Source organism: Heteronotia binoei, chromosome 10 (assembly GCF_032191835.1).
Source record: "Heteronotia binoei isolate CCM8104 ecotype False Entrance Well chromosome 10, APGP_CSIRO_Hbin_v1, whole genome shotgun sequence".
Lineage (NCBI taxonomy): Eukaryota > Metazoa > Chordata > Lepidosauria > Squamata > Gekkonidae > Heteronotia > Heteronotia binoei.
The window spans coordinates 54,411,130-54,472,077 of NC_083232.1; the positions used below are offsets into that span (position 1 = coordinate 54,411,130).

At 43.0% G+C, this 60,948-nt stretch overlaps 3 protein-coding genes across 4 annotated transcripts in view; all 3 read left to right on the top strand.

Moving 5' to 3' along the window:
- Nucleotides 1-3,344, top strand: part of NUP42 (nucleoporin 42) — a 9,382-nt gene extending 6,038 nt beyond the window's left edge. Inside the window, exons 6-7 of the mRNA XM_060248640.1 lie at nucleotides 2,348-2,456; nucleotides 2,579-3,344. Of these exons, the coding sequence (XP_060104623.1) occupies nucleotides 2,348-2,456; nucleotides 2,579-3,126 (657 nt within the window). The 3' untranslated portion in view covers nucleotides 3,127-3,344. The remainder of the gene's footprint in view (nucleotides 1-2,347; nucleotides 2,457-2,578) is intronic.
- Nucleotides 3,345-20,488: 17,144 nt separating this feature from the next.
- On the top strand, nucleotides 20,489-47,381 carry GPNMB (glycoprotein nmb). Of its 2 annotated transcripts, none has more exons than XM_060248653.1 (11): nucleotides 20,489-20,695; nucleotides 28,679-28,831; nucleotides 31,241-31,384; nucleotides 32,066-32,248; nucleotides 34,595-34,753; nucleotides 35,582-35,890; nucleotides 36,883-37,020; nucleotides 38,426-38,528; nucleotides 41,717-41,922; nucleotides 42,192-42,279; nucleotides 45,291-47,381. In XM_060248653.1, exons 1-11 carry the CDS (start codon nucleotides 20,617-20,619, stop codon nucleotides 45,442-45,444), a joined length of 1,716 nt encoding a protein of 571 aa, XP_060104636.1. In that variant the 5' UTR covers nucleotides 20,489-20,616; the 3' UTR covers nucleotides 45,445-47,381. The 2 variants fall into 2 exon arrangements, with proteins under 2 accessions (XP_060104636.1, XP_060104635.1); XM_060248652.1 differs by having other exon boundaries at nucleotides 20,490-20,695; nucleotides 42,186-42,279.
- Nucleotides 47,382-50,449: 3,068 nt separating this feature from the next.
- On the top strand, nucleotides 50,450-60,370 carry MALSU1 (mitochondrial assembly of ribosomal large subunit 1). Its single transcript, XM_060248659.1, has 4 exons — nucleotides 50,450-50,818; nucleotides 52,586-52,764; nucleotides 58,570-58,651; nucleotides 59,976-60,370. The coding sequence occupies exons 1-4, from the start codon at nucleotides 50,545-50,547 to the stop codon at nucleotides 60,131-60,133; spliced, it is 693 nt and encodes a 230-aa protein (XP_060104642.1). The 5' UTR covers nucleotides 50,450-50,544; the 3' UTR covers nucleotides 60,134-60,370.
- Nucleotides 60,371-60,948: the final 578 nt, after the last annotated feature.

Below are 60,948 nucleotides of genomic sequence, written 5' to 3' on the forward strand. Positions count from 1 at the left end.
GGTTTCTTAGAAGTTGTCAACTGAGTGAAGAGATCCTACTGTGTTCCACCTTTTTGCATCCAAATATAGCTCTTCTCTGATCTTCCAGTGTCTCTACTTTGCAGTATCTTGATTGGAGCCGGCCTTCTGTTGGGCCTGCCTTTTGTCTCCTTGCCTTAGTTTCATTGATTGTTATTGTGGTCCTTAGACTAGACATGCATTCTGTCATGTTACTTCCAAGACTCAAAACTACTTCCTTTCCTGTTTCTTTGTTTGTTGAATAGCTTCTTTGTATCACTTCTTTATATTATGTTCTTTATATCCTCAAATCCCACTTCTTTAGTAAAGCATTGCTGGAACCACAGTGGCGCACATAGTTAGTACCTCTGTTGATACCAGACTCATCTGTTCTCTTATCATTGTTCCTTGTCCTTCCGTCTCTTTCTTGTTGATCTGCTACAGATGTTTTTCAGCTTTTTTCAGCCGCAGGGCCAACCTTTAATGCTCAGGTAGCAATATGAGGCATAATGAGCTGAGCCTCATTCCAGGAAGTCACACAATCTGACTCACATGACAGAAAGAAGTCATGGTGAAGTTCATGCTGTAGATACATGTGGTGCATTGGAGAACCAGGTAGAGAGGCAAGAGAGAACTTTTTCAAATAGGGTTGTCTCTGAACCTGCAGGCACTGACAAGGAATCCTCTGTACTGTGGAGTGTCCTCAGCTCACTGTCCTGCTGCTCCTCTCACTGTGGGTGCAAAAGGAGGAGGTGGAACTGTACTCTTGCTGCCCACACTTGCAGCAGATGTTTCCACAAAGCAGCAAAAAAAAAAAAAATCTCAGGTCTGTTGGGGCTTGAGACCCAGCAGATGGGTCCTGACAGATGGGTTAATGATCAATGATCTAAAGGATATTTCAAGTTCTTTGAGTAGAGGCCATGTCAGTTCCCTATGATCTGACAAGTGCATGTCATCCTCTGATGGCAAAATAAATATTGGAAGGGTGATGTTAATTTCAGTTAAACAGGAATTCAGTGGCACCACAAAGATTAACAAAACTGATTTCAGCACAAACTGTCTTGAGTCAGAACTCAGTTTGATAGGTGTGGGTGCCAGGGGACTCAAACTTTAATCAGATGTGGGAACAAGGTTTGTTAGTCAAAGGTAACATTGAAATTCTGTCTAATTTTGCTGCAACAGACTAGCACAGTTACATCTTCATAATTTTAGTACTGTCCTTCTATTGAACAGACACTGGTTTATATCTGGTTACATTAGAATCATAGAATTGGAAGGTCATCCAGTCCAACCCCCTGCACAATGCAGGAAACTCACAACCCCCCCCCCCTAAATTCACAGGATCTTCATCGCTGTCAGATGGCCTCTGTTTAAAAACCTCTAAGGAAGGAGAGCCCACCACCTCCTGAGGAAGCCTGTTCCACTGAGGAATTGCTCTAACAGTCAGGAAGTTCTTCCTAATGTTGAGCCAGAAACTCTTTTGATTTAATTTCAACCCATTGGTTCTGGGGCCACAGAAAATTCCACACCATCCTCTGTATGACAGCCCTTCAAGTACTTGAAGATGGTGATCATATCACCTCTCAGTCGCCTCCTCTCCAGGCTAAACATCCCCAGCTCCTTCAACCTTTCCTCATAGGACTTGGTCTCCAGACCCCTCACCATCTTTGTCGCCCTCCTCTGGACCCGTTCCAGCTTGTCTATATCCTTAATATGTGGTGCCCAAAACTGAACACAATACTCCAGGTGAGGTCTTACCAGAGCAGAGTAAAGCGATACCATCCTATCACGTGATCTGGACACTATACTTCTGTTGATACAGCCCAAAATTGCATTTGCCTTTTTAGCCACTGCATCACACTGTTGACTCATGTTCAGCATATTATCCACTAAGACCCCTAGATCCTTTTCACACATACTACTGCTAAGACAAGTCTCCCCCATCCTATAACCATGCGTTGGATTTTTCCTACCTAAATGCAGAACTTTACATTTATCCCTGTTAAAATTCATTTTATTGATTTTAGCCCCGTTTTCCAGCCTGTCAGGGTCATCCTGTATTCTGTTTCTGTCTTCTTCTTTGTTTGCAATCCCTCCCAATTTAGTATCATCTGCAAATTTAATAAGCATTCCCTTTATTCCTTCATCCAAATCATTGATAAAGATGTTGAACAAAACAGGTCCCAAGACAGATGCTTGAGGCACTCCACTTGTCACTCCTCTCCAAGAGGATGAGGAACCATTCACAAACACTCTTTGGGATTAGTTAATCACTGTTTGGCATTAGACCATATGCTATAGAACCTGTGTTTTCAAGGAGATGAGAACTCCTTTTTTGTTTTGTTTTAAGATATCTGAACTCAAGAATGTGGTTAGTCAACCATTACCTGCATTTGGATTTGGGGGACAGCAGTCATCAGCCTTTGGGGGACAGCAGTCATCAGCTTTTGGGACATCAAGTAAGTATTTTATGCTAAACTCAAGTAATCAGTCCTGCCTGTATTTTTCTACTGGTCTCTCTTCAGACTAAATGTGGCAAACATACCTTTTATAATTGCTGTTCTATGTGCTACTATTGCAGCTTTTCCTGTGAATGAACAAAACAGCGCTAAAACCTTTTCTTTCAAATCACCTTCGGGACTTGCTAATATCTCATCTGGAAGCCTGCCTGCATTTGGGAGCTTTCCTGTTGTGCAGAATCATCCAACACTAGGTGCAGCATTTTCATCTACTACTACCCATTCAGGAGGCTTTGGGTACCAAACTGTTTCATCTGCAGCTTCCTTTTCATTTAAAAGTTCTGCAACTTCTGGATTTTCAGGGTTTGGACAGTCACTTCCTACAAGTTCTTCAAATAACACATCTGCTTCAATATTTGGTGTTAGCAATTCAGCTGTTGCTGCCCCGACTTTGGATTCGAAGAACACCTTGTTTGGGCAGCCCACAAATGCTTTGGGGAGTAGTGGTGCATTTGCATCATCAGTAGCCCAAACCAATATTGCTTCTGAAAAATTATTTACTCCAAAGAATGAACTATCTGCAGATGAGCTGAAGCAATTCGAAGCAAAGAAATTTACACTAGGAAAGATTCCTTTAAAGCCACCACCAATGGAACTTCTAATTATTTAAAGTATTTGGAGGATGTCTTCAGTACCTCTGTTCCCAATTTTACAATTTTATTTCTTCATAATTGAGAGGTTTGTTCTGGCATTCTACCATTGTTTCAGGAAAGTTATTTTCCTTTAGAGTAACCAGGGATCTGTTTTAACTTGTGGGCTCCAAAATGGATGTGGTTAACTTGAGAATAGTGCACCATAAAATAAAGCATTGGCAGTCAGTTGAAAACACAGCAGACCTAAATTCTATTCTTTGGTAGCATTGGCTGTCGTGCCCTTATGGTCATGAACCATTTGCAAGCTATTTCCACCCCTTACTGATGCTATAGTTTTGGCCTTATAACACCACGGTCCTCAGCCTTAACATTTCCAGTTGCGTTATAATGAGCAGATACATCTTTGGTTACACCCTATATTTGCCGTAGTAAAAGCTTTTTAGGTAAACCTAGGTCTCTCATTCTCTTAACAGCCAAAATGTATCCTCCATGTTATGAAATACTGTGGCAAGGTTTGAGTTGAGACACTGCTGATAACAAGCAGTTATCACCACCCCGGTTTGCCTAGTTGGTATTTGGATGGGAGACCTCCAAGGAATACCAGGGTCAGGACATGGAGGCAGATAATGACAAACCACCTCTGAACATCTCTTGCCTTGAAAATCTTAACGGAGTCACCTTAAGTCAGTTGTGACTTGAAGGCACTTTTCATTACTATGTATGTACATATAAGGCTTTTTTCTAGAAAAGACCAGCAGGAACTCATTTGCATATTAGGCCACACCCCCTGATGTCGCCATTGTTTCACACCGGGTTTTTTTTTTTTTTAGAAAAAGCCCTGCAGAACCTCATTTGCGTAATAGGGCATACCTCCTGACACCAAGCCAGCCAGAACTGTGTTCCTGTGAGTTCCTGCTAAAAAAAAAGCCCTCTGTGTGTGTGTGTGTGTGTGTGTGTGTGTGTATATATATATATACACACACATATACATATATATATATATACACACACACACACGCAGCTACGTGGGTGGAGCCATTCTGCACTCCTTGGAGGAAGAGTAGGATAAAACCAATAGCTAGGAAGATACTACCATTCTTATCTGAGTTAGCAACATTATGCTAGCTAGCAGGGGAGTTAACATATATATATATATATACACACACACACAAACGATATGCATTTGGAGGTCATAATATTCATGTACAGGAAAATGCACTATGTTAATACGTCCTTTATGCTGAAAAAAGCATGTCCCTTTTTCCTAACTGTTGTATATGAAATTTTATTTTGAGAACAGAAAAAATAATTGGCCAGCTACCTAAGCAACTAAATCTTTAGTTTTAATCTGAAATAAAGCATGGTCTTTTCATCCCTCTTCATTCAACAGGGAAGCTGAAAAAGACACAGCCTTTTACAGCACTTTCAGCTTCTGGAAAAAGAACAAGGACTGAAACAAAGCTGTATGTTCTCAGCCTCTAATCTGATTTCATGTGATTGCTTTTCACTTCACTTTGAAACAACAGGATGTGTGAGTCACATTCCTACCATGTAGGTCACATTCTGTAGTGCTCTGAAGTTTTATTTAAAAGCATCACTGTCAAGTGAATATGTAAGGGCTGACTGTACTTGCAGGAGACTTAGTTTTCACTTACTACAGTTACCTTCTTCATATCGTACATTTATTAAATAATAAAGGGAACTTTCCTCTCATGTAGCCAGCCATCACTGATGAAAGTGCTGAACCTTCCTATAGACTTAGCTGCCTTTCTTCTTAGGAAGCCCAAGGCAGCTTATAATATTAAGACTACAAACATCTAGGGCTGGAAGCAAATGTTGATGGAATTGAATGGAAAGGATTTTTTCCTGTTCTGTTAATGTTTTTCTGTAAACCTTGAAACAAACATTTCCTCCTTTCCCACATGTGTACCATAGTGCCTGGCATGCATGCCAAGAACGTGGGTGGAGCCATTCTGCACTCCTTGGAGGAAGAGTAGGATAAAACCAATAGCTAGGAAGTTACTACCATCCTTATCTGAGTTAGCAACATTATGCTAGCTAGCAGGGGAGTTAATATTTCCACAGCATTTATTTGCTGAATGAGAGCAAATATATTGATGTTTGATGTCAGAAACAAAATTGACTCCAGTTTTGTTTAAGTCTATATGATCGGGAGTAACAGTTGATATGTTTTACATTTGATTGTTTATATGTTACTGCCCCTTTAAAACTGAACCATGTGGCATTCTGAGAAAAACGGACGTGGCAGACTTCAGTGCTGAAATTATTTCAGTTCTGAAAGTATTTTCATTACAGTTTGGCACATTCTTAAGGAATAAAAATCAACATTTTCTACACATCCTGTCTTTCCCCCTGATTGGGCTATAGCATCTGCATAGCTGAAAATAGTAAAAATGAGAATTCTTGTGAAACATGAGTCAATGATGGACACAAGTTAGGCCTTTCTAATGCTTGGCAGTCTAATATTTAGGAAAGTTTTGATACAACTTGAGGGTTCATTGCTGCTCCTTGTGGAACATCCTATTATTGTCAGGCAAGACTGAACTGTCCCTCTGCCCCACCCCCCCACCCCCCAAAATCACTAGGTACTGTATGCTACGTGAAGCTGGTGTCATGGTATGCACGCTGCAGTACTTCTTAGGGTCTCTGAAGACCACATGATGGAGCAGTGTGCCTCTCTGCACAAGTTATATGAACTTGAGTTTATCTCAGGAGCTCCTGGGGGTTCTTGCCAGTATGGTTCTGCCGGTGAAGAGAGCTGCATCAGTATTTAATCCAGTTGTTGGCCCAGAGCCATCAGCTGTAATATGCTGGCACAGGAAGTAGCTTTCACTGATATGTGTTGCTTTGGCAGTTCATCATCATAATAGGGCAGGCTGGGGGACAGTAAAGACTTGGCTGATCAGCTTAGCATTTTGAAAAAGTTATAGAGCACTAGAGAGACATTACTTGCACAAAGAGAGTACAAGGAAGGATGCACCCTGCATAGTAAACCTAATTGCTTTTATTGACAATTGCTTTATGACTGAAGGGAATGGAGTAATAAGACTTCTGCTTGTAGTAAAGCATCCATTGCAGTGCTGTGGATATCAACACTGAGAGTATTGATATCTAAATTAATGGCTATAGTTTATAAATTGGCTCATGCTTTTAGTTCAAAGGGAACAGTAACTACAACAGAAGTATAAAGAGCAGGTTAATTAATTATGGTATCAGTCTTCTGGGATTTCCATAGATTTGGAGTAAACGGACATCTAGACAAAAAGGATTTTAAAGCTATGTTTGTGGTCGCAAGGAAGGGCTCGTTATTGAACTGCTGGAAAGTAGAAACTATAGATGTACTCTGAAGAGTTTTTCCATATCTAATGATGTACAGACTTGTAATAAGTTAGCAATGCAGACACAAGCCAAACTTATTGAAAACAAATGGGAAATCATGAAGGACACCATTTATGAAGAAATACAATCTGCTTATGAAGAAATGAGGCCATCGTCTGATGAACCGCTTTCCCCATGGCAGAATACCCACGGAAGGAGGTAAAGTATTGCTTTGCAATTGGCTGAAAATGTTGCAAAAAATTAACTTTTACAGTAATCAAAGCTTTTTGCAAAGCATATCTCTCTCTCTCGGCTTGGCTTCGCGAACGAAGATTTAAGAAGGGTGCAATAGTCCACGTCTGCTGCAGGCTCGCTGGTGGCTGACAAGACCAATGCAGGACAGGCAGGTCCGGCCACAGTGGCTGCAGGGAAAAGTCTGATTTAGGATTGGTGCTGTAGCAGTGCGATTCTTCCTCAATCTCCTTTTGTCCTCAAGACCAGCTATGCGTGCGTTCTCAAAGGAAGAGACAGCCTGGTGGATGGTGTGTCTCCATGCTTTGCGATCTGAGGCTAGGTCAGACCACTGGTGATGGTTGATGCGACAGGTGCCAAGGGATTTCTTAAAGGAGTCCTTGTACCTCTTCTTTGGTGCCCCTCTATTTCGATGGCTGGTGGAGAGTTCGCCATACAGGGCAATCTTGGGAAGGCGGTGGTTTTCCATCCTAGAAATATGCCCTGCCCAGCGCAGCTGCGTCTTCAGCAGCAGTGCCTCGATACTGGTAACCTCCGCCCGCTTGAGGACTTCAGTGTTGGTCACAAAGTCACTCCATTATATTAGGAGCTTGTCACAACCATTTTCTAGCTTAATGTGCTCCCATCCAAATGAGGAGATCTCTACAAGGATGGATATTAGATGTTGGATGAAAGTCAGATATACATCCAATGCAAATGTTCTTATTTCAAAAGGTCATTGTGAGGTCATTACACAGGAAATGCAGAGTGTTTGAGATGTGTGACAGCTATTGAAATGGGAAGTGATGTAAAGTAGATGCAGGATGAGTGAACCACCAAATTTCTTATATTTTTTAAAAAATCACTCATTCACAAGCACTGGACATATGTTACAAATAATCATGCACACAAAATAATGTTTATTAAGAGAAAACTCAATGAATGACAAGGGCAAATAAAGAAACCCCCTGAATTAGCTATATCCTGTTGTTAACTAGTTTCTCATGGGAATCAGCTGGCTTTTCAATTGACAACTCTCAAAAATGATTGGAAAATTGCTTGTGATACTGAAAATGAGAAAACTAGTTTATCAGTGTGTTTTTTCTGTTTCCCATGACTGTCTTTTATGTATAGATTGCTGTCATGTTTGTTCAGTTGGTAAATTAAGTACTGTCTGGATTACAATTTAGGGTGTGTCCAGTAATCTCACACTGCTATTTCTATGATCTTGCACTAAATAGGTTACTACTATTATTGTATTATTTAATAATGCTCCATGGGTTACACTGAGGCTGACGCAGAAATTTTGGCATGTCCAGAATGCAGGCGTCCAGATAAGAGCAAACATTCCACCAGTGCTTCATCAGCTGCACTAGCTCCAAGTTGAGTACCAGATCTGCTTCAAGATTCTGTTTTTAACCTTTAAAGTCCTTAACAGTCTAGTCACTGTTGGGTCAGTTACACTAATACTTACAAACAACTTGTATACTAACTATTATTTTAAGACAAAATTTTCTAACTCCCCCTAAAGAAAACTTTATATCCCAAATGTACAATCCTTGCTAACTCCAAACACCCTCCCTCACAAGTTGTCCCCACAGTGTACACAAACAAACATACCACATTCTGGTTTTACTAGCTGACTGGTTGGAGGGGGGGGGAACCCTCATGGTCTGGCTATGTCAGCAGCAGCTGTATGATGTGATTTAAATTTAATGCTGTGCAGGGTTGACAAGTCAGTTTGCACCTCGAAGGATTTCTTTAAAAGAGTTGTTAGTGAGAGGACATAACAAATAGTGGATGTGCTTTTAGTAGGCTCAATACTTTCCTGTCAGCATGCTAACCACATTCCTGTGAAACTTTTTTTACTTTATTCTTGTGGATCACATGAAAAGTGGTTCCAGCATATGCTCTGTCATGTGTTCAAGGTAATTAAATTGCTTCTGCTTATGCAGACTGATATCAATGGCCCAGACAAACGTTTTTAATTCTTGGTTGGCTTGGGATGCAAAGTTACAAAACGTGTGCATTTAATGCATAATAGACAATTGCTGCTAAAAAGCAGTTTGAGAAAGTGACAGACAATTTGGGTGGCTATGGATAAGTAAGTGCTTCAATACAAGAGAGATATGAGAAAATAGCACTTTTAAGATGGTTGACTTTTTAAAATGGATAGTAAATTTCTTACTTATTTCACAGTTGCTCCAGTTGCTCCAGAAATAAAAGATGATAGAAAAATATGAGATAAATAAGAACATAAGAGAAGCCATGTTGGAACAGGCCAATGGCCCACCCAGTCAACACTCTGTGTCACACAGTGGCCAAAAAAATAAAGGAGGTTCACAAGTAGGTCTAGAAGCCCTTCCACTTTGCCCCCCCACCAAGCACCAAGAATACAGAGCATCACTGCCCCAGACAGTTCCACTGATGGACCTCTGGCTCCATATTTTTATCCAAACCCCTCTTGAAGCTGGCTATGTTTGTAGCCGCCACCACCTCCTGTGGCAGTTAATTCCACATGTTAATCACCCTTTGGGTGAAGAAGTACTTCCTTTTATCTGTTATAACCCTACTGCTCAGCAATTTCATTGAATGCCCACGAGTTCTTGTATTGTGAGAAAGGGAGAAAAGTACTTCTTTCTCTACTTTCTCAATCCCATGCATAATCTTCTAAACCTCTATCATGTCACCTCACAGTCGACGTTTCTCCAAGCTAAAGAGCCCCAAGCGTTTTAACCTTTCTTCATAGGGAAAGTGTTCCAAACCTTTAATCATTCTAGTTGCCCTTTTCTGGACTTTTTCCAATGCTATATCCTTTTTGAGGTGCAGTGACCAGAATTGCACACAGGATTCCAAATGAGACTGCACCATCGATTTATACAGGGGCATTATGATACTGGCTGATTTGTTTTCAATTCCCATCCTAATAATTCCCAGCATGGCATTGACCTTTTTTAATGCAATCGCACACTGTCTTGACATTTTCAGTGAGTTATCTACAACAACCCCAAGATCTCTCTCTTGGTTAGTCTCTGCCAGTTCACACCCCATCAACTTGTATTTGTAGCTGGGATTTTTGGCCCCAATGTGCATTACTTTGCACTTGACCACATTGAACCTCATCTGCCACGTTGATGCCCACTCACCCAACCTCAACAGATCCCTTTGGAGTGCCTCACAATCCTCTCTGGTTCTTACCACCCTGAATAATTTAGTGTCATCTGCAAACTTAGCCACTTCACTGCTTACTCTCAACTCCAAATCATTTATGAACAAGTTAAAGAGCATGGGACCCAGTATTGAGCCCTGCGGCACCCCAATGCTTACCGTCCTGCACTGTGAAGACTGCCCATTTATACTCTGTTTCCTATTAATAAGCCAGTTTTTGATCCATAAGAGGACTTGTCCTTTTACCCCATGACTCTCGAGCTTACTAAGGAGCCTTCGATGAGGAACTTTATCAAAAGTTTTCTGGAAGTCAGGGTAAACAACATCTTTGGATCCCCTTTGTCCACATGTTTGTTCACCCCCTCAAAGAAATGTAACAGGTTAGTGAGGCAAGAACTTCCCTTACAGAACCCATGCTGAGTCTTCCTCAATAACCCGTGTTCATCAATGTGCCTACTCATTCTGTCCTTGATAATGGTTTCTACCAACTTTCCTGGTATTGAAGTTGACTGACTGGCCTGTAATTTTCCAGATCTTCTCTGGAAACCTTTTTAAAGATGGGTGTGACATTTGCTACCTTCCAGTCCTCAGGAACAGAGGCAGATTTTAATGAAAGATTACGGTACATATTTTTGTCAGATCCACAAGTTCACCTTTGAGTTCTTTCAGAACTCTTGGATATATGCCATCTGGACCTGGTGACTTATTAGTTTTTAATTTGTCTATTAGTTGTAGGACCTCTTTCTTGTCACCTCAATCTGACTCAGATCTTTCAACACCCCTTCCAAAATGAGCGGTTCTGGAGTGGGCAAATACTTCTCATCTTCCACAGTGAAGACAGAGGCAAAAAATGGATTCAGCTTCTCAGCCATTTCCCTATCCTTCAGTAATCCTTTTACCCCTTGGCCATCCAAGGGCCCCACTGCCTCCCTGGCTGCTTCTAATATATTTGAAGAAATGTTTATTGTTGGTCTTTTTTTTTGCAATATACTCCTCATGGTCCCTTTTTGCCTACCTGATCACACTTGCATTTGTTTTGCCACAGCCTGTGTTCCCTTTTATTAATCTCACTTGGTCTAGCTTTCCACTGCTTAAAGGAATCCTTCTTTCTGTCACGGGCTGGGGCCGGGTCAGGCAAAGTCCAGGGGCAGTCCAAGGTCTGTAGCCGGTGAGCAAAGAGGGTCCAAGGCGCCAAAACCAAATCACAGTCCAGGTATCGCAGGTCAGAGGTTCAGAAGCCGAAGTCAGGGGGTTCAGAAGTCAAAGCCGAAGTCAGGGGGTCCAGAAGTCAAAGCCAAAAGCCGAAGTGGATGCTAGAACATCAGGTAAGTGACTAGTTGCTTCCACAAAGCCTCCTCCCAAAGCCCACAGCTATATAGCCCTCTGCTGTCTGTTGCCCATTTGGGCTAATTGCTGGCTCAGAGAGGCAGCCAGGATCCTGCTGAGACTCAAGCATCCTCACTCCTAGAAGGGCCAGAATCCTTTCAAAACTCAGGGCTCAGGGAGCGTCTTGCTCGTGAGCATGCCGCCCTCCTCCGATCCCTGAGGTCCTGACGAAGGCGGTCACGAACACGAGCCACCCGAGAGGGCGAGGCAGGGGGGCTTGGATCTTCTCCAGCAGGAGGCAGGGGCACTGGTGCAGGTGGCAGGGGCAAGGTTTCTTCTGCAGGCTCAGCTTCTTCTGCAGGGTCCCGACTCCCCAGTACCCATGACACTTACCTTTTACAGCTTCTGTAACTTTGTTAACCATGCAGGCCTTTTCTTATACCTGTTTGTGCCTTTCCTAACTTGTGGTATAATTTTATCTGAGCTTCTAGGATTGCAGTTTTAAATAGCCTCCAAGCTTCCCCAAGGGTTTTGACTGCATTTATCTTTACTTTCAGTTTCCTTTTCACATGCCTCCTCATCTCAGAGAATTTACCCCTTTTAAAGTTAAATGTGGTTGTGCTGGTCTTTTGGGGCAACTCCCTATTTATATAAACGGTGAAATCAATAACATTATGGTCACTGCTCCCAAGCGGTGCAGTCACTTTTACAGTCCGTATTTTTGGTGTTTGGTCCTAGTAAACAACTGTCACTACTATATCCCTGTTATACCTTTGAAATGTCCATAAACAAGTGCTAGAGGTTTTTAGGTTTCAGCATCCAGGCTTTCTAGAAAATAAAACCTCTTGTGTGGAGACAGAAAGAGTATTGCTTGTACAGCGATTCCCCACTCATAATGTCTAATATATGTGGCATGTTTGAGTTGCCAGAGTCCTTTATCAATTATAGCCAAATCCTTGTGAAATTAAACACTTGTGAGGGGTTGGGAGCAACTGTCAAAATATGTTTGTTTATGTTTAATTTGATTTAATTAATTAATTTATGATCATACAATAATGAATAAACAAATGTGCAGTGTTCTACTGCTGGGTTGGCCTCGCCTAGTATTTGGATGGGAGACCACCAAGGAATACCAGGGGCGTAACATGGAGGCAGGCAATAGCAAATCACCTGAGTGTCTCTTGCCTTGAAAACCCCACGAGGTCATCATAAGCCAGCTGCGACTTGAGAGTACTTTCACCAACAATTACCTGCTTGCTAATTGACTAAATAGCTTTGTTTTACTGGGAATCTTTGATATATTCAAATATTGTTATCATTCTAGGGTTACCAAGTCCAACTCAGAAAATACCTGGGGACTTTGGGGGTGGAGCCAGGACTTTCCCATTCCCTAAAATAATTTTAAAAACAATAAAATTGTATAAGAAAATTAAAAATACAGCTGTGCAGTTTCCCTGAATACAGTCTTGATTTCCTCATTCCCCAGCAGCTGCACTTCCACTAAATGAAAGTGAACATGCACACACACACACTTTTGTGATCTCACTGGGGCAATTAACTCACAGGAGTTGCTGAAGGTAACATCTACTGTATTTCAACCATCTTCTTCAGACTAACAGGAAAATTAAAGCAGAGCAGACTAGGGAGTAGTTTTCTTCCAAACAAACAGGGGGACTCCGCTCACTTCTCTTCCTTTCTCACAAGGTTCACACACTCACCGGGAAGATCCATGTAGCTCTGCCTACTCACCCTGCCCATTCAGCTTCCTCTTGCTTAGATTTAAAGGCACAACACAATGCAGAACACAGGCAGTATGCAGGCTTCTTTTAAGCCTGCACAGATTCAAAGGCAAATGGTGGATGTTGGGGCGGAGCTTCTCCCCTCCGGCCAGTTGCTGGTGGTGGGGAGGAACCTGCAAAACCAGGAGATCCCCAACTGGGACCTGGGGGCTGGCAAGCCTATATCATTCAAATGTTATATTTTGTAATCAGCTTTTGTAAAGAGCCAGTTTGGTGTAGTGGTTAAGCGTGTGGACTCTTATCTGGGAGAACCGAGTTTGATTCCCCACTCCTCCACTTGCACCTGCTAGCATGGCCTTGGGTCAGCCATAGCTCTGGCAGAGGTTGTCCTTGAAAGGGCAGCTGCTGTGAGAGCCCTCTCCATCCCCACCCACCTCACAAGGTGTCTGTTGTGGGGGAGGAAGGTAAAGGAGATTGTGAGCCGCTCTGAGACTCTTCGGAGTGGAGGGCAGGATATAAATCCAATATCATCGTCTTCTTACTGATTGACTGAACAGTTCTATAATATTTATAATCTGCCTTGAGTCCCAGTGAGAAAAAATGACTATAAATGACGGTAAATAAATCAATAAACACATTTCGGGGGCTCTGTGATGCCATTATGAAAATTTCTGTTAACCAAGAATGAGTTAATTAGTTTTTCATTGATTTATTGAATGAATGTAGCTTTGCAAAGAAATTTAGCTACAGCTTGGATGATCACTACAAAGCAAAATAGATTAATCAGAGGCCAGGCAGGCCCATAGCGCCACATGGGACCCAGAGGTTCCCAGCCTCCTTGTGAATTTTATGGGCCCCCTCCCCCTCAGGCCGCTTCAGCACATGAAGCAGATAGCAGCACCGAAAAGCTCTCCCCTGAAGCACTCTGAGCAGAGTTGGGTGGATGGGCGGGCGGGCAGATTCCAAAAGTTGGGTGGGTAGGTGGGCAGACAGCCCCTGCTCCCAGCAGCCCTTAGTTCGGCCATGAAGAGTTGGGGGCTCCATATGCTGCTTTGTTTTCCACCACCATGAGCCTGAATGGTAAGTTCTTGGGTGGGTGGGAGGAGAGGCCGCTAGATTGCACAGGCTGCAAGGGCAGCTAGAGTCCTTTTGAGGGGGGGGGGGAGGGAGGAGGGTGGTCAGGACATGTCTCCCCCAGTCAGCATGTACAAGCTGTGCATGTACAAGCACTGCATTATTCCCTATAGAGACTGATTCCCATAGGGTATAATGAAGAATTGATCCGCAGGTATCTGGAGCTCGGGAGGGAGCTGTTTTTTGAGGTAGAGGAGCCAAATTTTCAGTATAGCATCCAATGCCTCTCCTGAAAAGAACCTCCAATTTTCAAAAAGATTGGACCAAGGGGTCCAATTCTATGAGCCCTGAAAAAAGATGCCCCATCCTTTATTATTTCCAGTAGAGGGAAGGCATTTAAAAACTATGTGGTCCCTTTAAATGTGATGGCCAGAACTCCCTTTGGAGTTCAGTTCTGTTTGTCAGGACCTTGTTCCTGGTTCCATCCCCATGTCTCCTGGCACTACCCCCATGTTTCTTGGCACCACCCCCAAAGTCTCCTGGCTCCACTCCCAAGGTCCCCAGATATTTCTTGGATTGGATTTGGCAATCCTTTGTGGCCTCTCCTCCTGTGATTCTTAGCTACAGGATTGTGCCTGGGTATTTATTTTAAGTCTTGAAAGCTGAACAATCTAGAGCAAATAATGTAGACCAATCAGATGGAATTTAGTTTTCAATTATTTAAAAAAAACAAAGTGAATACAAGTTGTAGACCTATAGTGTGCATTTGAGTTGAAACTTTCTCCAAATTGTACAACAGAATGCAATCCACCCATGTGTCTCCTGACAGTATTTCCTCTAATTTAACAGGCACAAAATCCCACAACTTTCTTAACAAAAACATCATGAGTAAACATACATTTCCTCTTCTTTTAAAATATCCAATTACATTTTCAGTTCTAAAGCTTTTACAACAGATGAGCATGCAGTGTAAGCAAGTGTTCTATAGATCTATCTTCAAAACATTTGTCTCAGTTAAGAGCCTGTGTGTATTTGGCCCGGCCCTTCCCAGCCAAGCCGGCATCGCCGGCGTTCAGGCTGGGGGCCGTCTTTGCCCCCTCGGAAGGAGGGAGCGGCAGAATGCTTCGCCCGGTACATCCGGGTATGTTTCTGGATGTGGCGTCGGGGCTATATAAGCCCCGGCCCCGCCCAGATCTCCTCAGTTCCTTCGGGCTCTCTGCCCACCCACCCTCCCTTGACAGTACAGGTTTCAACTGGTCGCCTTGTTAGGGGCCAGGTAGGAATTTTTTCATCTTCACATAATTGGCCCATGTGGAGTTGTTTTTCGCCTACCTTGTACTGCCTTGTAACGTTGGGTGTTAGCTGTAGGATTTTTAATTCGGTCGCAGGCTGGAGGAGGTTTTGGCCATAGGGTTTTCAGGGGAGCACCTATGGCCTAGCACCAGTGGTGCGGGTGGTCTGTAGGAACCGCAGATGGGCTACACGGCTCAGTGCGGGGAATGCAGATCATCGAGAGCCTCACCTGGGCGGATCTTTCCATGGGGGATTGATGCTAGCCCAGGTGGAGAATGGCTGGGGCCTGGCCGCTCAGCTACAACCCGAATACGGCGGGCTTGTGCTGGGGGCAGGGTGGCTCGCCCTTTGGACAAGGCGGGGTCCAGGTGTGACCCCAGGGGCTTGTCCTGTTCAGGATCCATCCCTGCCAGTTATAGGTTGATTAATTAATTAATAAAGCGGCCCGGTTTTATACCCAACACTTTGTGTCTGCCTCTTCATTCCGACTGAGGGGGCAATATATATGAAGCAGGAACACACAGGAACGCAGTTCCGGCTGGCTTGGTGTCAGGGGTGTGTGGCCTAATATGCAAATGAGTTTCTGCTGGGTTGTCTACAAAAAAGCCCTGTGAAAATAATGGTACCCTCAGGTGGTATGGTCTAATATGCAAATGAGTTCCTGCTGGGCTTTTTCTACATAAAATGCTCGGAGTCACATAGATATATGACATTACTTCCACTCTATTATTGTTATCCAAATACAATCCGTTTATTTTGCTTTGTGTCCTAATACCACAACATAGAACTTTTAATTACAAAGAACAGACAGCAAGACATTATCTAGAACCAGGGCTTTTTTTGTAGAAAAAGCCCAGCAAGAACTCATTTACATATTAGGCCACATCCCTGGTGCCAGGCCAACCGGGACTGCGTTCCTGTGTGTTCCTGCTTTTTTTTTATATATAAGCCCTGTCTAGAACACAACTTTGCCTTGAAAAATAGTGCAATTCTGAATTAAATGCTTAAAGAGCCATAGTTTGTTCAGGGCACAGATGTATCTAAGATAAGCATGCATGCTTACCTTCTCCTGGGATGAGAGGCAAGGGACCAGTATCTTTGGGAACCTGACCAGGTTGGACTTCAGTGAGGTTTGCCAATCCCCAGATTGGGTCAGGAGATCCCCCAGTTTGGAGGCCCTCCCTCCGCTTCAGGGTTATCAGAAAGGGGGGGGGAGGGAAATGTCTGCTGGCACTCAATTATACCCTATGGAGACTAGTCCCCATAGGGTATAATGGAGAATCAATCTGTGGGTATCTGGGGCTCTGGGGAGGTGTTTTGAGGAGGCACCAAATTTTCAGCACAGCATCTGGTACCCCTTCTCAAAAAAAAACTGCCCAAGTTTCTAAAAGATTGGATCAGGGGGTCCAATTCTATGACCAGTCAAAGGAGGTGGAGCTATCCTCCATTATTTTCAATGGAGGGAAGACATTTTAAAGAATTTTTTTGTGGTTTCATCTTCAAGATAAAATTTGAAGGAGGATTCAGTGAAAAATTACAAACTAATGGAAAGGTCCAGAATGTTTCGGAAGCAATTCTAACATAACAATCCAGCACTGAGATCCAAGAGCTGGTAAGTACCTGCAATCAGAGCAGCAGGTGAGTAAGTACAGCCAGTTAGGGTGCATTCACACACTAAAATAACATGCTTTGCAACTGGATTTTTACTGGGTAAGAAAAGCGAAATCCACTTGCAAACACCTTGTGAAAGCACCCTTAGTCTCCTTAAGAAACAATTTTCCAAGACTGAGCAAGATCAGTAGATCTGTCAGCTGATGCACTGCAAGACATTTACCCTCTAGTGCAGGGGTGGCCAAACTGTGGCTCGGGAGCCACATGTGGCTCTTTCACATATATTGTGCAGCTCCCGGAGATTGAGGAAGAACTTAATGCAGGCTTACTCTCAAGAATGCTTAGCACTGGGACCTCAGTCAGCCTTGCAGCAATGACCCATAGGTAGGTAACTATTTCCACTGGGTGTGAAGCAGGGAAAGAGGGGGAAATAGGCAGGCTTGCAAGCTTTTCTCCACCACTACAGATGTTACCTGAAGACCTAGAATGGGGAACGAGAGTGCAAGAGCCAAAAAAGCCACTGGAAGGATGGACAGAATTAAAGAGGGCAGTGCAAGATTCCCCTTAGTTTCATAGCTCTTGTCGGAGCTATATTTACTAACCTTGGTGTCAAGGCAAAGAGAGATGCATAATGATGCAAACAGTGGCAGTAATATTTGTTCATGTCTTGTGGCTCTCAAACATCTGATGTTTATTCTGTGTGGCTCTTACATTGAGCAAGTTTGGCCACCCCTGCTCTAGTGCCACATGATCCCAGGGCCAGGAGGATTATGACCCGTGATGATAGCTTGCAGTCCCACTGCCCCCACCCCCAACACTGTGTGACAACCCTGTCATGGGATTTATCTTCAGGATCTTCAGTTTAAGTTTCGCAGTTGCCAACACTTGTGGGAACATGTGAACGAGGCATGATCTTTCATATTTTAAAGAGCATTCTCATTATTGATAGTTAATGGCCCTTTATCAAATTTGGACATAATCCAACCACATTTCACATTGGTTCGCTCCTCTCCAATGAACTGCATTATGACTGGAACACAAACTTAGTGAGTTGGGTATGTAGGCTGGATATTCTGATCCAATAGATCATATTTACCAGTAATATTATTTTAAACAAGCATAATCATTTGTGTTTAGATTTACGTTTCTCACCAAGCTGTTTTATTGCACTGACACATGATAGTATTAGATAATAAAACTATTTAATAGCATTATCACATGACTGACAGTATCTAGGGTTGATAGATAAATCTCATTCCACATGTTTTGTTTTTAATAATCAGTTTAAAGTCAATGCTCATCTAGGACACAGCAAATGCAAACTGTGTATCTTGCAGTGCAATAGGACTGTGGCAAATGATATGAGAAGGTAAAAAAAACCCTGCTAAAATTGAGTAAGTTGCACACAGTAGGCCAAATCCACTGACAAGTAAGTGTTAGCCAAATATAAGCACAAATTTAGGTGTAACTCTACACAGTCAAGAAGAAGGTACAAATGTGGCATTACACTTATCTGGGGTCTCACTCAGCTCAACTGTTATTTCTGAAATATTTGCATGCCAACACAGTACCCACCAGGACTACAGATCCCTGACACACCAATGCTGTAGTTACAGGTGGGTAAACTTGATTTAAACAAAATATCAGGTGTGTACAATGCTACCAGTGTTTTTCTTGTATGCCAAGTGTTAACAGTGAAATCTGCCTTCTATCTTGTTGAAATCAAAGGGACTTAAGTTAACCACACAGCAAGGCATTTAAGGGGCTGAAATCCATTGAAAATATGAATAAAATAGACTGTATTTCCTATGTATTTAAACAGAAATTAGATGATCTTACTGCCTTTAAATTGTCCACAGAGATGCACAGAGCCAGTGTGATGCAATGACTAACATATTAGGCTCAGTTGGTTATGCGTCTTAAAAATATCCTGCTTTTCTCCCCAATTGCTTTTCTCCTTAAAGCAGCTTATCACATCCCTCACCCTTCCTCCGCATTATTTCCACAACAGCAACTTTGAGAAGCTGGTTAGTCTGCAAGGTTGTGAAGGGCCCAGGGTCACCTGGTCTGACACAGTAGCCGATATACACCATGCTGGTTTCAGGACATCTCTGGGCTCAAAATTGTCTGCTCAGTTACAATGTTAATTTAGCAGCCTTAGGCAAGTTGTTATCTCTCACAGGACTGCCAACAATACCCCCAGAGTACCCCAATAATGACAGCACAATCTTAAGCAGAGTTACCCATTGACTTCAGTCAGGACTGCACTATAAATACTCACAACTAGTGGTTAGCACAAAACACTTTATAGGATTGCCAGTCCCCAGTTGGGGCAGAGGATCCCCCAGTTTGGAGGCCCTCCTCCCACTTCAGGGTCATCAGAAAGCAGGGGCAGGGGATATCTGCTGGGCACTTCATTATACCCTGGAAACCAGTTCCCATAGGGTATAATAGAGAATTGATCTGTGGGTATCTGGGGCTCTGAGGAGGCTGTTTTTTGAGGTAGAGGCACCAAATTTGTAGCATAGCATCCAGTGCCTCTCCCCAAAATACCCTCCGAGTTTCAAAAAGATTGGATTAGGGGGTCCAATTCTATGACCCCCAAAGAAGGTGCCCCATCCTTTATTTCCAAATGGAGGGAGGCATTTAAAAGATGTGCAGTACCTTAAAATGTGATGGCCAGAACTCCTTTCAGAGTTCAATTGTAATACCCTTGCTCTTGGCTCCACCCCCAAAGTCTCCTGGCTCCACCCCCAAAGTCCCCAGATATTTCTTGTGTCAGACCGGGCAACCCTAGCATATAAAGAAATGAATGTACATAGTTTTTATTTCCAATAAATTACTATTTCTACCTAAATGCAGCCTAAGATTTTAAGATTATTTCTGGATTTTTGAAAGGATAATGTGTCTCTCCCCACCCCATACTACAGTGGAAGAAACTGCACTTCCCAAATCTCTTCTGCACAAGTATGAAAACAACTGGTGGCCCATAGGCTGGGTTTGGTCGTCCATGCAAGATTGACATGACCCATAGCAGCCTCACATTTTAAACAAGGTGGTGTAAATGTTTTGTTCACTGTTTCATTCACAGTAAAAAGAAAACTGTCAGCTGAGCAGGGCAGGCACCTTCTGTTACATTTCCTCTGGATTTTGTATATAATACATCTGTCATGTTTGAGTGCATTTTCTCTATAACAGTGAAGCCCTTCCTGCTAGGTGGCGCCAATGCCATCATACAGTTCTTTCAAGTGCCCTCTTCTCTTCCTGGCCTTTGGGCGGCTGTCTGAAAGAGAGGGACAGTCCCCTGCCTAGAAAACAGAAGCGGCCCATCCCTGCACTCCTGCATTAATTCATGTCTTAGTGCCAAAAAAAAAGAAAGAAAGAAAAGAAACCTGTGCAAAATTACCTCAGAAGTACCTGGGAGGCAAAAGGTCTAAGTGTCTTAGCAAAGCTGTTTAAAGAAAAAAATCCCAGTGGATGCTGAAAGTGAGAGGAATGAGTCATAAGCACATGAGCTGGGGAAAGGAGGGCTGAAGACACAAAATCATGCATCCCTCCTTAATACCATCACATGATGAGCCCAAGGGCCTAAATTTAATCAAAGGGGAGGAGGGCACCAGGGAAACATTATCCCCAGCTCAACTCAGAAGAGGTCCAGGAAAACAGCAAGCTGACCCAAGAGAGATTTGTGGTCTGTGAGTCTGGTTGTACAGTACTTATACTATCATGAAGTGGGCTTGTTTCCTCTGTCTTCTTGGATGCTTGCTTGTGACTGAAGAAGTTATACCTGCTGCCGCCACCAAACGTGAGTGCCTTATCTCCTTCTTTTGATTGCTTCAGGACATCCATTTGGTGTCAGCTGACCAAAAGACACTGCCCTGGCTTGGTCTTCTGCCCTTAACAATAGCTTGATCTGCAGAAATTGGCAGGTGAAGCTTTTCAGGGAATGCAGGTAAACATGACAACCTACTAACATATGCTGGGCAAGGTGCTGCTAAAGACATAGGAACAAGGGTCAGTAAGAAAGTTGTCAGACTTCACAATTGTGAAAGAATCGTATTTGTGATCTTGTGTATGAAACCTAGCAAATTAGTTCTTCTGAATTAGTTTAACATGAAATACTACCCTGCATGCAGTATGTGGTGTTAAGTGGTTTTGTTTCTGAATCTGCCCTAAGACTTTCAGACCATAAAACTAGACATGTATCTGCACCTGTGGATACATAGCAAGGGAATAACAGATCCATATCCGTATGCTTCCTTCCACATCTCATATTCCATTGATAGGGACTGATGTGTATAGACAGAGTCTGCAGTATGTTAGAGCTGTATGTGCAACAACAGATTCTTGCCCCAAGGAGCTTGCAATTTAAAGCAGACCATGAGAAAACTGTGAAAGAAAGGTTCAAAAGGGCTAAAAATGGGGAGATGGTGTTGCCAGTTGGGAAGGATGGGAATCGTTCTTCTATGGTAGCCCTATGAACAATTGCTGCTGCAGAAGATTATAAAGTATTGTTGCCATTTTTTCATCCCTGAGAAATCTCGTGTGACTTTTAACATCTCCAAGCCAAGCAATAATTCAACGGGCATGACTCTCCCCCTATGATACTTCACCTTTTGAATATCTTCCTGTCATCCAGCTGTTAGAAACACAAAAATTCTTCCCAGAAAAGGATGACGACCCCAAACTAAAGCAGGGAAATTGCTAGTTTTTTATTGGCTTCTCACCCCTGTGTCTTTAGCTTTGGTTTTCAGACATTAGAAGAAGACCAAGCTTTCCAGATTATGAAAAGCTTCACCTTTGTGAATCAACCAAAACAGTCAGGACAGTAGCTCATGCTTTCACACATCTTTGGATGGAACTGACCACTTCAGAAGCCTCTGTGACAGACAAGGCACATACAAAGGTATTAGGTACACATTACATGCTAATATGTGCAAAAGTGTCCCAACAACACTCTTAAAAAGCAAAGCAATGGTAGAAGGGGAAAATGTAAAGCAAAGAGGAAGCAGAAAAGGGTGCCAGTTCCTCCCTCAACTCCCCATTTTTCTGCTGCAAATTAGTCCTCAAGCGCTGCCCCCCCCCCCCAGGGTTCAAAACACATTCACAAGCCAGGACAAGCATTCCTTTAAAGGGCGGCGGGAGGTAGGGGGAGGGGGCTCTCAGGAAAGGCAATTTGGAGCAAGAAAACAAAAGGTTAAAGGATGAATTTGCATCCTTTTGTATGGTTGCCAACCTTCAGGTAGAGACTGGAGATCTCTTGAGATTATACAACTGATTTCCTATCAACAGAGAGCCGTTCACCTGGAGCAAATGGATGCTTTGGAAGTCCAGCATACTTTGCATATGCAGTGGAGGCAGGTACAGTTGATGTGTGCATGGCTAATGTGATGTCTAGAATAGTCACTCTTAAAACAGCCCCTAGAATATCTCCATATGGCAATACCAGGAGCTTCTCGGGAATGGGGGGAGGGTCTGTTTTCCTGGGCTAAGGATGTAAGTAGGGAATACAGTATATTCTTTTTTTGGTGCAGTTTATCTCTGGAGATAGCCCATAAAATAAATGTAGCGATGGAAAAGCAACTAGGAGTGCAAAGCATCTATGTATAGCATCCAAAGCCAAGGGAAGAAAAAACATACATTTTAAATGTTTTCTCCTAATCCACATTATCTCTGACCTGGACAGCTCAAGCTAGCCTGATCTTGTCAGATCTTGGAAGCTAAGCAGGGTTGGCCCTGGTCAAGATTTGGATGGGAGACCTCCAAGGAATACCAAGGTCATGACGTGGAGGCAGGCAATGGCAAACCACCTAAGAACATCTCTTGCCTTGAAAACACTGTGCGGTTTTCCATAAATCAGCTGTGACTTGATGGCGTTTTTCACCACGGATCTACATTACTTATTAGCTTTCCACACACACACACACACACACACCAGGCAAGCTCCTCCCCTGATCTATGCATATAGTTTCTCAGTTTCTTTGAGATAATATGTGCATATATCTGTATGTGCAGAGACTCTGCATTTGCAGCCCATATTGGGGGGGGGGGGCAAAGTATGCCACCATGATTCTTTTTCGCCACCATTCCACCCATTCTAGGCCTTTAGAATAGTCTGAAAAGGACTATTTTATTCACAGAATTGGGGACAGGCAATCACTCCAGGAATAAGAGAGTATAATTTTCCGTATATTGCATAGAGTTAGAAGTGTAGGACATGTAGTCTCCTTCAAAAATACTTCCGGTTAAAGTGAATGTTTTGATAGAGGAAGCTTCTTTTCATCTGGTAGCAATTTACATGTTTTTATTTTAATGCTGCTCTTTCATAATAGGGAAAATCTCTCTCAAGCAGCCTTTTCAAATAGAATATTTGTTGTTGAGGCTGGCGCAAGCAAGGCTACTTTATAAAGCGTCTTATGCTTTAATTAAAATAAGCAAGGAATTCAAAGGAATTTTTTCTTGGGCTTGCATCCAGAGTGTCAGATTATGATACAGTTAGCAGTTTTGTTGCAAGAAGCTATGCAGTAAATACATATATTGAAGCCAGAAATCATATCATTTGAAGGTAAAATTCTTTGTAGTCTGCATATGTGTGTGTTAAGCCAACAAGCAAGAAATTTCCTGGACACCCTGAAGGATAGTGTAGTTGAGAGCAGAAGCAGGGAAGTGGAAGCAGTGAGGGAAAAGTCATGCAGTCCCATGCATTCCCAGCAAAGGTCTTCTTCTGACCTCTTTGCACTGTAGACAGCAGGAATTTGGCATAGTCCCTAAGGGAATCAGCAGTGTGTGCTGCCACCATTAATCCCAGGGTGAGTATTGGCAGTAAGGACAAAACAAAACCAGCAGCCAGTTTGGTGGGGGAATATAAAATCTTGCTTAGTTTGAAGCCTGTTTTGGTTTTTGAATGCTTTCTCAGTGTTCGCTCTTGAATGCCCCAATAATCCACTGACATCCTCCTGCTTTAATACTTATCCCATTCTTTCTCTTTCACATACAAAAGGGGACTGGGGGAAAATAGGGTTGCCAGCTGCAGACTGTGAAATTCTAGGGTAGCACCCAGGAAGAGTAGATTTTGGGGAGGGAAGAGAGAGCTCAGCAGGAATGTGGTACCAGGGACTCTGCCCCCTGAAGCTGCTATTTCCCTCCAAGGGAACTAAACTCTGCAATATCAAGATTAGTTTAATCTAGGAGAACTCTGGGCCCGCCTGGAGGTTGGTAACCTTGAAGAAAGGGTTGGGGGAAGTAGGATTTTAGTATGAAAAAGAGTTTGCCAGTCCTCTAAGTTTTAAAATAAACCTGCAAAGTAGATCGTAAAAATATTTATGTAGATGAAGAGCAGGCTCACATTGCCAGCTGTTCTGTATCCTGCACTGTTTGTTTTTAATACGCTGGGAGAGTATTCAGCTTTGATTTGTACTGCAAAGCCTGCAAATTTCCCTCAAGGCATTCCTATATATAAGTCTATTTTATTTTCAGTCATATTTATGCCTGAGAAACATGATACTCATCCCTGGCTGAATACAAATGGCCTATGAACACCCCACAGCCAGATTTAAATTGCACATTCAAATGCACACATATGGGTCCTGCCTCACTCCCACCCTTATGTTGTCCTCCGGCACCTCTCTGCTGCCTTAAAAAGCTACCACTTACTAAGTGGGAACAAATCTCCAAAGCACTTCCCTGTCACTTTTCCCTGCTGTCTGAACGGCTGCGGAGCACCAAGGAAGCACCTCCCATTCACTTGAGCAGTCGTTTCTCAGGAGCACACACAGCTCGTCCCTCTTCCAGCAGCGGGGCACACGCTATCTGACCACCCCATGGTGCCTCAGATTGTGCTGGCTTCTTTTCTGAGCTGAGCTGCTGCTGCCCTAAGCTGCCCGTCTTTACCCAGCCCCTGTCCCTGCCCCACTGCTACCACTACCAAGCATCATATTAATTACTGATGTAATTGCAGTTCCATATGTGGTTGCATGAGCATCACAGGCCCCACCTGATGTATACCATTTGTCACATTATTATTACAGGCAAACAACAGCTCTTCTGCCTCAGTTCACTTAGACTTAGTCCCGTTCTTATATAACTATATTCCATTGTGGCTTTTTTTTTTTAAGTGGTTTGGAGGTTTTACATTTCTGTGTTGTACAACTTGTGTGCTGGAGTAAATGATGGACAGGATTTTTTTTTTTTAAGGGACGAACACAGCAAGTCTACCCTTCGTTGTTCTCTACAAAGCCATGTAATCCATCCACCGTGCTTCCATGTGTTGTATGGACAGTGGGTATCATATACTACCATTAGTGAAGCATCACATAATAGGGTTCACACAATGACATAAGTATACTCTTGTGGCTTATTAGTATTGTTACTTTAAGGCTCTCTATAAAAGAGAGGCTCTGGTCTTGTGATGCTTACTAGAGGAGTTACGGAGATCAAGTTGAAGCTAAAGCTGTTAGGTGGGCTTTGCAATCAGGGGGGGGGGACTTGTGAGTGGGGGGGCCTTGCCAGTGATGTGTTGCTGTCACTTCCTGTGTACCTGGAAGTGATGTCACCAAGGGACACCAGAGACACTCTGGCATTTGGGCAAAACTCTATGGTTTTACCCAAATTCCAGCATCCCCCAGTGATGCACTGACATCATTTCTGAGAGCACAGGGAATGACAGCTGCCCATCAGGACACCACTGGTTTCCCCCCATTGTAAGAAAAACCCCCTACTTATAATACATGCCCAGTCTTGGCCACTGCAGCGGAAGAAGCCACACCACCATGAACTGTACAGGCAAACAGTTTCCAGCCCCCAATACCCGTGGATCAATTTCCCATTATTCCCTATGGGAATCGTTCTCCATAGGGAATAATAGAGTGCCCAGTAGATATTTCCCTCCCCCCTCACACTTTCTAAAGTGGGGGGGAGGGCCTCCAAACCAGGGAATCCCCTGCCCCCCCTCTCTCTCAACACACAAATACTTACTGGGTCTTGCTGCAGAACTTCACTTGCTCTGAAAACCAAAGCAAAAGAAAGGGAGGGGCTGTTCTCTGAGGAAACTGTTACTGATCCTTTCCCATGAAGTCCCTCCTGCTTCCTGCTCAGCCTTAAAGGCACACATTTTAAAAACTGTTTGCAGGTTTCTAAACCTGCAGGAGCTCTAAAACTACAGGATGACTGTGGGGGCGGGGCTTCCCCCGCTGGCCAGCTGGCTGGGGGAGAAGCCTGCCAAAATGGGGGATGCCCTGCTGGGACCTGGGGATTGGGAAGCCTAGGTGGCAGCAATTACTATCATCCATCTCCGAAACCCCCTAAGATTTTTCACAGTCTCTTACATTGAAAAAAACACAATGGCCGCTAGAAGAGGGGTGCAATATGTCTGCCAGCTCTCAGGCTAGGGTTGCCAAGTCCAATTCAAGAAATATCTGGGATCTTCGGGGGTTGAGCCAGGAGACATTGGAGGTGGAGCCAGGAGCAAGGTTGTGACAAGCATCATTGAACTCCAAAGAGAGTTCTGGCCATCACACCTTTTAAACTGCACACCTTTTAAACACCTTCCCTCCATTGGAAATAATGAAGGATAGGGGCACCTTCTTTTGGGGCTCAAAGAATTAGACCCCCTAATCCAATCTTTTTGAAACTTGGAGGGTATTTTGGGGAGAGGCACTGGATGCTAGGCTACAAATTTGGTGCATCTACCTCAAAAAACAGCCTCCCCAGAGCCCCAGATACCTGCAGATCAATTCTCCATTATACCCTATGGGAATCGATCTTCATAGGGAATAATGGAGTGCCCAGCAAACATTTCCCTCCCCCCTTCCCTGCTTTCTGATTACCCTGAAGCGGGCGGAGGGCCTCCAAACTGGAGGATCCCCTGCCCTCGCCTGGGGATTGGCAACACTATGTCAGGCTGCTTGTCTTGATATAAGGGGGGGGGGCTCCTAACAAATTTAGTTAGAGAAACAGAGAGGAAGTCAGAAAGATTCCTCCATCTGTCAATGTGCCATGCTTTGAGTGACTACTACCTCCAGGGAAGAGTTGCAAGATTGGACATGAACAATAAAAGTTAGTGTGCCTTTCCAAACAAGCCCTAAATCATTGAATTAGTCACATGTGCCTTGGGGCAGGTGTATAAAAGACTGCCGCCCTTCCAAGGACTCATACATTTCAAGCAAAGATTACAGTCATAATTTGTTTCTTGGTATGAATCTGAGCTGCCTTGGTACATCCTATTATTTCAGTCATCCAAACTATGCAACATTTGTTGTGGTGCAGGCCTGGGCATGCCAAACATGCATTCTTGAAACTTCCTAGTACCATTCCATAATGCTCCTGTAAGTATCCAGCTGTTACCAATTTACATGCAACTATTACTCATTTACAGTCCAACAAAAGCATTCACAAGTGTTTCTGAGAATGAAAAAGACAAGTATATAAAGGATGAGAAAGTGTTCATTCATGTGCCTTACAAAAAAGTCCTTTTTTGTAACTTTTGATGCCATAGGCTAAGGGAAAAAAATCAAAGAGTCGTGGTTTAATCATGTGCTTTCTTTATGTTATGACGTTTCATATATTGATGGAGAAGGTTAAGGCAATGTGATGCTACATGTGATCTTAGAGTTCTGTGGCTGGAACTGTAGATGTGTTCTGCCTTGCAAAACTTCGGTGCTGAGGGAGGCTGATATGCATTGGGCTCATGAAGCTGAGGAAAAAGGTATATTCTTCCTTCCTGGCAGCATCTCCCCAGCTGAAAATGGCTGGGTTGAGTAGGTTGCCAGTGCCGGATTAAACCCTGTGGACCCCACTAGGCAGTTGAAATCTTGTGGGGGGGGGGCTTGCAAATTATCTCAGAGTCTGAGCGCCTGCCCCACCACCCCTGCTGCAGCCTGCAGGCACCTTCTTAAAAGCCCCTTTGACAAAGCTACAGGGGAGAGGCAGAGAGGGACAAGCCTGGCGACAACACCAGCAGCAACTGCACCAGGCAAGCTGGGCAAAGAGCAGCTCAATTGCTGGCTGTGTGTGCAGGCTAGGAGGGCTGCAAGAAGGGGGAAAGCCGGCCTGGAGCCCCTAAAGGCATGGGGGGCCATAGGCCAGTGCCTACTTGGCCTAACTATTAATCCAGCTTTGTAGGTTGCTTTATGCTCCCAGTAAGGAAAAAAGACAGGCACAGTACAAATACCTGTCTTTTTCTCTGCAACATTAAAAGCAATCCAGAGGGAGTTGCAAATCAGAGAAATAGTGCACAGAGAAGAATTAACTTCACTTTATCCAGTGCTATGGGTTAGAGTTATCAGCCTCCAGGTGGGGCCTAGAAATCTTCCGCTTCTACAACTGATCTCCAGATGGCAGAGACCATCTCCCCTAGAGAAAATGACTGCTTTGAAGGGTGAACTCTATGACATTGTACCATGCTGAGGCCCCTCCCCTCCCCAAATCCCTGCCCTCTCCCAGATCTACCCCCAAAGTCTCCAGGTATTTTCCAACATAGACCTGACAACTCTAGCTATGGTCCTGATCCATGCTTTTTAGCTCCAAACTGCACTTCTGGAGTTCCAGTCAGAAAACCTGGCATCATGTGTTGTATGGCCCTTAAGTGAATGGAAAAAAACCGATAGGATCATAGAAACACAGTGATAAACTTAGAGTCCAATGGAACCTTAAAGACCAACAAAGTTTTAATCAGGGTGTATGTGCACATACACTTAGTTGGTCTTTCAGGTGCTGCTGGACTAACTTTGTTCTGTTGCTTCAGACCAACACATCTACCCACCTGGATAAATGGGGATGCTTTTCTGTTTAGAATTCCGGGATGTGATGACTCGAGGAAGAGCTTCTTCCCATACCACATTCCATAGGAGGCTCAGTGGCTGGTCTTCTGATCACAATAGGTGGAATGAAAAGCTTTACCCTTACTGGGAAGATGGGGATGCCAGATGGGAGAACTGCTGGAAAGGTAAGCATTATGCAGGCAATGCTGAATCACAGAGATCAACAGCTTTGCAATGTATTATTTTTTATTATACTGTGTTTATATGAAAACAACCGCATGTGACTATAAAAGCCCAGCCAGGAAAATTATGCTTCTTTTTGGTGAAATTAAAATGGCTTTCCTTTATAACAGAGGTGCTGCTAAAATGGGGAGGGAAGTTAAATGACGAGGTGCTGTAAAAGAATTCTCATTCTTGGGTGCCAGGCCCTAGGCTATTTGTACTATGACAGCTGCAATGGCATCCAGTACAAAGCCAACAAAGGCAAAACAGGACATTTGCGTGACATCCACATCTGCCTCTGAAAAATTCTGCAGAGAGACAGACAGAGGTGGTGCTTTGGCATTATTTCCGTGGGACTGCAATTATATACACCATCTGCTGGTATGTGGGCTTATTTCATGTTTTAAATTTATGAGTTTTGCTTAGAAATCTTGTTTACATTCCGAAATTAGTTGTGATTTCCAAATCAACTGGTCTGCTTAGCTGAACCCTTTTCCTTTTGGGAAGCTGCACTAGATGTTAATATGAGTCAGTCTGCCTGCTGTGTATGTTAAGTGCTGTCAAGTTGCTTCCGATTTATGGTGACCCACACTGTCCTCCAAAATGTCCTATAATGAATTACTGTCCTCCAAAATGTCCTATAATTAACAGCCATCCTAAGAGCCATGGCTCCTTTGACTGAGTGAGATTGACTGACTGAGTCTGTCTGCTGGTAGCATCTATTGGCCCAGTGCACATGCATGGAGTTTCTTTTTCAGCCTGTGCAGCTATTTCTGTTGATATGGATTAATCATGCAAATAGCAAGCTGGTCACAGGGGCTGACAGCTGTGAGCACCATGTACTGGCATTGCCTTTCAGGCTTTTTACTTATTTTTGCTCAACGCCTGCTCCCATCTTTATTTCCCTAATGGAAACTTAAGGTGACAATAGCAAAATAATAGTAAAATTGCAATTAAAATTAATAGCAATATCAAGAAAAAGAAAACTAACATTAAAATGAATCCAGGTCAAATCTAATCTAATGCCTGCTTTAAAAAAAGCATTTGGAATTCTGCAAGAAAAATATCTGCTTTAAAAATAAACATTTGAACTTAACTTCTGAAAGGGCTGCTGAGCATTCCTTGACAGTGAGTTTGATAACTTGGGGTCACACTTGTAGAGTTGCCAAGTCCAATTCAAGAAATATCTGGGGACGTTGGGGGTGGAGCCAGGAGCAAGGGTATGACAAGCATAATTGAACTCCAAGGGAGTTCTGGCCTTCACATTTAAAGGGACCACACACCTTTTAAAATTCCTTCCTTCCATAGGAAATAATGAAGAATAGGGGCACCTTCTTTTGGGACTCAAGGAATTGGACTCCCTGTTCCAATATTTTTGAAACTTGGGGGTATTTTGGGGAGAAGCACTAGATGCTATACTGAAAATTTGGTGTCTCTACCTCAAAGAACAGCCACCTCAGAGCCCCAGATACTCATGGATCAATTTTCCATTATTTCCTATGGTAATAAGTCTCCATACGGAATAATAGAGTTTCCAGCAGACATTTCCCTCCCCTCCCCGCCCTTGCGTTCTGATGACTCTAAAGCAGGGGGAGGGCCTCCAAACCGGGGGATCCCCTGCCCCCACCTGGGGATTGGCAACCCTAGGTCACAGTGAAGGCCTGTAGCTTTACTGACTTTCACTGGCATAAGGTACCTAGAGCAGAGCTATTAGGGTTGCTAGCTCCAGGTCAGCAAATTCCTGAGGAATTTGGGGATGGAGCCTGGGAAGGGCAGGGTTTAGGGAGAGAAGGAACCTTAGCCAAGGGAGACTAATGCTATGGACACAGTCCACCCTCCAAACCAGCCATTTTCTTCAAGGAAACTAATCTCTGTAGCCTATGGTTGCCAACCTTCAGGTGGGGCCTGGATAACTCTCGCTTTTATAACTGATCTCCAGCTGGCAGAGATCAGCTCCCCTGGAGAAAATGGCTGCTTTGAAGGGTGAACTCTATGGCACGATACCATGCTGAGGACCCTTCCCTTCCCAAACTCTGCCCTCTCCTAGATCCACCCCCAAAGTCTCCAGGTATTTTTGAACACCAGCCTGGCAACCTTAGTAGTCTGGAGATTAGTAGTCCAGGAGATCTCCAAACACCACCTGGAGGATTTCAACCCTGAGTATAGGCTCTCAGGTGCGTAAGACCCGCATCTCATAATCCTTCCTTATCCTTTTCTGTAATGTGGGGATAATAATACTTGTCCACATTACAGGGTTGTGCATTAAGATAATGAATGCATAGAAGGGGGAAGTATTTTGAGCATTTTGGAAAATGTTGGAAAATATTTAATGGGTCATGTATCTAATTTAAATACAATTTTAACCTCCTAAGGGGGAAGGGTACTGGCAAGTTTGACTAGTGACAGCCCAGCTCTGGTGGGATCCAATGTGACCTTCAGTGTGAATCTGATGTTTCCCAGATGTCAAAAAGAAGACAATGACAGCAACATAGTATATGATAGAAACTGCAAAAATCGTAAGTAACAGAAAGAGACTCATTTTTTTCTGGATGTTCATTTAGGGTTTCCCCCCTTCCTTTTAAATTTGAGTGATTGTACACATATAGGGGGAAATATTGTCATGTATAAATAGAAATTAATAGATGGGCAGCCAAAAAAATTCTCTTTTGAAATTAACAGTAGTGAGATGGGTGAAGGTGTAAGTGGTTTGCTACAACCTTCTTTCCACAGAGTCACTATAGCTGTGTGGAAATAACACTGACGAGTGACCTGGTGTGAATTCCTTCTACATAGTACTGTTTCCACACCAGGATAACCATATCAAAGGATACATTTCCCCCCATAAAGCTTATAACTTAATACAGAACTGATTGATTTGTGATCAAAAAGCACAAATGACTGATTGTAGTTTGTCATGGAGATGGGGGCAAGCAGGGCTTTTTATCCTGACCTTGCACTGTTACCCCATTAGCTTAAAAAGTCCCACAATCTTGTTGTCTGATTAATAATGGAGACTTCTGAATTCCTGTTAGGATCTTTGTCCTATGTCTCAAGGTTCCTGTGGTTGAAAGCCAGATAAATGTTGCAAACTTGCGGTCTATAGACATTTAATTGTTCTGATCTATCTTGAAAGGCTTGAATTAGGTGGTGTTATTGTTGTTGGGTTGTTTTTCTGTTTTGTTCTTTTGTTCTTTTAGGTTCTTCAGATTATTCAGATCTTTCTGACCAGTACGTATATAACTGGACTCAATGGATTGATAGTTGTGGCACTCAAAATTGCACACACAACAACAGCCACAATGTATTCCCTGATGGAAGACCTTTCCCACACTATCCTGACTGGAGGAGAAGAAACTTTGTGTATATGTTTCATACACTTGGTCAGTCCAACAAAGTAGCTTGTCTTTTTACTATTATATGTGGCACTATTAAAAGTTCAAAGTTCTATATGAATTTCTTTAATGTTCACTATTAAGGATTATCTGAGATAAATTTATCAACAGTTTTTGAGAGAACAGTCTGCTCAGAACTGCTTTGAGAACACATACATTGTTTTACTGAATTCTCTAAATTTTAGAAGGTCAATTTAAAAAAAAATACACAACTCTCTCAAATAAAACTGGAGTCCAGTGGCACCTTAAGGAACAGTAACATTTATTCCAACTTTATTTAGGTTTCATAAGTCAGAGCTCACTTTATTGGATGCGTACAGTTACATTTCTCCCAGTTGCATGTTATGGTTATAGGATAAAAGTTCAATTTAAAAGAAAAACTGTTGTAGTTGTGCAGTGCCCTTATTCTAAGTATATAAGGTCCACCTGAACACCCCTTTCTCCTTTTCTGTTAAAAAACAAGTAGTTGAGCCTGTTATTCATTTTACTTCATTTATACCGGACTTCCTCCCCATAGGTACCCAACAAAGTTTACATTGTTTTTCTCCCCTCCATTTTATCCAGACAATAACTATGTTAGGTAGGTTAGGCTAAGAGTATGTGACTGGCTCAAGGTCAACCAGCAAGCCTCCATGGGATAGTGGCGATTTGTACCTGGATATCTGACCTAGATTCCTATTTTGGCACTCTAGACACTACTTTACACTGGAATTAGATAACAAGGGATTGCTAAAGGGGGACAAAAAGACTGCAGATAAGTGATCATGTCAGAAGACCTGTGCTTTCATCAATATTTTGAACTGAGGGAACAAAACATGAAAAACTAGGGTTAACTGAAAACAGTCTTCTCTGCTGACAGTAACTCTCTATGGTTGTCATGAGCCCTGACGAGAAGGAGCTGGAAGGTTTAACAGACCTGGAAGAGTTGCCAGCCAGTTCCTCAGCTGAACAAACATTAGCTGGCCCATCAATCACTCTCCAGGCACCAGTGTCAGCTGTTGATGATCAATCTCCTCCAAGCTCCCCCCTCCCATCTCAAGAGTTCGAAACAGGCTCCAGAAAGAACTTTCAGAGTGAAGACATGAGACATGCCGATGTTTCAGATCTCTCAGCTCTGAGTTCTAGCAGAGTCACTGTCACTCAGGGAGCAGGCTGATTGAAGCCCCCATATAACTCCCACCCAGGACCTGGTAACCTTCTGGAAGCAACAAGTCTATTCTCTGGCTTGCATCCACGCTCCTTCCTGATCCTGACCTGCTTGATTTCCTTGGCACCCGGACCTTTTGGCTTTTGGACATTGACTTCTGATTCTGGTTTGTGATTTTGCATTGGTAACCTGGCTCCTCCTGGACTTTGACCTTGGACTGGCTTTGGACTCCTGCCTGCCTGCACCCTGAGAACGTGACAATGTTCTTGATCAGCAATCCCTTTCAGCCCTAATACTTTAGTTTATTTCATGATTCATGTTCTCTCCACTTTTGCCCCTGGCACTCATCAATCAATTCTTAATTATCTGTTCATGGTTTTCTTTTGGGAGGGCAGGAGAAATTAAGTACAGCATTATGCTTTGCAGACAAGACTACTGTTCATTATTTTATTGTGATCATTTCCTAACAGTGCTATAACAATTATACTCATTAAAAAATAAGCAGTGGCTTTGCCTACAAAGGGGTTCATACCCCCCCCCACACGCACAAACCAGAGCCCCTAGAATTGGAAAATAACCATTGTCTCATGATTGTTGCATCCAGTTACGGGATGAGGGTGAGGGGACCAGAAAGTCATTAACTTAAAAGTAAATGGAAACAAGAATGACTGTTTACATTGGACAGCCTGACACTACATTGGCAGTTTATGCTTTAAACATCCCCACAAAGCAGGGCTTCTACATATAAAAGACACTCTCACAATAATAGTATTCAATTTTTTCTAATACTGTGGTTGTGCTTCTCAGGGGTTTGGCTTTTAGCCTCCTGAAACACTAGAAAATATCTAGGAAATCAAAAAATGAAGGAGAGGGTCAGAAGTTTGATGTTAGAAGTCTGGTCTGTATGCAGAATGCCCTAGGGTTGTCTCCAGTTAAGTTTAAATCCCTGTTGACTGCCAAAGTATAGTCCTTATGTGGACAATACCATTTTCTCTTTGCCTAACCTACTTCACAAAGAGGAGTGTTTTTGTTGTTTTTGTTTCAGTTTTTATGGTATTTTCAGTAAACTATGAGTGCTTTATGCAGTTTAGTAAAATGAGTGTTCATATGACCTTTCCCGAAGACGAAGAACAATAACACTCAGCACTACAGGCTACAGCCTTCCCCACCTTTTCATCTTTTCACAGGGCAGTACTATCAAAAGACAGGAGGTTCGTCAGCCATTGTTTCCATTAACACAACAAATATCACTCTTGGCAGTCACATTATGGAAGTGTCAATTTACAGAAGAGGTTTTCAATCATATGTACCAGTAACAACTGCAAGTGCTATTTATGTGGTAACAGGTGAGTGGGGAAGCTTAAATCATACCTTGGCACATCTGGACTGTTTAATTTAACCTAGGTATTCAACATGGACATGATAAGTACTGGGATATCCTTGTTCTTCCAGCCCTGTGTCAGCCATTAATCCACAAGAGATGTCCATGATAATGTTTTAATCAGAGCCAACCACATGGACTAGGGTGGATTGCATGAATCTTTCACAGAGAATAAGCACTAGGATTGGCAGGTTCCCACTAAGCACTATACAGAGAGATTTGGGAGAGGGATGAAGAAGAAGATATTGGATTTATATCCCGCCCTCCACTCCAAAGAGTCTCAGAGCGGCTCACAATCTCCTTTACCTTCCTCCCCCACAACAGACACCCTGTGAGGTGGGTGGGGCTGGAGAGGACTCTCACAGCAGCTGCCCTTTCAAGGACAACCTCTGCCAGAGCTATGGCTGACCCAAGGCCATTCCAGCAGGTGCAAGTGGAAGAGTGGGGAATCAAACCCGGTTCTCCCAGATAAGAGTCCGCACACTTAACCACTACACCAAACTGGCTCTCCACAACACCAAACTGGCTCTTGGATGTTTAACTTTCCCAGCCAGTCGCTTCTCTTCATACATTGCATTTCACCAGTCTCTTCTCCAATATGAGAGAAAACAAATAAGTTCAACTGGCCAGGATAGTTTGCAGGTCTATGGCTGGAGGAAGGTTTGAGAACCTGTGTTTGCCAAGATAATGTCTGGTCCTGCCACCTTTTCTTTTTTAAACAAAGTCCATGAAACTATCTGTTTTCAATTCAGCCATAGCCTGAATGTTTCTTTTGACTTTATTTTATATGCAGATACTATCCCCTTATATGTGAACATAACTCAGAAGAATGATCGCAATGCTTCAGACCATATCTACATCAAGGACATCCCTATTACATTTGAAGTCCATGTTCATGACCCCAGTCACTACCTGAACCACTCTGTCATTTCCTACAGCTGGGATTTTGGGGATGGCAATGGCTCTTTTGTTTTCAGTAATCCTGTTTCAGTGCACACATATATGCTTGTGGGAAATTTCAGCCTTAACTTGACTGTCGAAGCTATTATACCTACCCCTTGTGGACCCGTGACACCTCCTCCACCATCCCCTACCTTCCCAGGTAAGAGTCTGCAGATCAGCATAAAGTAAGTGAATTGGTCAATTCTATTAACAATTCTAATTTGTAGCAGTCATCAGCAAATGGTTTGGCATCTCCCACAGATTCTGATTTGCTACTTCTTCTGCATTTAACACCCTGACTGGACGAGCCAGGCAAGGCAATATTAATGGACCATGCCTAAGCATACTTCACCTTTCCTATCCCTTGCTCATACAAGCTTTCCAATAAGCAAACCCCTGAAAGGAGTAGTAAGGCACCCAACATCAGAAACACAGCTAACCAAGGAGGCAGAGACCATTGTATGTTTTAAAAAACCTCTCCCCTGCTGATGGGTGAGTTGAAGTACACATTTTTATTATGCCATATATTGGCTCTGAAGATTGTTCCTGCCTTACCCCAATGAGTTTTGACATCCTTATACCTACGTGACTGCCATTAAACTAAACTGCCAACCCCGCATGGTTTTGCTTAAATTGTAAGCCCAGATATTTTGCTATGCACAAAATCTTTAAAGAAACTATATACTGTACGAGGGTTCCACTGTTACAGCCAACCAGCAATGAACAGAAGAACAGGCATTGTCATTTGGAGGAACATGTGAAGCTCTTTATACTGAATCAGACCCTCAGTGCATCAAGGTTAACACCGAGTACTCAGACTGGCAGTGGCTTTGTGGGATCTCAGGCAGAGGTCTTTCACATTGTCTCCTCCCCAGTCCTTTTAACTGGAGATGCTGGGGATGGAACCTGGGACATTCTGCGTACAAAGCAGAGCCACGCTGACCCACAGCCCTTCCCCAATTTTGTTTGCCTTTACTGAAGGGTATGAAACATATCCAGTCTCAATTAAAATGCAGAATAGTGAGAATCCTACCAGGTAATTTTCCTGCCCCTCATTGCAATGAATGAGCTAGAGACCAAAAGAAGTCACTGTTTGAAATGTGTTGATTTAAGTGTATCTACATTAACTTATTTCCTTTCCGCTTGATTTAGTGTTAACAACTAAAGTGCCTCCTAATGTGACAACTCCTCGCTTTGATAGTTTAATGGAACTTCCAACAGGAGAAAGTCCTGCTGAAGGATGCCATATTAGTCGATATGGACAGTATAAATCATCGCTCTCCATTGCAGGTATGCTCTCCATCAGTAAGGAAAGGCTACTGTTTGACAGGGTACAATGGAAACCCCTTTGTCAGGTTGTCCTAATTGTACAAGGAAGTGTTATCCTCACAATGTGTGCCTGATATCAGGTAATGGGACACATTTCAGAAGATTATCTATTCTGCAGCTTCAGTAAAGGGACAGTTTTGGCCATAGTCAGTCTTTGTTATCAGTCAGGCTACATGCATAAAATAGATTAAATCCATGTTGTTGAGCATTCTACGAAGCAGACTTGCCAATAAACATTTGTGCTTATTTAGAAGATCTTTGTCCTGCTTCTTCATCAGGCTGTTCTGTATTTGCACACCCTTTCTGACACTTCTGCAGAGTTGTTGTCCTTTTAAATGCATCGCACAAGTAGAGCAGTTGAGACACAGCTCTTCCTCAGCATTTCTTTGTTCGTATAGCAAACTCAAGCAAGAAGACCTTCTCAAAATGAGATTCTCACCGCATTGATTTCAGTGGACCTTGTCTCTAATTTAAATGTGCTTAGATTCACAACCCTAAGTTGCCATTTGAAATAGATTGCCGTTTGCATTAATCCTGTAGGGTAGATCATACAATTAAATAAGCATCTAAAGCTGTAGTCCTGTGCAGCCTTACTCAGCATTAAGCCTCATTAAGTGGGATTTACTTCTGAATAATTTTGATTGTGTCTTTCACTGCTTTAAAAACCTGCTAAGTCCAACAGTTGCACCTAAATCACAGCAGAAGGCAGAAATCTTATACAATTACAATAGTTGTAATGCGTTTGCATACTCTTTGGGAGGAGGCAATGGGGTGTGTCCCCACTGTATGTTTCTTGCAGTGCTGCCCTAAGCAGAGTTGCATCATTCCAAGTCCATTTGCTTTAATGGGCAGTCTTTTGCTGATAGTCTTCAGACTGAAATAAACTCAGGTATTAACTAAGAGAGGCAGCCCCATGGCGCAGAGTGGTAAAGCTGCAGTACTGCAGTCCAAGCTCTCTCACACCCTGAGTTCGATCCCAGTGGAAGCTGGGTTCAGGTAGCCAGCTCAAGGTTGACTCAGCCTTCCGAGGTCGGTAAAATGAGTACCCAGCTTGCTGGGGGGGAAATGTAGATGCATGGGGAAGACAATGGCAAACCATCCCATTAAAAAGTCTGCCATGAAAATGTCATGATGCAACGTCACCCCAGAGTCGGAAACGACTGATGCTTGCACAGGGGACTGCCTTTATCTTTATTAACTAAGAGAGCCATCCTGAACAGCTCTACTCAGAATCCTACTTAGGGGCTTACTCTCAGGAGAGTGTTCTTAGGAGGATTGCACTGTAAGTTTCCAGATAGTATGTTTTTGCTGTCAAAGTTCTTTTCTCAGAAATGCTGACGTTTTGCTCATTGGCTTCTTCTGCCAGAGGGGATCCTTGGGATAAGTATTATCCAAATGACAAGTATCCAGGGGACAGCTGCTCAGATGGAGAACTCCGTGGTTGATTTTGTGGTAACCTGTGAAGGAAGGTAAATGTTTTTATTAATGTGGCAACTTTGCCTGTTATCAGACTTTTGCCCTGTAGACAGAGGTGGCCAAACTGTGGCTCAGGAGCCACGTGTGGCTTTTTCACACATATTGTGCGGCTCTCAAGCCCCCACCACCTTGTTGGCTGACTTGAAGAAGGCATTTTTCTCTTTAAATCACTTCTCCAAGCCAAGCCAGCCGGCTGCTTGAAGAATGCATTTAAAGTTAAAGTTGCTTAATTTTCACCTTTGCTTTCTTTCCACCTTTTTTCACATTTCTTTCCACCTTTTCACATTTGCTTTCTTTCCACCTTTTTTCCCCTCCCTCCCTTCCTTCCTTTCCTCAAAATCTGCTGTTCATGTCTTGCAGCTCTCAAACGTATGATGTTTATTCTAGGTGGCTCTTATGTTAAGCCAGCTTGGCCATCCCGCCTATAGACAATTACAGCACTTAGCTCACTAACGGTAAAGCAGGGGCCACACAGAGAAATCCACTGTAACTGAAGGCTGCTTGCATTATTTCAGGGGTGTCAAACAGGTAGTTCGGGGGTCAAATCAGGTCTCCAGAGCAATTGACTGTCATTTGCTTCCTTCTCCCTCTCTCTTGCTTCCTTCTGCCTAATAGCTTGCTTTGCAAGGCTTGCTCAATTGCACAGGAGCTACAGAGCAAAACCTCCATTGGCTGAGGAAGGGGGAGGAATAGAGGGAGGAAGGGGGGAGGAATAGCTTGCTTTGCCAGGCTCTCTCAATTGCAATTGAGAGCACTTAACTTGCTGACCAGATGGAAACAGCAGCATTCCAATTTTGTGCATACATTTGTGAAAGATTTGAACATTGTGAAATTTTCTACACATATACCGCAAGTTTTGCAAGACGGTCCCTGGAGGAAGGATCTGGCTGTCCAAAATGGGCTTTACTTTGCTAGTGACCCGTTGGAGCTCTTTTTGGATTCATGACTTGGATTTATAGATAATTTGGACTGATATATATGTGTGTGTGTGTGTGCGCGCGCGTGCATAAATATGCACATGCAGTATGTAAAATTATGAGGTTGCTGAAATGCACTTTTTTCTTGTATGAATAACATTTTGTAAATATATTTTTCACAGTGGTTTTGATTTATCTGGTTGCAACTTCATTCCTCTGTGTAGCCTATTGTGTACCTAAAGTTTAAGTTAAGCAGGTTAACTTAGATAGGAGACCAGTAATGAGCTCCAATGTTGCTCTACAGCGGCAGGCAATGGCAAACCACCTCTGCTCATCTCTTGCCTCGAAAACCCTATGGTCCTTGGGTCACCATGAGTCAGTTGTGACTTGAAAGCACATGATGATGATAACACTTTGATCATTATTATCACTACTGGCATGCTTATATAAAGCAAGAGAAGCTGACCACACTGGCAATATACCATTATTGTTGTGGAGTCATGTGCACATGCAGATAAATGTTCACAGAGAAATAAGAAGCATATACCTGATCCTCTTCCTCTCCATTTATCAGTTCACAAATAGAAACTAGTCATGGGGAAATTCTAATTGGCTGTTGTTTATGAATGTAGAACAAACCTATTGCTGATACAGTAGGGATATTTTAATTGGTTTGTTCTAAGTTTAGCTCTTATAGTTTTTGCATTCCACTCCAGCAACAGGGCACAGGTGTGCATGAGTTGAACACACTTTCATGTGGAGTTCAGCTTCTCTTCAGTTCCCTTTTTTCACTTCCTCAGCATCCTGTCTCTTCTACCTGTCTTTCTTCCTTGCTCCTTCTTCCATATTTTCTTTTGTAGACATTCCCCTCCACACCCGTTGTAATCTCTCTGCTACTTCCCGCATCCTTTTCTTTCCTGAACATTTTCAGATGTCTAATTTGATCTCCATGAAATGGAAATTAATTTAGAATGATGGAATATTCCAGGGGTGGCCAACGGTAGCTCTCCAGATGGTTTTTGCCTACAACTCCCATCAGCCCCAGCCAGCATGGCCAATGGCTGGGGCTGATGGGAGTTGTAGGCAAAAAACATCTGGAGAGCTACTGTTGGCCACCCCTGGAATATTCAGTCTGGTTTAATTTCAGTGGTTTCAATGCAATTGTTATATATATCTGCTTTAAAAGTGTGTCAGGAACTATACAGAGAGAGCTATGCAAGGCCTTGTACACTTTTAGATGATTTGTAAGGCATCTCTTTTTCTGCTAGGCCTACAGTGAATGGTAAGAAATGAACTTCTTTTAATGCCTGGGGGCAGGAGGAGGGTGATGATTGAAATTTAATAGCTAATTTTTGTATTCCACTGCCTTATACCAATACTGTTGGTTTTATGTTTGTTTGTTTATTTACAGAATGTATACCTCTACCTTTTAGCCTCAGTCATGACCACCAAGGCAGCTAATAACTAAAAACAGAACAATATAAAACGCAACACAACATGAATAAAAAACAAAATGAAAATACATAGAAAACACAGAAACATCAACTAAAACTTTGGGAGAGGACAGAGGGATCATTGAGGGAATGCCAGGAGAAACAAAAAAGTCTTCTCCCACTAACAGTCTTTTGCTGGTAGTCCCATGGCGCAGAGTGTTAAAGCTGCAGTACTGCAGTCGGAGCCCTCTGCTCACAACCTGAGTTCGATCCCAGCGAAAGCTGGTTCAAGTAGCCGGCTCGAGGTTGACTCAGCCTTCCATCCTTCCGAGGTCGGTAAAATGAGTACCCAGCTTGCTGGGGGAAAAGAGTAGATGACTGGGGAAGGCAATGGCAAACCACCCCGTAAAAAGTCTGTCGTGAAAAAGTTGTGAAAGCAATGTCACCCCAGAGTTGGAAATGACTGATGCTTGCACAAGGGACCTTTCCTTTCCAGACTGAAATAGAAGGAGACAGATAAATATACCTGGGAAGGATTTCCAGAATCCTGATTACCACAACCAAGAATGGCCTGTCTCTGCTTACTTTCCATCTAATCTTAGAAGGTGGAAGCACCCAGAGCAGGGCCTTGGAAGATTATTGTAGTGGTTGAAGAGGTTCACATGGGACTAGGTTGTCCTTAAAGTATGTTGACTCCAGGCTAGAGAAGCCTTAAAGGTCAGCTATCTTTCATGTTTGAATAATTAGTTTAATGGAAAAGTGGCAGTCATAATGTAGCTGGCTACTAAGTAAGAAATGTGATCCATTCTCTTTTGGATTTTCCCTCCTTAGTCTTCCTACAGATGCCTGCACTATAACAGCTGACCCCACATGTCAGGTCTTACAGAATGAGGAATGTGACCCTGTTGACATCACTGACCAGTGTTTGCTGACCATAAGAAGGGCCTTCAATGAATCTGGAACCTACTGTGTAAACATCACCTTGGGAGATGCAGCAAGCCTGGCTCTCACAAGTACTCTAATATCCATCAGTGGAGGTAAGTCCTGAATGAATCTCTGCATTCGTTCCCCATTGGTTCTCAATTAAGTGTTAGACAGCTGTCCCTCAAAACCTAGACAACATTTCCCAGAGGTGGTCCCATGCAGACAAGCTAGATTCCACAGCAGTCCCTATCAGCTATATTGATGCCCATGAGTTTGCTGGAGCCTCAAAGACATGTAGGCTGTAGCATACCCAATCCCCAAAGTAAGTACAGGCCAAACATGCCCTGAAGCTACTGTCTTCAACTTGTTGTTCAAGCTGCAGGACCATTTTCAAGAACAGCAGAAGGAGTTCTCATTGCCTGTGGTTTCTTGGTGGTACTGGCTGCTGTATTGACTTTCTTCCTCTACAAGTAAGTTCCTGGATCTAGACTCTTAATTATCTCAGAAGAAGATTTCCACTGTATATGCAAGGGTTGTTTTGTGCTGCTGCGGGATTAAAGCAGTCAGCCTGGAAATTAAACTGGACGGGGGTTCTACATGACACATAATATTCTTCATAAAACTCTAGTAATGCCCATCCACAGAGGCACACATTTACCGGGAAGAGTGATTCACCACAGATTCTGCTTCTCCCTTCAGCCCCCCTTCTTCACCTTTACACTTAATTGCTTATCTGTTTTTGTACATGGGAAGGGATTAAGTACTTCTCATTTGTAGACAAAGCCATTGGTCTTTATTTTCGAGAGGCTTTGGTTCCATCCCCTCTTCCAAGAAACAAACCCAATAACTAACAATTGATTCATGAATGCCATGACCTATGGTAGAACAGAACTGGAAGTAAATAACAATGCAATCCAGTGCATATATCATCAAAACTAAGTCCCAGTGAATTCAACAGGACTTATTTTTTACTATATATGCTTTGGACTTACTGGTGTGTTGAAGATTTCATCCTAAACTGGAAGGAAAGGGAAATATAATGAAATGATAGCTCTTAGGGTCTTACTTTTATGGTCCTCACTAGATAATTGCAGTGGCAGGTTAAGTTTTGTTTTAAAAATCACCACAATAAATTGTCTTTTAAAAGATAGTAGGACATTCGAAAAAAAACATGCAGTTTGTGGCCTGTAACCTCACTGACATTAATTAAAACTTATGAAACAAATAGTGGCAATTCTAGGCAAAATGAACCCAATGAGTCATTATGCAGAGATTTAGAAATTGCTGATAAGTGCCAGCTTCACACGCAACTTTCTTTTCTGTATGCTATTCCAGCAGCTGTCTATGCAAAGAGTAAATGGACTGGTAAGCACAATGAACTTATTCTACATGGAGCTCGCAGTATTGTTAGGCTATGAATAATGTATGCTTGTCAGGTAGGGGAAAGTTAGGAAGCAAAGGATGGGATCTGAAAGGATGTCTTGGGCTTCCCAAATTCTTTAATTACTTGAGAATCAGGATATGATATATCTAGTTCTGCACTGGTCCATAAAGTGTAGATTAACAAATCAACACAATAGAGTTAAGGACAGTTTGGGACAGATTGGCCTACAACCCTAAAGAAAGTCCCAGGTTTGCAGAAAAATCTATTTTTTTAAAGGAGTGATTAAAACTCCCCCAAACAATAAAAACATTTGTAGCTTTATGAAAAGAATGTCCACTCAACTCTCAGTTCCCATTTCAGAGGTTGTTCTATACCTGCAGCAATATTGCAGAACCTTCCAAGCCCTAGTTTAGCTATGGGAAAAGCAGGGGTGGACTTGGAGGCCAAAAGCATCTCCTCTTTCTCTCCCCCATCATGTTCCCTGATGGAGGAGGACCTGCCTGGCAGCAAGCACCACAAACTCACTTCCCACACCACCTGACCCAGTGGCCACCATACTACTGGGCCTGGCTTGCCAGCAGCCAATATATGACTCAGCCTAGCCCACTAGTAGCCTCTGCACAACTTGGCCAGACTTTTCCTGAGTAGAAACTGCTAGGGGGAGGAAAGAAAGGAAGGGTGAAAACGGGGGAACAGATAAAGGTTGACTAGAAAGTAGCGAAATAAGAGGCTGTGGTTCAGCGGTAGAGCATCTGCTTGGTAAGCAGAAGTTTCCAAATTCAAACTTCCAGTTTCCAGCATTTCCTGTTATGGATTTGGAAGCAGGTGACATGAAAGACCTTTGCCTGAGACCCTGGAAAGTCACCACCCTTTTGAGTAGATAGTACTGAATTCAATGTGCCAAGGGCCTGATTCAGTATATGGCAGCTTCATGTGATCAAGCAAGTAGGAAAGGAATAGACAACGGGTGGCCAATGGTAGCTCTCCACATGTTTTTTGCCTACAACTCCCATCAGCCCCAGCCAGCATGTAGGCAAAAAACATCTGGAGAGCTACCGTTGGCCACCTTGGAATAGACTATAGGGGCTGCCAAGGGAAGGTAAAGAATCAGGGTTGCCAGGTCCAACTCAATATCTGGGGACTTTTGGGGTGGAGCCAGAAGCAAGGTTATGATGACAAGCACAATAGAACTTGGAAGGTGGTTCTGGCCATCAAATTTAAAGGGACTGTGCTTCTTTTATAAATGCCTTCCCTTGACTGGAAATAATGGAGGACAGGGCACCTTATTTTGGGGCTCATAGAATTTGACCCCCTGGTCCAATCTTTTTGAAACCTGGGGGAGAGGGTTGAGAAGAGGCACCAAATGCTATACTGCAAATTTGGTGCCTAAAAAAATGACCCTCCCAAGACCCAGATACCAACAAATTGATTCTCCATTATACTCTACGGGGACCGGTCTCTATAGGGTATAACGCAGTGTCCAGGAGACATTCACCCACTCACCCTGCTTTCTGAGAATGCTGAAATGGGGGGAGGGCCTCCAAACCAGGTGATCTCCTGCCCCCAACTGGTGATTGGCAACCCTAGAAAGAGGAATTAATGGGGCATAGGATGATGACATGCTCCCCATCACCACAAGTCCTTGGGATTCTCTGTTTGTAAAACCTTAATGTCAGGATGTTCTTATTACAGTATACCTTGCATCTTGGTAGAGCAAAAAAATGTTTTCTAAAAAAGATCACCAATAATATCTATTTTTTTCCCTTCATGGTCTTGTCCCTGGAAAGACGTTGCTCTACAAATGTGGTGTAGTAAGCTGGGTGGTGAACAGCAAGCAGTAAACATTTTAAAACTTTCTGTTGGTTTTGTATTTTTAAATCTGCTTTACCTGGAGGTGCAATTATCTGCTTTGCTAATTACATCCGACAGCTCTCATGGAATTCATTAGAACGTTGATGTTCTGGGCAATGGTATTTTGTATGGGGAGAATGAAATGGCTTGGAGACTTCTATTTTTACTGCAGTTTTGTTAACATCATGACAATGCATCATCACAGGAAGACCTTTCAGTGATTAATTTGAAAAATATTTCTTTCAGGAGATACAAAGAATACAAGCCTATTAACCGGAACACAGGACAAGCAGCCAAGAGTGAGGGGCTGAATGTTTACTTCAACCGTTTTAAGGCTGTTCTCTTCCCAGCAAACAATGAGAAGGATCCACTCTTAAAAAACAAGCTTGGGATTATCTAACTCTCTAGCATAAATTCTGCTGTTTCCATTCATTTGGGGCCTTACGTTGATTTGTTATTCAATGGAAGAATATATTTTTCAAATGAAGGGTTCTATGACACGTTGCCAGCATGTGCAGAAGTAATAGCAGTAACTGCTGTTCAGTTTATTTAGAAGTATAAAATGGCACCTCCTTAAGAAATGGAACATTTTATTTGCTTATGCTCTTAGTTATGCTACAGTATATTAGGGGAAAACATTTAAACTGATTATTTATATGCCATTTCCTAAACGAATTATTCAGAAATATCAGAACACCTGTGTTGGGGAGAAGATTTCCCTCCTAAAGAACCTAAACTCCTAGGAAGTCAGTCCCACTGAGCTTGGAAAGAATTATGCCTCAGTTTCCCCAGTTCCATGGTAAGAAGCATACATTTTTCAGTTTGGCAAGTTTGAAAACTGTAATTGACAGCCGTAAAAGGTTTGGCCGCTCTGCATATCGTTTAGGCAGGTAACATCAAATAGATACATAGAACCAAATTGCTCTTGGCTAACTGAACAAACTCTACTGAGTTGCTGTCTCTTTCCTCCATCCAGTGCACTACTGGAGAGCAGTTTCCCTATCTGTATCGAGGAGCACTGGTAGGCAATGGGCGCTAAATTAGTTGAGGCACAGTTCCCTTGGGATATGCTTGGGGATGTCCACAGGCAGCACATTCATACCTGCTCATGAATCTTCAGCCCATACTAGTTTCAAAATGTTATGGAGTTGCTTTGCACCATATTACACTTCACTTCCAGGAATATCTCTCCTGAAAGAGACATATCTGGAAGTGTGAGAAGTTTTTACATGGATGGGCTCTGCCACAAAAAGGATATGCTTGCATTATTTTGCTTTAGAATCAGAGACCAAAACAAAGCCTCCCCCCATATCCCCCCATTGATAAGCATTCCAGTCTGCTTACTGCCACAGCTGTTGTACTAGCAAAGTGAGAAATCTCATGCTGGTATGTGGAACCAGCTGATTCATCCACACTCTTCTAACTTGGTGTCGTCAGAGTTCACAATGGTGCAAGTGGTGGAACCAACAGTTTAGTTTATTGGCACAATATTAGGATGCTGGATGAAAGGGGTTCCAGAAGGCTGGAAGAAAAGAAATTCAATAAAATGTCAGTAGTCTGCAATTATTAGTGAAGAAATTTTATTTTAGAAAGGTTTGGCAATGTGAATTAGTTCCACCAGCTTCATTTTTTAGTGTTGGTTCAGGCATACACACACATATACAAAAGGCTAGAGGGTAAGAGTAAGTGATTGCAGAACCAATATCTGTAATTTGATTTTCCAACATGGGGTTGGATCATAAGTGGTTGTGGGAATTGGGGGCTCATTTGAGATCCAGACAAAGCTCTGGGTAATGCTGGGGATTCTTTCCGTTCAAGAGTTTTCTTGGTTGAAACTGGCCTATCCAGGCTGGAAGATGACATTGCGTCTTTTTTCCTTGCAAGAATGTTCTGAGAAATGGTATGGTGAGAAAGAGTTAAAGCTTCTCTTTCTATGTACTGTGGTTCCAACCCCCTACCCTATGCAGCTGATTTTTAAGGTTAAAAAGCACACTGAGATGATGTATGCATCTTACCTCATAGGAAGCAGGGGTGTGATTTCCGTTTGAAAGTAAAAGTGGTGAGAACAGGACATGCCATTTATTGCAACTTATCAGTTTGGAAGGCATAGCAAGTTAAAGCCAGTATGTTTCTGTTAACTGAATGCTACATTCTACACAGGCACCACCATGTATATCCAGAACTTTTAGAAACTGTAATTTTTAGCTAGGCTGTAAAAATGTAATGTGTATCTGGGAACATCCTTACTAAATCTTCTAATGGGCATCTGGCCATGAGAGGGAGGGAGGTATATTCTCATGCAATGTATAATAAATATCTTATTTTAACCCACACAAATTGCCTGTGTTCAGACTTACATATCTTTCTCAATACCAACAAACTACATTAATCCCTGCCTCCACTTCCCACCTGGACATCTTTACCAGTCACAGCGATAACTAATGCATGGAGTCATGGACAAGTGTGCATGGTTTTGGGTTTGCTCTGTATGATGCATATCTACTAGGAGATTCACAATGTCATCCTAAACAGAACTGTTCTAAGGCCAGTGACTTCAGTGGACATAGAAAGGTGTAACTGCTTAGGGATGACACGGTTAGCCAATCATTATTTCATAGCATGTGGGGACACATTTAAAAATCTGCATGTACAGAGCAATCAAAACGAATGTTAATGCAGAAATTGTGGAACATTTGTCTTTGTTCATGGGTGGTTTTCTTTTCCTCAGCCGTTCTTGTGCAACATCATGAAACTATCACCATTTCAGCACTTCTGAAATGCATAAATCACAGTCTAGGAGGACAGCAGACAAGCAAATCTCAACCATGGAACTAAAGTTTAACTATCATATTAAGGTTATTTATATGTGTATATGTACACACACATTTCCTATGATAGCATCAAACCATTATATGGGAAATTGGTACAGAAAGAGACTTGCTATCTGCTTTCATAGCTACTGTTGCTAATATTGCACTATTGCTTTCTCTGTGTCATACCTGCTGCTTGGTTTGGACCATCAGTATTGGGACTGGTGTAGCCAACATATTCAGAGAGGCAGGGGGAGAAATTACCCTGGAAAAGGACTCTACCCTGGCACTGCCACTGCCCCACCCAAAGGAGAGAGGGAACACTGACCTGGCCAGCCCAGAGCAGGAGATATCTGGCCAAGATGGCTGGGCAGGGTGAGTCTGGTTTGAGCAGTCCTATTCCATCCCTCAGAGTGAGGTGAGGCCCAGGACTGAGTGGCTGGCTCCAGTGGGGGGGGAGGGGGGTTCTCTCTGCAGCACAATTGGTTCATTCAGAGTTAAACATTTTTTAAATCCAAGATTAGGCTAAGAGAGGGTGCAGCCACACAGTGAAGATTCTGTTGCCCTGGCATCACCAGCAGCAATGGGCATCCAAAGAAATTGTGTAACCTATCTTCTGCCAGCTGCCATTTGCCTTACATTCTTCCTCTGCCATGCTACTAGCAGGGTTTTTTGAGCACTTCTGAAGAAATCAGTGATTATTATCATGCTTAGTACAATATTGTTACGATCTATTTATACAATCTACTACTTCCTCTGTATTCCCAGGGTTTTTTTGCCTTTTTTGAAAAAGTGTTGTCCTTTTCACGTCACAATGAAAAGAGACTTAAAAAAAAAAAATAAAAACTGGGAATACAGAGGAACTAAGAAATCATGGCACCAGATCATTGTAATAAAATGGCAAACACTGATGTATTTTAAAAGCCCTTTGTTGGCATAGCAAGGAAAATTATAACCATGAAGGGGTAACAGAAGAAAAACTTGGGCAGGACCTTTGAAAATGTGCACCTTCCTCTTCAGATGGCTTGCTATTGCGTTTGGACTACATTCTTTCTGAAGATTTCAAACCAGGTGTAAGAGAGAATGTTTCAACAACAGGAAAAGACGTGCAATGTGGGTGCTCCAATGCCAACCCCAAAATGCTGCACTTTGAAAGCCAAGCTGGAGAAAAACATCAGTGTGGCCACATCCAGCCATAGTGACAGGCTCATGGGCACATAATGCATTTGAAGGCTGAGCAGCAATCTGAGCCTGGGCTACCAACAGAACCCAAGCAACATTTCTCAGGAGCTGATGCAAGCCTAACACGTGTGTGCACGCAGGCACCCACCCACCCACCCTCCCTCCCTTTTATTTCTGAAATTATGTAAATGAAACAAAACATTTGTGAAATATGTTAGGTTTGCTTGCAGCATGAGCCATGCCTCCCCCCAGATAAAACAAACCTCTCCTTCCCTATCCACCCCCCAACCACTGCACCACATTGACTGGCTACTACCTCTGTCCCATTGAAAACAAGGCTTTTAATGTGCTTAAGGTTTATTTATTTACTTCCTTTATATCCCACCTTTCTTCCCAATGGCTACCCGAAGTAGCTTACATAGTTCTCTCCTCCATTATCTTCTCACAACAGCCCTATAGGCAGGGCTTTTTTTGAGCAGGAACGCAGTTCTGACTGGCTTGGTGTCAGGGGGTGTGGTCTAACATGCAAATGAGATCCTGCTGGGCTTTTTCTACAAAAGAAGCCCTGCCTGTAAGTAGATTAGGCAGTGTGACTAAGGTCACCCACCAAGCTTCCGAAAGATATCGTGTGGATTTTCCACCCAGACCTCAGTCTGGCAGTCTAACCACTATTTCAAGTTGCGCAGCTTACAAGTCCAACAAACACCAATAACAGCCCAGCTGTTCATTTTCCTGCACATGAAGGAGCATGAGTTCTGTGTCTGCTACATGCATATGGCCACCTCAGCCTAAATGTTGAAGGACTTCAGTAAACCGCACTCTGTGTGGGATGCAGGCGCATGATCTTAGAATATATATTTTTTAATAAATGAAACTTTCAACAATGCATAGCAGCGCGCATTGAAAGTTTCCTACATACAATAAAGCACCAGCAAGACATGCCAAACTCTAAAATCAGTGGAACAAAGTAGTAGACAAGTGCACCTTTAAGACCAACTAAGTTTTATTCAGAATGTAAGCTTTCGTATGCTCTAAGCAGACTTCATCAGACAAAATAAGGATGGCAAGCAGCAGTTCTTAATATAAGTGGGCAGTGAGTTGGTATGTAGAATATTAGTATGCAGAACTCACTGTCCACTTATATTAAGAACTGCTGCTTGCCATTTCTATTTTGTCTGATGAAGTCTGCTTAGAGCATACGAAAGCTTACATTCTGAATAAAAGTTACTTGGTCTTAAAGGTGTACTTGTCTACTGCTTTGTTTTATTGCTTCAGACCAACACGACCACCAACTTGGATCTATCTAAAATCAGTGATAAGCAGAAACAAGGCGGGCCGTCTAAGTTGCAGAGTGCGCCTGCGTCCTTCCCCACGTGCGGCATGCCGCCAACCACGAAAGGCGATTGTTTTTACAGCAGCCAATCAGTGGGGAGGAAGTGTGTCCGCTAGAGGTTCCTGTTTGGAACGTTGGAAGAGCTCAGGTTCTACAGGGCGAGCAACCGAGCGCCATGTGGCGGGGGATCCGCTGCTTGCGGGCGCTGTTGGGGGTGCCGGCAGCAAGTGCTAGCGCGGCTGCCGGGAGAAGGCGCCTTCGCGTGTGGAATGCGGTGGCTCCGTCTCTCATCTCCCAGGTGACCTCCATGGCGCGGCGAAATACCAGTGGCGTGAGGAGCTTTGAGCTGCGAGGTGCAGAGAAGGCTGCGGGAGCCGAGTCCGACCAGGAAGGGGAGGCGGTCGGGGAGGGACTGCACACTTGTCCGGATACCGGTGGGGACTCTTACGGTAAGAAGCCCCCAAACCAGAGAGGGTGGTCAGCTGGCTGCCTTGATTTTGCCTTTCGTTAGCGCATCCAGCACAGTGAAACAGGAGTCCAGGGGCAATAGAAGCAGTTTTTTTAAAAGTCAAGTGTAAGCTTTCTTGAGACTTGAGTCGGAACTGCGATGCATCTGCCGAAGTGAGCTCTTGACTCCTGAAAGCTTCTGTTGGAATAAATCTTGTCCATCTTGAAGCAGCTGCTGCTGGACTCCTGCATTAGTTGTCTGCTGCAGACTGGAATGACGGTCCGAAGGGTGAAACTTTATGGCCTGGCGGTGCTCGGGAACGTTTCGCTTTGCTTGGATCGCGGCTGTTAACAGGCCAGAAGGCCTAGCAGGGAACAAAATAACGAAGCGGGGAGGCCCTACTTGGTTTCTGCCTTGTGATTTGGGAACGGTCTGCTGTTCTCCCTCCCCGAAGACCGAGGACAGAGCCAAAGACTTGCGGGACAGCCTGCCTTCATCCTCTTAAAAATAGTGAAGTGGCCTTTAAAACAAATCATTGGCTAGAGAGGAAGCGGCACGGAAAGGCTGAATCACGCACACACCTAGGGCAGGGGAGCGGGACAAACCGCGCTGAGGAAACCTGGCAGTTGTGATCCTATGATGGGAGCAGGCAAAGCTCCGGAGATCTGATGTTGCGGGGAGCCTTTCCGTGATTCCGTGCACAATATTTACTGGGCTTGGAGAGATAAGGCAGAGAATTGGCTGCTGTATTGGCCCTGCAGCAAAACTTCAGGAAGGAAACCAGCCGGCTGGTGGTATGAATGGTGGGTGGAATGCTCAGATTGGTCTGTTGGGCTTGGGAAGGTTGTAGAGTTTGACTGGTTGACTCTGAGCACAACAGTAATTTTAAAATGTTTTACAAGAAGTCAAAATTGTTATGCTGTAATACGCTTTCTAGCTATGGGGCTAGAGTTTGCCTTGAGAGCTTTACTTAAACATAGTGCCAAGGGTTTGACTGCAGGTATGCACTGCCTCTGCCACAACTGTCTGGTTGATTTCAATACGAGCTTAAGTGCTTCTATAGGTGACATGAAATATTTCATTGTGGTGTAAATGTAATTTTTATGATGTATTGTTAATGTTATGACTCTCTGTTAATGTGCTTAGCTAGTTTTTTCCACAGCTTTCAGTAGTGAAGTCCATCCACCTCATGCTGCTCTTGGAGTTACTGGCCCCTCCCTCGCTTCTGGCAACAACCCCGATTACATTGAGGATTGCCCTCGGACTCATGTGCTTGGCTGGTTTTTCTGTCATACTTAGGATCTTATTTCAGTCAGGCTTGGTTGAAGGCCTGACCTGTATGATGTCAAATGATGACATATCATGCATCTTGACACCCTCTTTAAGTTAGAAGTATTTGTTTTCTCCAGTCCAGTTTGCAAGCCATAGTTTGCAGAGAGCTGGCATTTAATATATTGACCAATGCAGTGAAACTTTCATATATACCTGTAGAGCAGGGCCCCCCAACCTTTTGACCGTGGAGCGCCATTGGAGTTTTGCCACCACTGCATGGTGGCCACAGCTTCCCCATCTTCTGAAGGTGCCAAGAAAGGTGTTAGTAGGCACCAGGGTACCCAATGGTACCATGTTGGGGGACCCCTTCTGTAGAGAGTAGTGCTTATTCAAAGATGAGGGAAATTATCTTTTAGTGTTAGAAAAATGAATCATTCTATGCCTACCAATATATGTCTGTTTTTCACTGATTACATTGATAGTTTTATCCTTTCAGATTATGCATTTCCAACATTCAACATTGACCATATGGTTTCGTTGCTAAGACAAGAAAATGCCAAAGATATCTGTGTTATTCAGCTGCCTCCAGAAATGAGATACTGTGATTATTTTGTAATTGTCAGTGGATCTTCTACAAGGCATTTGCATGCCATGGCTCACTATATGATAAAAATGGTATGTCACATATTTTCATTTGTTCAGATTTGAGAGAAGTTTAAAAAAGAAAGCATTCTGAAATGATTAAAGCCCATTTTGTATTCTTAATAAGGAGACAGGCAACCTTAATAAGGAGATGGGCAAAGAATACATACTTTGAAGAAAAATATTGTATCTTCCAGATAACAAAACCTGACTGTACCATAATTGGCTGGGCTTCTGACTCACAAATGAGTTAAATTGAATAAATTGACTTCTCACTGTGCATCTGGCTAAAGCTGTAGCTTAAATTGGCATAGCTGCACTTGTGATTGTATAAATATTTATTGACTTTAAAAGAATTCATGGAGAAGCATTACACAGACTCATATTTCTGTGGCCTGTGTAATTGTAAATTATAAGTCCTCGTGGGAAGTAGGAATCATTCCAAGGAGAGGGAAGACTGTTGTAAAATGGAGAGAGTCAATAACTGCACTGTAAACAGTGAAATTGAAAACAGGCTAAGCACTGAGCTGAAAGTAGGAAAATCAGTTTTGAAAGCATGAAAAAGAAGACGAGTTTTATAAAGTGTTCTTGAAGGGATCAATAAATGAAGTGGTTTTCATAGAGGGATGGCTGGGAGAAATGGAATCCCAAGAGAAGGGTATGCCACTATAGAAAGTGAGTGTTTGGAAAACAGAGGTGGGGTGGGGCTTAAGAAATAGTTTACCCAAAGATATATTTCATGAACTAAAGTGTTCAAAGATGAGAGAGAAGCAGGTCTTCCCACCTCCCTTTGACTGTTGCTGTGCCATAAAGCACTATAGCTGTGAATTATGGCTCCTCCCCTTTCCAAATTTACAGGACTTCTTGTTTTATGGGAACTGTGCCCCTTCTCACATTTAGGACCAATGGCATGGGCAGAACTGGAGGGGGGACCCAACAGTACTGGCACTTATGTAACCATATGCCTTGAGTATTATATACAGCCCTTCATATTGCATGCCTCCCATGTACATAGCCAGTCAATGCTTGTGTCATTGTGCTCTGAAGGTTTAGCTGGGTGTCCCTACCTCCCTGTCTAGGCAGTGAGCAGATTTATGCTTGCCTGCAGAGCCTAATGAATCTAATTGAATCCAGAATGTTCTGTGGGACCTGATGCCCTCCAGTGCTTTGTCAGATGAGCTGATAGAGGACAGGAATCTCTGACTCTGAAGCCATCGACAAAATTCCACCCCAGCCCTTCCATCCCCGGCAGAAAACATTCTCTGACATATTATGGAACTTACGGAGATGAAGCAGAAACCCAGATGACTGGAGTGAATTTGGTGATGAGTCTGCAATGAAGCCACAAGAGCATCTTATAGGACACTTATGAAATCCTATGAGATGGTGGTGAAGGCTGCTGTTTTATGCAGCCTCCATTGCATCTGCAAGCTCTCACCCAGCTCAGTTATTTACGATAACTTGGTCCCTTATGTTCCTCTGTAGGAGGACCCAAAATAATAGGAATTTGACTTTAAGCTGTGAGGCATTAAAAGGGTTTTTTTTGTAGATAAAGTCCTGTCGCTCTGCTTTGGCCTCCCTAACAACACTGGCATAGTACATGAACTGGAGGCCCCTTGGCCTTCTCTCGGTTTGGTTTTGACACCTTCAAATGGATCTCCCAAGCTAATGACAGGATTCTGGGTGCTGTTAGGCCAACCACTTGCTTCTTAGACCTGTGCCCCTTGTGGCTGGTGAAAGCCAGCAGCAAAGGGTTATGAGGTCCCCTTGAGGATACTATCCCTAGATTCCAGGACCTTTCCAGAGGCTGAAGGAGGTAGTGGTGGTTCCACTTTTGAAAAGACCAGGGCTTTTTTTGTATCAGGAACTCCTTTGCATATTAGGCCACACACCCTGATGCAGCCAATCTTTTAAGAGCTTACAGTAGGCCCTGTACTAAAAGCCCTGTAAGCTCTTGGCAGATTGGCTACATCAGGGGTGTGTGGACTAATACGTAAAGGAGTTCCTGCTACAAAAAAAAGCCCTGGAAAAGACCAAACTTAGATCCTATTGATCTGACCAATCACCGCCTAGACTCAAATCTTTCATTTCTGGGTAAGGTGGTTGAGATAGCAGTGGCAGAACTCCAGAAATTTCTGGATGACACATAGGTGTAGGATCCATTCTGGTCCAGCTTCCGCCCTGGTCATGGGGCAGAGATGGTGCTGGTTGCCCTCAGTTGGATCAAGGTGGGTGGGTGATGCTGATATTATTCAACCTTACAGCAGTTTGACACAGTCAATTATGACCTTCTGACTCACTACCTTGCCAGTGGTGGAATCTGTGGGGTAGCCCTGCAGTGGCTCACCGCATTCCTTCATGGTTGGGGACAGAGAGTGGCACTGGGAGAGTCAGTGCAGGGTTCCCCAAGGAGTGCTCTTCTTCCTTATGTTATTTAACATCTACATGTGCCTCCTCAACCAGCTAGCATGGAGTTTTGGACTGGGATGTCATCATTACACTGATGACACCTAGCTATTTCTGTTGGTGCCATTCCTGTGAATTTAGCCATGGTTGGGTGGTTGAAACAAAGTCAACTGAAATTGAATCCAGGTAAGACAGAGGTTCTGTGGCTGGTTAGGGGGGAGCATGGTTGGGTTGCCAGCTTCGGACTCTTGATGGTGTTGCTCCTATCACCAACATCGACCATCAAGAGTCTGGATATGACCTTGGATGCCACCTTATCTGTGGAGGTCCAGGTTGCGAAGGTTGCCAGGCTGGCATTTATCCAACTGTGCCAGGTTAGGCAACTGGCCTATCTGTCTTGCACCAATCTAGCCATGGTAATCCATGTAACGCTCACCTCTAAGCTAGACTATAGTAATTCGCTCTATGTGGGCCTACCCTTGCACCTAACCTGGAAGCTTCAACTGATCCAGAAAGTGATCATGCGTGTCCTCACGGGGACCCCTTGGACAGCACACATTCAACCTGTGCTGTGTGTATTATGTCTCCTCTGTTACCAGATCAGGAATGCATTCCAATATACCATTCTAATTCATTGCATTACATTACAATCACTGTTCTAAGTTACTATTCCAGATAAGAAATTCACCAAAATAAAGAGATTGTATAGGCCTTCTTGGTGAGAATACAGATGTAAGGATTGAATGAATATAACATATGTAATGAGATAAGAAACCAGTATCCCTGTTGAGTCTCGTGGAGGTGTTTGTTCCAGGTTTTGTAATGACTTGTAATTCAGCAATTTCTCTTTCCATTCTGTTATTGAAGTTCGTTTGCAATAAAACAGCCATTGAATGTCATAGAAGTTTAAAGTGTTCTACAGGTTACTCACTTTTGTGGTCCCTGATGTCGGATTTGTGTCCATTTATCCTTTGGCATAGGGTTTGTCCTGTTTGTCCTATGTAGAGAACTGGAGAGTATTGTTGGCATTTAATGGCATATACAATGTCTGAAGATGAGCAAGTGAATGAGCCTGAGATGGTGTAGTAAATGCTGTTAGGTCCAGTGATTGTATTGTCTGGGTGTATTTGGCAGCAAAGTTGGCATTTGGGTTTTATTGCAAGCTCTGGTACCAGCTTCTGTGTTCAAAAGAGATATTGCATTAATGTTGGTGAGAAGTTGTTTGCGATTCAGGTGTTGTCTGTGTGCAGGAAAAGGTTTACCCCCCAGTACTTGTGAAAGAGAGCTGTCATTGTCTAACAGAGGTAAGCCATTGATGATGCGTTGAACTATTTTAAGTTGAAAGTTGTATGTGACCACTAGTGGTGTTCTGTTATTGTCTTTTTTGGGCCTGTCTTGTAACAGGTTTTCTCTGGGTACCATTCTGGCTTTGTTAATCTGTTTCCTGACCATCAGGTGGATACTTTAGTTTCAAAAAGGTTTGTTATAGAACCTCAGATGAGAATCTCTGACTGTAGGATTGGAGCAAATGCGACTATAAGTGTAGAGCCTGGCTGTATACTGTGGATCGTTCTGTATGTTTAGGATGCTAGCTGGAAGCATGTTGGTATGTTTGTTGGTCAGTAGGTGTCCAGTATAAGGTGGTATCTATGTGTCCATTTTGTATTTCTACAGCAGTGCCCAGAAAATATATTTCTTGCATAAATTGGTTGTCAGTTTGATGGTAGTGGGTTTGATGGTCATTGAATGCCTGGTGCAGTGTGTCCATGGCTTCTTTACTATATGTCCAGACGATAAAAATGTCTGCAAAATAATGCAGTTATAAGAGAGGCATGAGTGGGTGGGAGTTTAAGAAGTCATAAAGATGTTAGCATATTATGGGGCCATGTGGGTGCCCATGGCTGTACCATTGATCAGGAGGAAGTTTGTTGTCAGAAATGAAGTGGTTATGGGTGAGAACAAAATGGCACAGTGTGGTGGCAAGGTCAGCTGTATTTGTCAGAAATTATATTCCTTATGGTTTGTAATCCATCTTGGTTTGGGATATTGGTATACAGAGATTTCCCCATCCACGGTGGTATTCTCTGGAAGGTTGTTCAAAGATTTTATTTTCCTCGGGAAATCCTAGGTATCATGAACATAACTAGGAACACTAGTGGCATAGGGCCTTAGAGCAGAGTCCATATATCTAGATACTCCCTTGGTGATAGTGCTTATGCCCGAGACAGTGGGGCGTCCTAAGTTGCCAGGTTTGTGTATTTTTGGGGTAGAAAATAAAAGGTGTCTGGTCAAGGTTCCCATAGTGTGTCCGAAAGGATTTGTTCCTGAATGTGCAGTGGTAATTCCTTTATAATCTTTAGTTCTTTTTTGTATTGTTGCGTGAGGTTTGAGTCCAGTTGTATTGAGAATGTGTGTGCATGTCCCAGGTTGGCTGATGAAGGGCCTTACAGTCTCACCTCTTCCTTGAGTTTTGCATATGCCAGATTGCTGAAAGTTACATGCAGGACAGTTATGACTTCTCAGTAGTAGAATATTGAACAAGCATTCAATTCCTCTGTGATAGACTGACAGAATTAAAAAGTCCTACAGTTCTTCAGAGACCTTCTGTTGAGTTTCCCGGTCTATTTCTTATCTGGATGTTTCTGCTATCACTGAACACTTAAAGTAGGTGGTATTTTGTACAGTAAGTAGGAACATCAGTAACTGTGGGTGAAGCTGCCAACACTCTAGAATAGGGGTGGCCAAACTGTGGCTCTTTCAGACATATTGTGTGGCTTTTGAAGCCCCTGCTGCCCCATTGGCTGGCCTGGAAAGGCATTTGTCTCTTAAGCCAAGCTAGCTGGCACCTTGAAGAATGCATTTAAAGTTGCTTCCCTTCCTTCCCTCCCACCCACATCTGACTTTCATGTCTTCTGGCTCTCAAATATCTTGACATTTATTCTATGTGGCTGTTATGTTAAGCAAGTTTGGCCACCCCTGCTCTGGAACCATACAAGGTGAAATACCTTTGAGAATGAGATATTTGTTAATTCAGAGCAGGAACACACTAGTTTATGCAGAGATCAATAAAAAGTGTAATGCAGGCGTCCTTTTCCTTATTGCCTATACCATCCGTTATCCTCCCCCACGTTGATCTGTCGTCTGAATTATATCTGGGCCGTTGATTATATTCTAACCTGCACTATCAGCCCACCCGTTATGTAGTACTGTGGTGCTTTGTTTTTAATTGTATTTTATTGGTTTTATTGTATTTGACTGGTTTTACCTGGTTGTAATCCGCCCTGAGCCTGTTTGGGAAAGGGTGAAATATAAATTCACCAAATAAATAAATAAATCACTCAGAAAACTTAATTCTAGACATTTTAATTTCCTGCATTTTCGTTTATAACATTCAAAGCATGTTTCCTCAGCCTAGTTTTTTTTCCCCTTCAGTATAAACATCTGAAGACTGATTTGGAACCTCATGTTCGCATTGAAGGAAGAGAGACCGATAACTGGTTGTGTATAGATTTCGGTAAATACTAAATTCAGTACTTTAAGTTGTGGATGTGAAGCAAGATTCAAGAGTAAAGCCAGAACTTAATAGAACATAATGCATTAGATGTAGCCTTGTTGGGTGACTTATTGTGAGAATACATACCAACAGAAAAAAATGTCTTCTTGCACCTGAGCATCTGTGCTGGTGTTGATACAGGCTTGCACAACATACAAAATGACTTTTATTTCTGTTACTGGGCACGTGAACACCAGAAGCTGCTTTATATTGAATGAGACCATTGGTCCATCAAGGTCAACATTGCCTAGTTAGACTGGTAGTGTCTCTCCAGTGTCTGAAGTAGTCTCAGGTAGTGGTCTTGTTTTTTTCATCACCCTACTACCTTATCCTTTTAGCTGGAGATTGAACCTGGGTCCTTCTGTGTGCCAAGCAGATGCACTGCTCCCGAGTCACAGCCACTCAAAAGTGTGTTTCAGCTAGTACTTAAATTCTAATGCTGTATGCGTTTGAATCATGCTTTTTAGTTAGCTGAGTGTAAGATGGTAGATGGTAGAAGCAGGCGGTTAGATGGATACCCCCCCTTCAAGTTCTGATGATGGGTGTCTTTTACATGAATTTTTATGTAAGTAGCCAATCACTGTTGATCACAAAATTAAATATAAACAGTAAATTCTCTAGTATACCACCAGAATTGTCACTTTAGGCTGAAGTGTAACCATTTCAACAAAAACTGAAACCAGTCTGCAATAGTATCTGCATATATTCCCTGTGTTCTTTCCCCCCAGCAGTCCCCTTTGATGCCCTGTTGCTTCCTTGCCTGTTTTCCTCTTTTCACTGAAACCTCCCCGACCTGGAGTTCTTGTCTGTGCAGGTTCCGTAACTCCAAGCATCTTTCTGAGCGTCAAAATGGATTACTGGACAATGGGTGGGTGGGAATATGAACATATGAAGCTGCCTTCTACTGAATCAGACCTTCGGTCCATCAAAGTCAGTATTGTCTACTCAGACTGGCAGTGGCTCTCCAGAGTTTCAAGCTGAGGTTTTTCACACCTACTTGCCTGGACCCTTTTTAGTTGGAGATGCCGGGGATTGAACCTGGGACCTTCTGCTTACCAAGCAGATGCTCTACCACTGAGCCACCGTCCCTCCCCATCTATATCCACCATCACTTTCCACTGGCAGCTGACTGGATGCAGTATGATGGAGCGTACAATTAAAAATTTTCAAAGTCAAGACTGTGTGATATGTATATTGAGACCATGTTAGGTGCAAATTTTTACCCAGCCACAGGACAGACTGACTCTACCCTTTACATATTTTGACTGTCTCTTCCCTTTCACAGGCAATATTGTGATCCATTTTATGTTGCCAGAGATACGTGAAATTTACGAGCTAGAAAGGTTATGGACTCTTCGAGCTTATGATGATCAGTTAGCACAGATGGTTCCAGAATCCTTACCTGATGACTTCATATTTGGAATGCCTTCTGAAGAGCAATGAATAGTCTCTTTGGTGCAAACAAGAACAACTTTGAACAAACAGAGCTGTTTGAATGCAATGGCCATTCTTGGGAAGAGTGAAGGGGAAGGAAGCTCTGTAACCTTCAGTGAGAGCTTGCCAGCAGCTTCGTGATGGAAAAACAACTTATAAATGGACACTTGGCAAAAGTGAGAAGAACCTGTGAATCACACTGCATAACTTTGTAGAGATTGTCATTAAATTTGTACATTTTCCTTCTTTCCTGAGATCTTGTTTTTTAAACACCTACAGGCACTCAGTGATGGAAAAGTCAGTTGCTGTAAGATACCAGTATTATGGCAAGAAGTGGGAGAAATGTAGCCATTTTGAAATGGTTATAAAATTAACTACATTCATGAACCTCTTGCTCTCCCCTCTGATTGCAAATTCTGGCTTGTGTGCACACACATTCAGAAAACATATACCCAGAATGAAACCTTGTTAGTTTTAGAGGTGTCACTGGATTCAGACTTTGTTCAGACCAATCCAGCTGCCCATCTGAATCTGTACCTTTGAACAGTATTCTTTGAAATTGCATCAGGGACTTGCTTCTGGTCTGATCTCAAACCTCTTCTGAAAAAGTATAACCCCTTAATTTCCATTCTTAAATTTCCCTGTTGTCCTCTTGCTCATTAATTTAGGCCAGATAGGGACTAATTTTTAGTAAATAGCTTCGGCACAGCCAGCCTTCTGTGAACCTCACCACCAGTGCTTTATTTCATTCTGTAAACAATAAAGAACAAAGTATCTGCAGAGGAATCACATAGTCTCAGATATTTTATGAAAGTGTGGTGTTG

What these genes read in the sequence shown, in the direction of transcription:
- GPNMB (XM_060248652.1), top strand. Translation starts at nt 20,617, where the DNA reads ATGAAGTGGGCTTGTTTCCTCTGTCTTCTTGGATGCTTGCTTGTGACT. An exon ending in TGCTATTTATGTGGTAACAG is followed by an intron (nt 34,754 to 35,581) that starts GTGAGTGGGGAA and finishes TTTTATATGCAG; the next exon opens with ATACTATCCCCTTATATGTG. An exon ending in ACCATCCCCTACCTTCCCAG is followed by an intron (nt 35,891 to 36,882) that starts GTAAGAGTCTGC and finishes CGCTTGATTTAG; the next exon opens with TGTTAACAACTAAAGTGCCT.
- MALSU1 (XM_060248659.1), top strand. Translation starts at nt 50,545, where the DNA reads ATGTGGCGGGGGATCCGCTGCTTGCGGGCGCTGTTGGGGGTGCCGGCA. An exon ending in CTCACTATATGATAAAAATG is followed by an intron (nt 52,765 to 58,569) that starts GTATGTCACATA and finishes TTTCCCCTTCAG; the next exon opens with TATAAACATCTGAAGACTGA. An exon ending in CTGGTTGTGTATAGATTTCG is followed by an intron (nt 58,652 to 59,975) that starts GTAAATACTAAA and finishes TCCCTTTCACAG; the next exon opens with GCAATATTGTGATCCATTTT.